General features: G+C 32.0%; 1 protein-coding gene across 1 annotated transcript; it reads right to left on the bottom strand.

Annotated features, from left to right (window-relative positions):
- Positions 1-46943: 46943 nt before the first annotated feature.
- LOC145324774 (uncharacterized) lies at positions 46944-58617 on the bottom strand. The gene is made up of 15 exons (XM_080167409.1): positions 58425-58617; positions 57337-57478; positions 55053-55198; positions 54344-54439; positions 53166-53338; positions 52556-52662; positions 52125-52189; positions 51639-51743; positions 51213-51301; positions 50314-50388; positions 49071-49134; positions 48689-48742; positions 48185-48256; positions 47758-47834; positions 46944-47463 (listed from the first exon to the last, which is right to left on the bottom strand). The coding sequence occupies exons 1-15, from the start codon at positions 58488-58490 to the stop codon at positions 47313-47315; spliced, it is 1482 nt and encodes a 493-aa protein (XP_080023535.1). The 5' UTR covers positions 58491-58617; the 3' UTR covers positions 46944-47312.
- Positions 58618-72089: the final 13472 nt, after the last annotated feature.

Below are 72089 nucleotides of genomic sequence, written 5' to 3'. Positions count from 1 at the left end.
TTACAGAGTTTCTATGCTTCCTAAATCTTATCTAATCTTTATATGAATTATAATCCAAAGTTTGAAATCAAAGGACAATTCTAAAATGTCTTGATGAACAAAAAGAGCTATATATTTTACGGACAGACGGACTTATAGAAAAGATTATAGAACTTAAGTCCCTGTCCTATCTAATGTTTGTAATTTAAACATAATATACAATTAAGTTATATTGTACTTTTAATTTTATTAGGACGACACTAGCATATAAGACAAGGATGACAACATCCATAAAAGTTCTAAAATGGTAGGACAAACGAACATAAACACTTGTAGAATGTCCGAACTGAATTAGCATAATACAAATGTATTAGTCTAAATAAAATTTAAGTAAATTTGTTGCAAAAAATCAGAAAATAAACAAAAAGATATATAGTAAATTTTTCCAATGTTATTTTAGGGAAGGATGAACGTCCATGTCCCAGATACAAAGTAGCAACGCTACTATAAAAGGGTTGGTTAGGGGTAAGGGTTAAATTAAAGGGGGAGGGTAGTTAAATACCAAATAGACCTTGTATATATGTGTATACTCTGGCTTAGGTTATATAAACAAGTTGTTCTTTTAGATCCATACCTTATCAGACAATTTATCCTTATATAAAAGTAATAGGATGTCAGTTTGTGTACCTGTCTGTTTGCCCGTACAAACTTCGCTAACCACTAAACCAATATGGTTCTCCTTTACAGTCTGGACCTCTAAGGGGTAGGGGAAAGTTAATCCCTCTTTAAATTTTTGTTTTAAAAAGAAAAAATGCTTTTTTTCTAGGATCAATTAATCTTGGATTGGGGGCTAAACCTCCCCAACAATAGTATTAAACCTTCCATATGAGAAGCTACATTGAAAAGGAGAACTATATCGGTTCAGCAGTTAGCAAGATTCTTTTGTACAGATATCCTCTTACTTATAAAGAAGGATAATTGACATAAACTATTTGAATTCTATGCCAATGTTTATTATTGTACGCTATTTTATTGATCAACCTTCACTTATAACCTTGATTGAGACAATCAAAATATTTGCACCTACTAGATATATGTTTAACACTTAAAAGGAAACTCATTGAGTTTCCTTTATTTTTAAAAGCGAAACTTTGCTATAATTATTAAAAGCTTTTCTATAAAAAGGGTAGGTCCGTCCATCCTTAACGGTTAGCCTTTTTAGTTAATTAGAATTGTCTAATCGATTTCAAACTCTGCCTCATTCTTATAACAGTTAGGTACGATTAAGGAAGTGTAGCAACTCTATAATAGTTACCAGTAAGTTCATACGTCCATTTAAAACATAAGCATGTGAATTTAGAAAGCCTAGATGACCAATTCCATAATTGTTTCAATAGAAACATAGTGTAGGAAAAATACAACCACATTATTGGTTGGAAAGTGTACGTATTTTGGTACAAAAGGCTAGCTATTTTTTCATCTATTTAATTTAATAGGTCATCTATAAATGGTTGATTTTCTCAGCATTGAGAAAGTAAATTATCCAAAAATCATCGAAAAATTTGAATAGTTAAGGTGCCTTTTAATTGAACATACATACTTAGTTCATGTTACAGATGACACTTTAGTTTTACTTGTTGTGGATATTAGGATAGGTAGAGTAGGGACAGTGTGAATTTGTCTTTCAGCCTGTAAAGACATGATAATATATTTGTGACACCACTCACCTCCCAGAGCCCATTTTAGGCCTATACTGCACTTGAAATTCCAAGAGATGACCATATGTGAAAATCAAGTTACAAAAACTAACTAGTTAACAATAATGTTTTAAAAACATAAGTAAAAAAGTGTTATTTTTAGGACAAAAAACTCAAATTCATTTATAAGTTAACAGTTAAAAACTTAGCTTGAAATATCATATTGTGTGACCTTTCCGTGTGGGTCATCTTCATATTCCCCCACACACCCCCACCCCCTCCTACGTCTTACGCGTCACCGCCGCCTTCCCCCTCACATTTACCGTTATACAAGCAGGGAGGGATCCCTAACAAATCAACACAAAACATGTCGAATAATTTGTCTGAAGAGCTTGAAGACTTAAAGCTTGAAAATACACAACTCAGAAATATCATTATAGAGCAAGAAACCGAGTTTAATTTGACAGCCAAATTATTTAATATAATATTTGATCTTCCCTCAGAACCTGTAACACTTGATAGTGACACTCTAACTCCATTCTTATATGATGTAGCCAGCTCAGCACACATACCTAGCCTAAAATCTTTTAAAAACACTAGCATCACCTCTATTGGCTACGCCTTTGGTGGACCTAGATTAGTGAAATCAGTGATAAAAACTAAATCTAATGCTGCTAACATCTATTTTTACAACCCTGAATGCCGAAAAGCTGGAGTTGCTATAGCAAAGCACAATTTAGGCAGTAATGCACCTCCTATACTATACTGCTTAAACAGTTACCCAATTTTAAGACACCAAGTGAAATGTCTTTCAGTCATTTTGAGTAGGCTCAAACAGGAAGGGCAAATCTCGTCATATAGTCTAAATAATTTTGTTTGTACAAAATTTGACGAAAAGTTAGGGCCCCTTTACTCGGTTAAACTTGCCTCAAACAGCAAATATACTAGTTTTTCTGACGCAAAATGCGTAGAACTATATATGAGTGGGTTTGTAATTCCTCTATACGACACAGAATTCAAATCTGAATATTTTTTCCAGCTGGAAAATATTGTCAGAAATCATGTGTTGGAACTATCACAGTCAACATCGATTGAGAGTACAGAATATATATTAAGTACTCCTATCCAATCAAAGAGGCGTAGAAGGAGGCATAAAAAAAAGCAAAATCTGCCATACAACAAGGATGATATAATGCCACCTCCGCCCTATGTTGGAGATAAGAACGAGAATGAACAGCCCGACGCAGACAGACAACCCTCACCACCAACACACAAACCTCATGATTCTAGGCCTACTACACCCTTTTCTAAGGGCATTAGGCCTTCCTTTTCAGGTTCCTGCACACCAGAACAGAGTTACAGGTCGGAGGGTACAGATATGCATGATTATTCAACCTCAATACCACAAAATCATGCGTCAGACAACCTCCCTGTAACACCAACCACAAATCTGACCTCAATTATACACAACCAAATAACCCTCATTGTGCCACCTATGCTATGTCCTGTCATACCCTTTGCAGTCTCTCCATCCCAGATCGGCACACCCCCTGCTCCAGCCCAGCTTACAGAATTATTGCCTCCAACAAGAATATACTCCTAAAAAGTAAAGCTACTCTAAAATTCACTTAATTCGTTCAATTAAAATAATATTAAAAAATACAACTAATGGAAATTGATCTGTCCTTATTTTTCTTCTCATGATTCACAACAAAATCTTTATTTTCTGTTTAAAATAAGTTAAATTGATAAAAATGTTAGATAAATCTATTTAACGTTTTTCTTGATAAAGCTTTGCTATACAACAAATTATTATCCTGCTATTAGTTTTTTTAAAAGGTGAAGATTTCTATAATTAGGGTCTGTCCGTCCGTCCGTATGTTCATAAATTCAAACAGATTAGAATTGTCATGTCTATTCGAAACATTGCACGCTGACAACTATAACAGTTAGGTACGACTTAGAAATCGTAGCAACTCTATAATCACTACCAGAAAGTCCGTAGGTCCATTTAAAACACTGATTTTTTTTACTTTTTGACAACAAATTTTGTATGCTAAAATTAACCTATTCATTAATTTTTAATACTGATTCCTATTACAGAAAGGCACAATTTATAAGTAAAGCATCTCAATAATCAAGTCTTAAAAAAAAACGTCAGTATGTCCTTATACAGTATTATGTGTCTGATCAGTTTTGCAACAAATTTACTTACAATTTTGTATAGACTTAATATTTGCAGTTCCGACTTTCCACAAGTGTTAATATTCGTTTGTTCTTTCATTTCTGAGCTTCGCTTCTATGGATGTTGTCATCCTTGTGTTATTTGATTTTTTAATCCTATTGATGTGTCATTAAAGTGTTCATACAAAACACAAAAGGCAAAGAATGTATCATCTACTAAGAAGTAAATATTACTAAAAATCTCAAATTTAATTTTGTAATGTTTATTATCGCACTGTTCCTGTTTTGTATGAACACAATATTGTTTCTTTTATTTACATTATACTAAACTTGTGTATTATAGTCCGATATTCGGGCTTTGGTATTATCATATTCACACTACTTGCCACAGTTCAAGGCTTCTCTATTCTTTATAGTAAATTGAACTAAGGGTCTATATACGATAGATTTTGAGGGCGCCATATCTCTCAATAAGAAATTATGGCAAATTTTAACATTGTTTGTGCTAATGTTATGGGGTTAGGCATTCATTCAAGGAGCAAAAATAAAATGAAAGGCGTTCCTCCCAAAATTAGAGAACTAGTATCTAGTGCTAAATATATTCCATCTTTATACATATGTTTAGAGACTAAATTAGATGCTGATCACAAACAATTGAAACTTCCTCCAAATATGGATTATGTGGGCGAAACATGTTCACCTAAACCAAAGGCAGGGATTTTCATGTTTTGTGACAAAAGTATATCTTTTGATAAAACAAATATTCAAGTCATATCTTCTGCTCATGCTATGTATGCTAAAGTTATTTCTAAAGGATCTGAATTCGAAATTATTACTGTTTATTTGCCTTGTGATACAGAATCTACAATTCAAATCCTAAGAAAAATAGACAATTTTCTTTTAAAAAGAAATATTACCAATTTTACACTTATAGGTGATATGAATATTAGTTTTAGTAGACCAGAGCATAGAACTAAAGCACGTGCCTTACTAAACTTTTTAGATAAATACAATTTATTTGATGTTGCTAAAAAACTGAACATGCAAACTGATTGCACGTGGAGGGGGAGGGGGGAAAGATCTACAAGCATGTCTGTTATTGATTACTGCTTTTCTAACAATACTAACCTCAATCATTTAAGCTTTAAATATAACTCCTTCTCTGATCATAAAACTCTTACTGTTGGTGTACAAAAAAAGTATGTCTATAACCCCCCCAGCTGGCAAAAACATCTTTTTAAAATCCCTGATTTCATAGAGCTTATGAAAAAAGAAACAGCTATTTTTCTATTTGACAATGCAGATGAAAGTACAAGAAAAGAATTCGAATTTTACTCTGAAAATAAAGAAAATGTAGACATAGATTTCTCATTTAACAAACCAGAATATAAAGATTTATCAGTGCTTTTTGCTTTACTTAAACACCTAAAAATACATCATGATAAATTTTTCTCAAAACTGAAGTTTAATTCCTTTAACAAAACACAAGATTTTGACAAAGAAATTTCAAAGCTCTATGCAGATCTAGATAAATATAAAAACCTTAAAAAAATTGATGAAATCAAAATTTTGATTAGCCAACAGCAAGAATTTTTTAGAAACTTATCCTTTATAAGAGCAGAAACTGCTTTCTTAAGAGGTTTGATATTAGATGGCAATAATAACTCTTATACCTTCAGTCATTGTCGTAGAAAAACTAAAAATGAGCATAACTTAATTATTGATAATGTACTAACAAATGATCCATTAACCATTGTAAAACATTTAAGTAAAATGCATGCAGACATAGTTGCACCTTCTAATGTTCCTATCTCTTCTTTAGATACATTATTAACAGAATTTGACATTAGCTTAGATGAAATTTACCCCAAAATAACAAAACTTTCTTCTCCTCTATGTACAACTAAAGAGTATAGAGATGTGATAAAATCAATGTCAAACAATAGCTGTCCAGGAATCTCCACTGAACCAAAAATTCTTTATGAATTTCTTTTTAATTTTGTCCCTAACTTTTCAACTAGAGCCTTTAATCACATTCATTGTATTGACATTGATAAATCACCATTCTCAAGTATAAAAGATCGCAACATAGTTTTTATCAACAAAAAAGGATCTGATCCAAAACTGGCCAAAAATCTGAGAGGTATTTGCATGATGGAAACTATGTATAAGATTTCTTCTAAATCATTAAATTGTAAAGTTAAACCTTATTTAGACCAAATAGTACATCCTGATCAACATGGTTTTATACCAGGAAGACATATGCACACAGCAAGCGTTTCAATGACTGCTACTATGAACTACATCAAAAAACATGAAATAAATGCACAATTAGTTTCATTTGACATTCAACGTGCTTTTGACCGTGTTTTACCAGAAGTGCTTCATAGAATACTTAAGCATATCTTTCCTAGTGGAAACTTTGCTGATTCATGGATTAATTTAATTTCTAAGGGTAGATTTAGAGCAATTGCTAACAAATGTGTGTCTGAGTTTATTGATATCATTTTAGGGACCCCTCAAGGTGGTCCCTCAGCTGCAACTTTGTATGATATTGTTCATCATATTTTTATATCATGCCTTGACAGTAAATTATTTAAAGCCATTTCTTTGCATGTAAATTCAAAAATTATACCTGCAGCAGCTTTTGCAGATGATTCTTGGAAATTTTATTGCTTCAAAAATAACACAGATGTTGAAAAAGTTTTTAACTTGCTTTCAAAATTAGAAGAAACAACTGGATTAAAAGTAAACTTCACCAAAACTAAGATATTAATTAATGGTATTGAACCTGCTAACCTAGATATAATTGGAAAAGTTCAACCTTATTTTAAACACCTTGGTATAATTATTTCTTTTGATATGACACAAGGAGCAAAACTAACTTATGATGAACTTATCCAAAAACTAGATAGGAAGGCAAAACAGTATCCACTATTTAGTAACTATAGTATAATAAAACGTAGAAACCTTTGCATGTCACTTTTAAATTCCATGTGTTTTCATATTTTTCGTGTCTACTCACCTAATAGTACTCAAACTAAAAAACTATGGAAAGTTATGTCTAAATTCTTGTGGTCATCTAAATCGAATGAAGGAATAAGTTACAGATACAAGGTTGCATCTAAACAAATTGAGCTTAATCTTTGGCAGGGTGGTTTAAAGATCTTAAAACCCGAAAGTCAAAGCATCTCAATTTTTATGCCAAGCCTACTACATCTCCTAAACCATGCCCGTCTATATCCCTCTTCTTCCCTGGGTATACTACTCAAATTCTACAAAGTTGACATCAATTTTTTACTAAACAATTTTGGTGTAAAGTCACTACAAAAAAATCGCAAATTTTTAAAACTCCTATACCCAGGATCAACCAAAATATACTTTGACAAAACAGTACAATTTTTTAAAAATCTAGAATTAAACAAAAACACAATGCTTAAAACATTAATTGTTCCTTCTTTTTGGGCAAAGAGGTTTACAAAAAATCAGATACAAATTTTAGCAGATAACTCACTTGTAACTTTGTTAGATTTACTTGAACACAGAATAATAGGAGATAGAATTATGCTTTTACCGACTATTCGTTCTGACATTCATACTTTAATACAAGATAGTAGATTAGTTAAAAAACTTCAATCTTATGTAGAAGTAATAAGTAGTAAACAAAATATATTATGCCTAGATACAATTGACCAAAAGAAATTAAGTAAGATAAGATTACCTCTTATAAATGTTAATGATTTTAAGCCTTCCATTTTATCATTGCATTTTAAATGGTTGCAGAGAGAAAAGTACGATCAACATGCCCCAAGTATTAAAACAAGGAAAAGAGATGGTCTTTATTTTCCAGATATTGAAAGTTTTGAAAACAGTTTTAAAAAAGTAATGTCATTACCTTTAATTTTGCATTATAAATCTTTCTTAGTAGAACAGCTTAATAGAACTCTTGTAAGCAGAAAAAAGTTAATGCATTTTGGCTTACTTGACAATGCAATTTGTCCTAAATGCAATGTAGATTCAACAACCGAACATGGGATTTTTTATTGCTATTTTGCTAAGTACTTTATTCATGCATTGGCACTATTTCTAGACCAAAAATATAATGATGGGAATCCAGAATTCATTTTTTTAAAAGAAAACTTTTTCCTTTTTAACATCATTTATCCTCAATTCAATGATAAAGATTTTCTTCAAATTTCAACAATCATTTTAGTAGCCAAAGACAGAGCATTGAAATCTAGCAAGGACGAAGCTATAAAAAAATGGACTGTTAATAATTGCTACTCTCAAACTCTTTTTGTTGCCCAATTTTCCATAAAAATTTTAGAAAAAACTTCTTCATATAGCAACATTGCATCTGAATTTTTGAATTTTCTTTTACAATATAAAGATAATATTACTTACTTTCAAACCTAAAAATGTTTTTTTTTTCCAATGAAATAAAATTTGAACTATTAATACAAACAAAATATTATACATATTGTTTCATTAATGCGAAATATTTTACTGTATTTTATTATAAAAAAAAAAATCCATAAATATTATAGTTTATTTCATGTTATTTGTAATTATATTGAAATAAATTAATTTATAAATAAAGGTAGAGTAGGGATAGATTATTTAATATACACCTTACTTCCATGCTATTCTTGAATTTTTCTATGATAAAGTATTTTTTATGTTTTAAGCATTTCTCCAAAAGAGTTCAGTGAATCTTTTATCTATCACTATCGCCTACGCCCCCTAGAAGCCTCTTGGGGCACGTAAGGTAGGAGGGGGAAAAGTCGACCACGTCCCTTTTTAAATTTCAGTTTCAAAAGTTTTTTTGGGGGAAGGGGGGGTGAAGAAACCCACCCCAAAAATAGTTTAAAACCTTCCCAGGGCCTATAAGAAGCTTCACTGTAAAGGAGAACAATATCGGTTCAGCGGTTAGCGAGATCCTTCGGGACAGATAAAATATAGATAAAATACTTTATATAGGTTAAAGGCTATTTTTTTAAAACCCCTGTTAGGCTGGGGGTGAGCAACCATTGTTCTTTAAAATCTTACACCAAGAAGCTTTTTAAAGTGCCTCTAAAAATGAATGGTCTACTATTGGTCAAATAAAATGTATACCGGCCTGCTATGGTAATTATTCTGCATATCGGTCTTTCATGGGTCATTTGTAAAAGGTCATTGTTTATAGGCACTATAAACAATACCTCGCATATATTTACTACAAGTCAAACAATTAAAGAGTTGGTTGTCCGTTTTGTGTTTATCCTAAAAACCAGAAAATTGAGTGTTATTCCTTGGTCCTTTGAGAATTTTTTTTTATGTATTTTCTCTTTACCTATCTCTCATTCCCTAATTCAACCCTTTATGAAAAGGGAAACATTTTATTTTACAACAAGGAAATTTAAATGGTTTCAGTAATATGATATGATGATAACACAAATTTTTGACCTACAAATAAACTACTACTTATAAAGGATGGAAGGGACATTTGACTATAAATTATAATGGTACTCAAAGTTCTCTCATTTGTTGGCTTAAACTTTGGGTATTTTCATTGAATCTTGATTTGTTAGTATAATTTAGCAGTGTCGTAGCTTTTTTACCAATGATTTTAATCTACAGAAATGGTAATTTTGTTGATAAGAATAAGAGGAATTAATATCAATATAATGTCCATTGTCTCTGAAAGACAAATAGAAATGCCTTTAAAGAAAGAGCAAAAGAGTAAAAAAAACAAGAGAATAAGAGGAATATAGAAAAAAAGAGAAAGAAAGAGGTAATGAAAGAGAAAATGTTTTACATTAAGACAATTAAATGTGTATATTAACTTAAATTTAGTTTTTTGGGAGGGGTTGTTAAGAAAATTGCTTAAAACCTACCTGCATGTGTATCCTCTGAAAAGTAAAGCCCAACCAGTTCATTAGTTACCGAGATCTTAAGCTACAAACGGACACCGTACCACTTTGTTTAATAGATTTATTATTTCCTAATTATGGCGAGAATTTATTTGTGATTTTGTAGACATACTTTTTCAAGAGGTTGAATTTTATGGTTTGTAGGGTAGGGTGGGGGGGAACCACCCTCCTCCTTGTGTTTATTTAGTGGGGGGAGGAGGGCAAGTCACCCTGCTTGCCATATATAAGTTGAAGAAGTGTAATAATTGTTAGAACAAGGTCAATGAGATATTACATGACTTTACATTAGACTTTATACTTGTAGACTAACCAAAATAAATTTTTATTTGGACAATCTTTTTCTCCACTGTAAAGTTTTATTTAATAGGATAACAATTGACACTCTAGAGACAACCAACCATTGGGATATGACAATAGACGTTAATTTAGGGTAATATATCAGAATTTTCAGAAGTCTCTATCTGTTATTCTAAATCATAAGTCTATTGTAATTATACGTACATATGTGATGAACTGAAAATAGTTGCCAAATGTGTACGCAGTTTCCTGAGTGTTTCCTCATCCTAGCTCAATATTTACTACTAGCTAAAAGAGCTTCAAACTTAAAAAAAAATCAAAATTTAAAAATTCAAATTTATAATGTATAATGTATAAATCGTTTAGACATTCAAATTTTGATTTAAATAAGGGAAGTTTGAAGATTTGTAGCTAGTAGTAAATATTGAGCTAGGATGAGGAAACACCCAGGAAACTGCGTACACATTCGGCAACTATTATCAGTTCATCACATATGTGTTTAATTTCAGGGTGGGAGGGGGTAATCGTCTGTAAATTGTAAAAAAAAATTTTAAATAAATTTTCTCGTATTCATTCAAATCCGGTGGATAGGAACCGGTTCTCATCCATACGAAAAAACTATGTCTAGCATCGTATTATATCCAGCTTTCTACGAATATAGAAATGTACAATCATAAGATTAAAAACAGTTTTTTTAGCCGTTGTCTTCGGCACCTCGGGGCTAAAAAAACTAGTTTTAATCTTATAATTGTACATTCTATATCCGCGGAAAGCCGTTTATAATACGATACGAGAAATAACTATTCTCATTCGTTGGTTTAAAATCTTTGGGTTCTTTTTAAAAAATTTCTTGGCTAGTCAAAAATTTTCAATTATATTAATCTACATTCAGAAAGGACATTTCTTAACATTATTTGGGATGTTCATCAATTTATAGCACATTGCCTTATCCCTTTAGATCCCTGGTTTTATGTGTACTATTGTAAACACTAGAGGGAGAAAGGGTTAATTAACTGTATCTCCCCATCGCAATAGTCTTGTGCAACCTTCCTATTGGATCATTGAAAATCAACCAATGGTATCGCTTATGTTAACACAGCTAAGTAGCAGAAAATCATTTAGAAGCAGACGAAAGAGGTCTTTGAAAAATGAAGGGAGGTAGTTGTCTGTATATACATCTATACTATAGATCTATTGTAGACTTGATATATACTTTTATTAAGGACATCTATACAGATAAGCATTATAATATTTTAGCGTATTTTCATTATAGGCGCAGCCAGAATAATAATATATCCTTCCAGCGATCAATTAAAGTTTGATATTATTTATTTTTGATATTGACTGTTGATAATACGTTAAGTATCAAATTTAAATAAGCTGTGTAATAAAAATATCATATTTAGTAACTTTATTGTTAAAATTTCATATACATTTTTTTATATTGCTTCGCTACTTATAGCCATTCTGTTAATACTTAATTGCTATATTCAAAAATAATCTAGCTTACAAGAACACTATTTCTGATCTTCCTGTGTAAACTGCGAGCATTACAAATCAGCAGCCACGCTGCTGATCAAAAATTTATTTCGAAAAATTTTTTTGGCCACTCTGTTCTAGAAATTAGTTGGCAACCCTGATGGATTGTCAGCTGTCGTACATGAGGTACGGCAAGATGGCGGCTACTTCTAGTAGTGATTAGCATAAATTAATTCTATTCGGCGCAGGCTCTGCCAAATAAAGGACTAAAATTGCCCACCCCCCCACCCGGGAATAAAAATTAGATATTGCAATCACACTAAAAATAGCTTCTATTTCTATACTGCCAGATTTGATAATTAAGAAATATGGGTATCAAGTCCCTTAATACATAGTAAAAATTATGATAATATGAGTATTAAGTCTCATAAAATAGAAAACATAATAAAAAAATGAAATGTAATTTGTTACATATAATTAAAGAAAGGGTATAAAAGTCCCGTAAAGATATTATATAAAAACCATTGAATTGTTAGAGATAAAAATTGAAAGACTTTTCAATTGAGAATAATATGGTTCAATTTTTTAGATACCATAACTGAACGATTTGTAATTGAGAAACTCTCTGAAGAGGCATTCCAGACTAGAAAAGAAAAGGTATGTAAAAAGATAGATTAGACAGAAAAATATATAATGAAATTAGAATAACTGAAAAGTTTAATGCGAATAATAATAGAGATTTGATAGTAAATAGAAAATGAATAAGAATTGACATAAAGACTTATAAACTAAGTTATTTTAGAGATAAATGAATAAAAAGAAAACTGAATATTAATAAGTTTTCTAATTTAGATTGTCAGTGAGGCTACAATATGTAATGCCTATTCGATGATGAGTGACCGTCAAAAATTAGTCGCGTCGGCTAATTTTTTGATACAAGCTGAGATGACGTTGCTGGGACAACCCAAAGAGATAGCAACAGGTATGTTGAACTTTAGAAATAAGATGTTAAAACATGTTATCAAAGTTGGATGATTATACGTGAATGAGTAGATTAAAGGAAACAAAACTAGTAAGTAATAATTATATAGAATTATGATTATCTTTACAAGAAAGATTAATAGACAAAATGAATTAAGATTAATATTAATAATATTAATATTTAGATGATGATGCTACGAAGGCTGCCAAGGAGGCACAACGCCAAGCAGTGAGAGGTCTCGTGTTACAAACACGAGACCAATATCGTCTAGCCTTGGCAGAATTTCAATTTGGTCCACAAGTGCGCCATCTGGTCCAGAATGATCATACTACATTTAGTATGCTTGGGTCCAAATTGACTAGGTAATAATTTGATATAATGGGATGGATAGATATATGATTAATATTTGAAAGAAAAGATAGAACTAAGAATAGAAAATGTCATTGAAATTAGTTAGTCACATAGAAATGAAAGAACCGGAAAGATAAATAGTAATAATGCATGAAATAAAATATTAAATGATATAAACCTAAAATATTTAGGACGTTACAGAACCATAAGATGAAAGCCAGAGGCGGAGCCCTGAGAGGCGGATATATCAATCGGGGCCGATACAACCCTGGTTATTCTGGATATAGAGGTCGTGGATATGGAAGGGTAAACAACCCGCCCCAACAGGATCTGCTGGCAATTCTTGCCTCAGCACTGCAGCAAGTGCAACCGCAGCCGATACCGAGTACGTCGGGAGCCACAACGCTGCAGAGGACTAATATTGCAGCACAAAAGTAAGATGAATAATTATTTTAACTCTTATTCTATCAACTATGAGACGTAGGATTAAGAATATTCTAGATAAATCTTTTTTGAATTATATTATAGCTTAAACATAGGATTAAGATAATAATTTGACTAATGCCAAAACTTTTACTTTCCATTGTATACTAATTAAGATTATATGATATTTTATAGGAAAAGTCTTTTAATTTCTTGATAGCACTATAACTTACAAAGATAAAGGTTAATGTTTTAAATGATTAATATGGGGCTATATATATAGGTTTATGATAACAATTTATGACAGTTTAACTAAGAAATAAATATTTAGGATGACTAGTAAATGTACCAGATGTAATGTCGTCGGACATTGGTATCGTGATAATGTCTGTAAGGATGCGGATATCATGGCGTTTGAGGCCCAGAGAGCCCAGCAAGGGCGGGTAGCAGCACTGACTCTACATCCTGGAAACAATACTAGAAGTAAGTAATATAGATAGATAGAATAAGATGTTTGTTTAGAAATTAAGATCTCAAAACATGGAATAAGGAGAATAAGGTTGCAAATATTTTAAATCTCAATATAAAAACTTCTGAACTTAAGATAAGATAAATTAAAATTTTTTAGATGAGTTCATCGAAATCGTCACGAAGTTAGGATGGGAAAATCCTAAGCTTACAGCAGATGAACTTGAAAAGTTTCTTGATGAGAGGGGTCATTCTTTGCCGGAGGAGCCATTTTCAATACATTCGAAAGCGAGCATTGATTTTATGCATGATATACTGCAACCAGGCCAGGATTTTATGGTTTTATATTAATATTTGGAATAAATAAACTAGCTTAAAACAGATTAATATTAGTAATTAAATTTACAACATAAAAATCATAAAAAATATTCTAAGATCAATGGGTTATGGAGTTACTAAGAGATGGCTTAAAACTAGACTTTGTTAAAAACCCTCCTTCTTCTTATGAAGAAGAAAATAACAAAAGTGCCCGTGAGCACATGACAGATTTGAGGGAAACTGTTAAAAAATGGCAGAATGAAGGGGCAGTCATTGAATTGGAGAACAAACCGTTGTTTGTAAATCCATTATCAGTCTCAGTAGAGAAAGATGATTTCAATAATATTAAGAAAAAACGTCCTTGTATAGACGTCAGCAGGTACAGATCTTTAAAAATTGCAAATATGTATAAAAATAATTTCAATAGAGGGCTTAACTAACAATAATTACTTGGGTAAAAATTAAAAAATTAAGAAATTTTGATAAAGATCTGAAAATTTTAGATGCATCAACTTACATATCAATTCGCCTAAATCAAAACTAGAAACTCTTAGTGAAACAGAACATCAAATATTCAAAGATTGCTTTTTCACTAGTTTTGATTTGGCGAATTGTTATTTTCATGTGAGACTGCACCCTGATTATCGTAAATATTTCTCATTCAAAATTGCTGACGAGAAAGGCATAGAGAAATTTTATGTCTTTCTCGTAATGTGCTATGGCATCAGCATAGCTACTGAAGTGATTAATAAGTTAACAAAGCCAATTAAGTCTCTTATACACATTTTGGGCATCATTTTCAGTATATACATAGGTAGGGAAAAATTTAATATTCCAAAAATTTTTAAGTACTATATCATATCAATATATATTAAATTACATAATTTTGTTATTGGAAAATTAAATTTTGCACATAATTCAGACGATGGCAGAGTAATTGCAAAGTTCAAAGTAGAATGCGAGCAGAAATTAAGGATAGTGATAAGATTGTTCAATCAGGCAGGCTGGAATATTTCCTATAAAAAATCACAATTGATAGCTTCGCAAAGTATAGTTTACCAAGGATTTATATCTGATTCTATCAGAATGCAGTATTTCACATCGAGTGATAAACAAACTAAATATCTAAATTCGTTGAGAAATATGTTGGCTGAACACAACCATGAAGGCTCTATTCCAGCCAAAATGGCTGCTAGTGTGCTAGGTAAAATTCAGAGCCTTAAGAAATCACATGGTGCCATCGTAGCGATAATTCCTCGTAACACCTACAATGAGTTAGGTCGTCAAGTGATTTTGTATGGCTGGAACACTAAAGTGACTTTTGTTAGGGGAATACCTGAAATGGAATTTTTTCTCCATAATTTGGACAGATTCAATGGTAAAGCAATAAGTAATGCCCGTATAGGAGCTATGACAGTGACACAGCAAGAAGTTATAAAAATGGTCAATAACATTAAGGACACAGCTATACCTATCCCTAATCTGTTATTGACAGATGCTTCTGATAAAAGGGCATTTTCTCTTTTTCATGGGGAAATAGTAGAGTTACAGAACTATGAATTTGATAGTAATGAACAACAATTAAGTTCAGGTCATAGAGAGCTTTTAGCTCTAGTGAGTTTTCTGCAATATAATATATCGATAGATAGGAAATTTCAGTTCCCCATTATTTACTGGGAAACGGATTCCCAATTGTGTTACTATTTTCTCCATCATGGCAGTAAAAACTATAATACACAACAGAATTTAATTAAGGTTAAGCAAATGGAGATTCAACTGGGCATAACGGTCATACCGATTTGGACCCGTAGGTCACATTGTCGTATGTTATTGGCAGATGAGGGTTCTAGGTTCTCCTCTGATACCGATTTATGGGGTATACCCCGTTTTATGATTAATTCTATTTTCTTGTATTTCAATTGTGAACCCACTGTGGATGGATTTGCAAATCATTCAAACAAAATTTGTACAAAATATATTTCTAAATTCTTAGATAATGACAATTTAGCCATAGACTTCTTTTCTCATACCCCTAAAGAAAGTGAAATATACTATTTATGCCCTCCAGTAGCAAAAATTGGACGCACTATAAGGAAAATAGAATCCACAGTGGGGCCGTTATTCATTTTGGTATGTCCTATGTGGACATCGGCTTCTTGGTGGCCGTTGTTACACAATGGAAAATCTTACCATGAGCTCATTAGAGCAATATATATTTTTGATTGTAAACCTGTTTTATATCACAATTTGGAAATTGATAATATTTTTAAGAAATCTATGAAATTCATTGCTTGTCTAATGCATCATTAATAACTATGATCAATAATTGTATAAAACTGATAATGACTAGATTTTAGTTGGTAAAATAATAAACTCTCATTATAACATATTTATAAGGATATAAGATATAATATCAACTATTATCAATGATAATAATGATCGTAGTTAATAAAGATGATAAAAATGGTTAAATGTATGAATATGGGCCTAGTCTATACAATATAACCTAGTTATATATATATATGAATATTCAAACAGTTAATGTCATTCACACAGTTATTATATAAATCTTTATTTATTTTCAAAAAGTAAAATGTCAGAGCGACTGATTCTAACGGTGGAAAATGAGGTAGAGATTGAGACCCAGGATGAACTGAGAGAAGGGATGGAGGATCTGCAGCTCCAAGCAGAGGAAAATGGAGTTGGTACTCTAATAGGTAAGGAAAATAATAGATAGAAAATCTTAAATGAATAGATAGGAACTTAAGTAAATATGGATAAATAAGGAGTTACGGAGCACTTTCAGTATATATTAAAACGATACATAATAAATGAGTCTGATACTTAAATATTATAGGAGCTCGTAGATTCCAGCCACACGGGATTGACGTATCACAAATAGAGGGTGTTGGAGAAATAATAGAGGACAGACCACAGTATTATGATGCCTTCCGCACAATCTTCTCAGGACACCTGGCACAATCAACTCACCTGGCCTATGATTGGATTCTTGGACCGTTTAGGATATTTTGCCACGCAAATGGTAAGAATTAAGAATTAATAATAAGTTAGATAAGATAAACAAAGACGAATGCATAAAAATTCAAGCCTAAACGTAAGATTTATTTTGAATAAATAAATAAGTATGATTAATGGGTTTCACGCGGTAAACAATAAAAGCCAATTTAAGGAATCTTAATTAAGTAATATAATATGACATTTAAGAAATTAACTTATATGAATGAATAATAAAATCTATATATTTTAGATTTTGAATACCCACTGTTCTCTAGTCGAGCAGCACTACAATTCCTGGGATGGTCAGTGTTACAGGAGAAGGGATTCTCCTGGTTCAAGAAGATGAAGCCAGCCTTGGCGAGCCTGGAGACGTCACTAGGGAGATCTGAGAGTCAAATACCTCCTACAATTTCGGCTGGGTGTTCCGCCATGATGCGCAAGTTGGCCGCTAAAAAAGTAAGATATTAAAATTAATAACTTAATTTTACGAATATTAAGATAATTGGATCCTAAATCAGGAAAATAATAATAAATGAGGGTAATGAACAATATAGGAAAATACATAAGAGCAAATATAAAATGAATATTATAACTAGGTACTAATATTAATATACCAATAGTGTTTTATTAACAATATTAAATTAATTTAGCCACCACCGAAGAAATGTGTTCCTTTCGGAGAACCTGAATTGAGGACCTTAATCAATGCCATTGTATGGGAACCCAAAGCGAGAGGACAGAATCCTTCCCCGACGGAGTTTCGAGCATTATTGAGGATTGTGACATACTTCTTCACATGGAGCAGGTGAATAAAAACTAGATAGATTAAGATTGATTTATAAAAACGGGAATAAAAAGGATTAACATTATTTTAAGGCATTGGGGAGAAATAATAAAATGTTTTATATTAGATATTCCGATTACAGTCTTCTCACGGAAGCCGATATTGAAGACAGAGGAGATCATATCCGAATTAATTTTGTCCGTACAAAACAGGACCAGTTCTATTCAGGAACAAAGTCCTATTTACCCCTAGTAGGAGGCAAGTTTTGTCCTGTAACCTTATATAGATTGTATGCACAACAATTTCACTTTAATTTTGGCCCTCAAGGCAGTAGAATGAAATATTTGAATTTTATGGTTTATAATTGTAACGGTCTGATAAAACCCAAATATCATAAGTCTTTAAGCTACGGAGCCGCCATGACTGGCATGAAGGAGATTCTAGCAAAGTATGGGATTAGAAAAGCCTATACTGAGAACTCCTTCAAGGCGGGGGGAGTTACCGCTTACATTGAAAGCGGTAACTCCCTGGAGGCCACCATGATCCATGGCAGATGGCGTGGCCTCCAGACACCCCTGTACTACTTGAGGGGGACAGATCAGTATAGGCTTAATCTAGCCCGTAATATTCCTAAGATTTCTGACGCTCAATTTGAAATTTAAAACAATTTTACAAAATCGAACAGATATTTTAAACTATTTTATACATATTTTATAAATGGATTTTATACGAGATTTTATATAATATATATGAATATTAATTGTAAAACTTTATTTGAAATTTCCGGTGTAATTTAATAAACAAAGCATGATAATAAAATATTTTACAAAAGTTAATAAGAATAAAGAATAATTATGCTATGTTTATTAAAACACGAAGAGAAATTTCAAATAAAACGCATTTTATTCTACTTTCAGAATAAAAAATGACTGAAATCGTTAAGATTAAAATGTTATCACCAGCTGCGACGTGTCCAAAGAGGGGATCCTCCATGGCGGCGGGATATGACGTGTTCTCAGCCAGGGATGTAATAATCCAACCTGGATGTAGGGAGATGGTGTGGACTGACTTAATGATGGAGATTCCTCCAGGGATGTATGGGAGAATAGCTCCGAGGTCAGGATTCGCATATCTTAATGCTATAGATGTCTTCCAGGGAATAATTGACCCCGACTTCCGAGGAAATATAGGAATTTTGGTCATAAATAATGGGAATGATCCTTTTATAATAAATAAAAATATGAGGATATACCAAATTGTATTCGAGCGTATAGCAACACCTGATCTGGAAGTCACACAAGAATTGGGGATCACACTAAGAGGAAATTGAGGATTTGGCTCAACTGGAAACTGATTAAAATATTGTGATATTCTTTGAAAATGTAAAATATATGTAAATGTCATAATATCAACATATTAAATGACCTATATCCATTTCAGACTAAAAATGGTTTCGGAACAATGTATTGAAATGTTGCAGAATATATCTTTGGATGAGGAAAACTTAGACGAAAACATAGGTAAGATATAATTATATAAGATATACGGACAAATACAGACTTAATACAGACATAAAATAAAGAGTCTTATAAATAAATAAGTTATTGATAAAACGAGAACATCAATACAAAAATCAAAAATTTATTGTTTGCAATAAAAGTAGTATTAATCTTTTAAGATAATAGACTAACATTTCTAAAAAATTGTGAAATATTAAATTGAAATTATCATTCAATATATTTTAGAGCTGGATGAAGCCAGGTTACCATTATACTTGGAGATATGGAGGGTACAAAGATGCACCATGGCGGCGATGGAGACTAAGTTCTTCAAACATTATGACAATGATGATAACATGGAAGACCTACAATTCCAACAATGGAGGCAAAAGATGGATAATATCACAAAGATAATGTGGGACATACACATTCATGTACCAACGGTGGGAATGAATCGGTCTTACGTTATTGAAACATTAAAACGTAACCATCAGGAGATCTTCAAATTTCGAGAAACCTGTAAAAACGATGGAATTAATTTGTAAATGTAATATACATTATAAATTGTTACATTTAAACTGTTAAAATAATAAACATTCATCTAAAAAATTTGAATATATTTCATTAATGATTTCAGATAAAACAATTTTTTAGAAATGTAAATCTCTACTAAACCTTACTAGCCGACACAGCTACACACGGCTAACACAATCATTAACACGCAGTGCAGCGCTTTGCTATGCTTCAGAATTTTGATCGGTGCTACCTAATAGGCAAATAGTTTATTTATCGACGTAGAATAAGTTAGAAATTAAGTTTTGATTAGCAGTGTCCTGCTCTGAAGGGATGATTGCGTTGAAGCAGGATAATCTGTTCCTGGCGGAGCTGGGTCCCAATCTCAAAGCGAAGCCAGGAACGCGCGCTAACGTAACAACAAACGAACAAGAATAATTATATTCATTAGGAGGGAAGCAATAACAAGCAAATTAAACTTCAAAGAACATTAAACAATGAAGCAGTATTATTATGATTTTTAAGAAGAAACATATTACTTCAGTAGTTAACAAGATTTTAATCTAAAGACAAACACACAGACATCCGGTTACTTTTATATATGGACAACTATAAAAGTATATCACTGTGGGCTAGAATCGAATCAAGACAAAAGTAAGTGCCGAGCCCTGGGACCTATGTATGGTGAAAATAGACATAAAACCATGATGATTCCAGGTAAAACCAAAATATTTCAGCGGGGTCTTTTTGTTTTATTTCAATTTTAAGTTCTGAAAAAAAAATGAAAAAAATATGAAAATCTTTAATAAAAAACAAACAAAAACTGTTTTTCAAAATTTTTTTTTTACTAAAAGATACAAACAACTTATATACATACTATAAGCTTTAAAAAAATCAAAATTTTCAAATTTAGGACTGCCTTTCCAAGGTTAGAAGAAAAATCCTAACAACGAATTCTAACATATTTCTGATCAACATAGCAATAAAACGTCTTTTGCTAAATCTTTAACATCAAAATTAAATAGCACTTACTAAAGACTTTTTTTCATTTAAACTTATACTTTTTACATTATTTAACTTTTAAGATTGTGTTTTTTTTAAAGAAAGGTTGCGTGATTTTTTTTCTCATAATTAATTTATCTTAATATGCTGCATTATAAGTGACTGACATTGTAGGCTGTGATGGCTTAGAAAACTCAATACCAGTTTTGTTAGCCCAGGCCATCGGCCCCTCGGGGCCTACAAAACTAGTTTTAATCTTTTTATTTTTATTTTACTATCTGCTAAAAGCTGTCTATAATCCCATACAATAAATAACTATTAAACATACCAATTAAAGTGAAACAGGGATCTTAAGGGATAAGACAAAGGATGATAAATTGATTACTCCTTCTGTAGATTAATGTTATTGGTTAAAAAGTTTGGACTTTGCATGTTTGAACCATCAAATCATTAATCAATTCATAAATTATCAAAAGAATGAGAAAATGTGTTTATAAAACTTTGGATATGATTTACAATTCTATGTCCAGTTCACTCCCTCCCTCCTTCGTTAAACATACACTTATATATAGACAGAAAGACATCCTGTTACTTTTTTTCTAGAGTTTTAGGATCTTTTGTTCTATCATACAAATTATTTAAATATCCTGTTTTGAAAAGCAGAATGCCGTTTTAAAATTTATTTTGCTAATTATAAGAGGGAGGGGACATTGGGATGTAAATCACACCAGTACCCACGTTAGCTCAAAAAAATTGTGTACTTTTACTAAAATTAATGGAATGGTTTCAAACTAATATTTTACAAACATATAATCAAACAATAATTTTACATAAGAAATGGTTAGTTTCCTTGTCATAATTTGTGGAAATCTACATGTATCACTTTATTGTCCTTTGTCTTATCCCTTAAGATCCCTGAAAGAAAGAAACAAGGATGACAACATCAATAACATGGATGAGATGGGAATATGGACAAGAAAGAATTTCTTTAAATCCTGAAACCTTTCTTGCGTATTTTATAATTTTAATATTTATAGACCTTGCCTGATATACAAAGTAAATTGTTTAGGGAATCTTCACAAAAAATGCAGCCGTCTGTCTTGAATAGCTGCTATACAAATTAAATTTCCCCTGAAAACAGACAAAAACAAAACTATTCAAAAGTACCCATAGTTGTTAAGTCAAAGAATAAGAAATGTCTTTATAAAGTTTAGAGACTAGTTTATTAAACAGTCAATTGTCCTCTCTATTTCTGGGACACATTCCATATAAGTTTCATTTTAAAAAAACCTAGAATAAACAAAACAAAATATTTTTACTAAAATATAAGCCAACGAATAATAAATTATTATTATAGAACTTTTTAGACTAGTGTTATAAACAGTCCAAAGCCCCCTACCTCCAATGTATGATAAATAATTGATTTTATACATGATAAATACATGCAAATCGGCAAGAAAGGAGGAAAAATGTGACTGTTTATTTGTTTGTGTAGCCATTGTTTCTTAGTGTTTGGACCTAAGTAGTAATGAAGAAGGATGAAACACTTTTGTTTAGCCACTAGGGCTATTAAGCTCCACGCTCAAGTATATTATACCTTGACCCGCTGTCACAAGTGAGCTACTCTTTATTACCTCACCCTCGCCGAGTATGGCATGTGACTATAAATTATACTGGTACCAAAAGTTTTTATAGACATGTTATCTAATTAGTTAACTGGTCTTTTATTAAATCTTAATTGGATGGTTCAAACTAGCAGTGTCCACACAAAAGAAAACTTTTCCTATTTCTAAGAATCTTTACAGTTCTTATGTCCCCTTCTTCCCTGTTGTTTTGTTGTTTACAATTAAATTATACTGATAAATAAATTCTTCAATTTATGAAATGGTAGATTTAATATGGATCAAGGGGACATTGGAATGTAAAATTTGCCGGTACCCAAAGTTCTTTATAAATATTTTCTCATTCATTGGTTCAAAAACTTTGGGAACTTTATTTTTCATCTTGATTGTTTGGTTTATACTATTAGTCTTGGTATGTTTTATTGATAATTTATGAATTGATTAATGATTTGATGGTTCAAACATGCAAAGTCCAAACTTTTTAACCAATAATATTAATCTACAGAAGGAGTAATCAATTTATCATCCTTTGTCTTATCCCTTAAGATCCCTGTTTCACTTTAATTGGTATGTTTAATAGTTATTTATTGTATGGGATTATAGACAGCTTTTAGCAGATAGTAAAATAAAAATAAAAAGATTAAAACTAGTTTTGTAGGCCCCGAGGGGCCGATGGCCTGGGCTAACAAAACTGGTATTGAGTTTTCTAAGCCATCACAGCCTACAATGTCAGTCACTTATAATGCAGCATATTAAGATAAATTAATTATGAGAAAAAAAATCACGCAACCTTTCTTTAAAAAAAACACAATCTTAAAAGTTAAATAATGTAAAAAGTATAAGTTTAAATGAAAAAAAGTCTTTAGTAAGTGCTATTTAATTTTGATGTTAAAGATTTAGCAAAAGACGTTTTATTGCTATGTTGATCAGAAATATGTTAGAATTCGTTGTTAGGATTTTTCTTCTAACCTTGGAAAGGCAGTCCTAAATTTGAAAATTTTGATTTTTTTAAAGCTTATAGTATGTATATAAGTTGTTTGTATCTTTTAGTGAAAAAAAATTTTGAAAAACAGTTTTTGTTTGTTTTTTATTAAAGATTTTCATATTTTTTTCATTTTTTTTTCAGAACTTAAAATTGAAATAAAACAAAAAGACCCCGCTGAAATATTTTGGTTTTACCTGGAATCATCATGGTTTTATGTCTATTTTCACCATACATAGGTCCCAGGGCTCGGCACTTACTTTTGTCTTGATTCAATTCTAGCCCACAGTGATATATGTATATGTACGAAGAAACAATTAAGTTCCTATGAATCTATAAACATTTTTTTCACAATTTTCTTAATTGAGACAGTGTAAAGTGGCACCAAAAAAATGACGGCATACAATAACGTTGACCAATGAGAGGCCAGTATACAATGTAATTGACCCAAGGTAAAATTTATACTGGCCTCTCATTGGTTATTTTATCGTATGACGTCATTTTTTAAAATTCTTCTTAATTTACAAGGTTGGACAAACGAACATATAGGACACAGAGTAGCTTTGCTTGAAACATATCAAACATGTATATAAACAATTTTGAAACAGTTAACGGAAGTTCTTATTAACTTTGATAAAGTGTTTGGAAACAATGACAAGTATTTTGAAAAATAAATAGTTGCCAAGGATTAAAGTTACACTTAAAGCAAATTGATATATGGACATTGAAGTAGAAGTATAGAGGGGGCATGAGCATGTGCACAGGGCGGGACCATCTCCAAATCATTTACTGGAAAAATTAACAACAGTCTTACAAAAGAATAGAAAGCAATTTGCTAGCAGACGAAAAGGGTCTCCACCACTCGGAGCAGGTAATTGTCTGAATTATACATCTATACTTTGATCTCTAAAAATACTAGGCAAAATTAATTGTAGTTTTCAGGGTAGCTTTATTAATGTATTTGTATGGTTTTGGTCTATTTTCAGATCTTCCTCGTCCTCCCACTAAAGAAACTCATTTTTAAGAATAGGATGCACAAAATAAAAAAAGTATTTATGAAATGCAATGGTCAATAAAAAGGCTTAAGGGGGGGGGGAGTAATCATTCGTTTACCCCCCTTGTTCATCCTTGGTATTGATGTTTTAATTTCTATGTTTATCAGAATAGTTGTCCTTATTTTATTTACAGGGCTTGAAGCTAAGTACAAATGTCTGTTTTTAAAGCTATAAAATATCATGGTATCACAGTATTATCAAACAAAGGGCTAGCAGTCTACTCCTCTATTCTATAATTTTAAAATCTTTAGGAATCACTTTAAGACAGATAGGGTTAGAAACAAAAGTACAATAAAACTTAATTACTTTTATGAAAGTTTGACAGGAGTCATTTCAGAAGAAAATGTTTTTAGTAAGATTTTTGGGAAGGTAAACTAAGTTTTAAGAGAGTAGAAATAAATCTTTTTAGGTAAATTATTCAAAGAAACGCTTTTCTAAACTTATGTAAGTTACGTTCTACACTATGTCATGACGTCCAAACGTCAGTATAGTCACATAATCATTAGTTTAAGTAAGAGATAAAGTAGTAAAGATTTTGATTTGTTTGTCCTTTAAGATCTCGCTAACAACGTTGAACCGAATTCTTCATTTTAGGGAAGTTTCATGTAGGTCCCCGGATGGCTTTAAGGCTACTATATATTTTTTTAATTTAAGTCCTTGGGTGGTTTTAGGCTATTTTTCTGTCCCCTGTCTCAACTTAAAATCAAAGCACATACACGTTAGGGGCGCAGCCTCAAGTATTTATATTTATAATATAAAACTTATGTGCGAAGAATGGATTTATTATTACTTGGGTCTTACACCAGATTATCATGTACTTCTAATTAAGTTCTCCATTTCGGGGAATCTTCATATAGAGGATAATTTAAAGGCTATTTTTTATTTCAAGTACTGGGATGGTTTCAGGCTATTTTTCAGTCCCCCTTTCCCTCTTAGAAAACAAAGCAACTAAATTTTAGGGGTGCAATCGCAAGTATTTTTGATATAATAAATACGAAGAATGGATTTATTAATACTTGGGTCTTACGCAAGATTATCATGTACTTCTAATTAAGTGAAACCTTTAGCTGGCTAAGATAAGGACCCCTTCCCGTTCACCCCATCCAACCCTTTTACCTCATAACCTTCCCTCTAACTAGATGAACGAACTGACGAAGTGATGTCCATGTTATACACCTAAATTGGCGACAATTTTTCACCAGTCAATGTATATTCTATATATATGTACATTGTACAAGTAGAAATTTTACCAAAATGCTCTTTTATTATAAAACCTATTGTGTAAATAATTCATTTATTATCCACGTATGAAACAAGGACAAATAACTTCCAGAAGTAATTAGTATTTATTATTATTATTTCAAGAAATTAAACTTACAATTAATGATTTTAACAAGATTTAAGGATAAGTAATCAAAAAATAGAAATAACTTAGTTGAATTTATAAAATACTTCATGTTTCTTTATGTTAGAAGATTAGCAGAAGTTTTGTAATTGAAAATTTTAATCTAAAAAGCTAATTTATATTAAATTTCTATACAAAAAAAAACTGACCTTCTTTTCAGTGGCGTGCAGAGGGTTTTGACACAGCGGATACAGCGGTTAGCGAGATCCTTTGGTACAGACAAGTATTTTGTTACTTTATGTAGAAAAAAAATATTTAAAAATTACAAATTTTATCCATTACTTACGTATCTGTAAGCCCTATTGGTATCATTAGTCTTATATTACTTAACTCTGACACATATTATTGTAAGTATGGATAGGGAACAATATTCTTCAAAATAATTAGTACACGCAACCAGAGAGAGGGGCTGTTTATTGCACTAGTCCCCAAAGATTTATATAACGTTTTCTTTTTCGTAGGATTAACTACTTTGGGGACTTTAGTGAATTTTGATTGGATGTTTCATTAAGTTGAGTATTTAAAAGTTTTAACCACTAATTGTAATCTAAAGAAGGGGGTAATTTTGCGTATCATCATCGGGTATGCAATTGCATATTAATTTATCGGTCATTGTCTTATCCCTACATACAATAGGAGACACACAGAATTTCCTATTGCTTTTTAAAAGCGAAGCTTTTCTATAATTAGGGTCGGTCCGTCCGTACGTCCGTCCGTCCGAGATAGATAGCTTTTATTCGTTAATTTAGGCATGTTAGAATTGTCCTACCGATTTCAAACTTTGCATGATGATTCCTGTAGTAGTTGGGTACGATTTAGAAAGCGTAGCAACTCTATAATCATTACCAGAATGTCCGTACGTCCATTTTAAACATGTTGATTTTTCTACTTTTTTAACAACAAATTTTCAAGTGTTCTTATAATCCGTTTGATCTGATTTTTGGTATATTGATTACTAGGACAACAAAGAACAATATTATAAGCGAAGCAGCTCTATAATCAAGTCCAAAAATGTAAGTATGTCCATAAACATTATCCTGCTTTAAGCAGTTTTTCAACAAATTCATTTACAATTTTGCTTCGACTCTTATACTTTTAAATTCTGATTATTCAGTTCAGATACTATACAAGTGTTAATGTCCGTTTGTCCTACCGTTTCAGTGCCTCGCTTTTATGGATGTTGTCATCCTTGTTAGGGAAAGGATAATAGATGATAAGTTGATGTACAACTCAATTATAATAAAAAAAATTGTCTCCATTTAAAATCCATTGTCTTCCCCCCCCCCCAAAAAAAATCGTTTGTCTTGGATTGAAGAAATCAATATCGAGTTTGCAATAGTGTTTCGAAGCTAAGGCATTCTCTTTTCTATGACTATTAACATAATATTTTCGACGTCTTTGCCTTAATTACAGGGTTCGAACTAATTACCTTCAAGACAACAAACATAGTTTAATTTTGAGAATGTATATCACTTTTCGTGCTCAATTATGATTATATCCTATTTGATATCAAGGTCTTATTATTGGTGTCCCACCCTTTAATAGATTGGGTACTTTCCCAGCTAACTATTGGCGCTCCTATTATATCAACATTCAACATATTTGATAACAAGGACTTATAATAGATTTGGTACCTATATTATCTACAATGATGTCCAAGCTTTTTTGACGAGGGTAGGGAATAAAAATATCGAAAAAAGAAAGGGAGGGGAGGTAATTCAATACGTAAAAAAAGAATTTGGAAAGTCTTTCATTTTTAGAATTTAAAAAAAACGGATGGGGGTTAAATAACCAATAATACCCCTCCTTATCGATCCCCTTTCCACCACCAGTGGACAATGGGCTGTTTATTACACTAGTCCCCAAAGTTATAAATATTGTTTTCTTTATCGTTAACTTAACAATTTTGGAGACTTTTACAGAATTTTTATTGGTTGGTTTATTAAGTTGAGTGTTAAAATGTTTCACCACTAATTTTAATTTGCAGAAGGGGTAACTTTTTGTGTCATTGTTGGGGATGTACATCAATCTATAGGCTATTGTCTTATCCCTCTACCACCACCCCTAAATATGTCTACATTTATATCCTGCAATTACATGTTATTAGAAGAAATATAAATTCCTATAAAATATTTGGGCACCTTCTGAATTTAAACTTTCTATACAATATGATATACATTATGTTATAAGACAAATTATAAATAATAAATGTAAATTTATATTGATATTTGTTAAAAAATAAAGCTTTTTTTTACAATTAAATGTATGTTCGTCGTACTATCGTTGCTATGAACACTGGATAAAGATTTCCTTGTATTTATACAGAATGTTGAAATCTTAATTTGATATCTTTATTGGCTAAATTTTTTTATTTAATTTCTTAGATTGTTTGGGCTTTGCTTTATGAATATTTTTGCTTACTTGTAATTCAAATAACATTTTAAATTAATTTGACAGTAATTAGGTTTAAATTGTCATAAAACACTTGTTAAATATTTGTTTTATATTTTATTATTTGACTAAAAATATATTATAGTGAATAATCTAGAACTGCTTTAGTTCACGAAATACCTTCAAACCAAAGACTTGGAAAAAAATACCAAAAAGTACAAAAGAAAATAAACTACTTTTATATTATAGAATTTTTCTTTTTTTTATTTAGTAAACTGTTGATGGGTGGGGGGGGGGGGGGCTTTTTGTCTCTCTCTGTTTAGGTAAGACTTTTAAATTTTCCACCAATGGTTAAGATTGAAAAAGTTTTATCCGTTGGATTAGAAATTTTCCACGAACATTAAAATAAGAATCATAAAGTAATACCAGTTTTGTTAGTTCGGGCCTTTGGCTAACAAAACTGTTTGAAACCGCGAAAAAACTGTATAGAATACGATGCGATAAAAAAAACTATTATATCCTTATACCTCGCCTTGGAAGGCAATTACATTTAAGTTTAAGTTGTGTCTATCCATATTTGTCAATACATGAATAAACACCAGGGAGGGGGAGGAGACATTGGACTGTAAATTACAGTGGTACCCAAAGTTTTATAAGTTTAAGTTGTGTCTGTCCTTATTTGTCAATACATGGATAAACACCAGAGGAGGAGGGGACATTGGACTGTAAATTACATTGGTAACCAAAGTTTTATACCAGCATTATCTCATCACAAAACCATTGGATTTATTGAATTTTGATTGGTTCGGTTTGGATGTTTATCAATTTACCAACCATTGTCTTATCCCTTAAGATCCCTGATAAACGCTCATGGATGATTTGTCCTAAAGTTGGGTCAAAATTATGAAATAAATTCAAATATCTTTTCTGTAGATTAAGATTATTGGTGGTAAAGTTTTGACACGTCGTTGGTTTGTACAACCCAATCAAGATTTAATCAGACAATAAGAGAATCCTTATACTAGAGTAACAGGATGTTTGTGTTTATGTCTGTGTGTTTGTTTGTACCGAAGGATCTCGCTAACCGCTGAACCGATCTGGTTCTCCTTAACAGGGTAGATTCTCATAAGTCCCGGGAAGGTATATAACTATTTTCTTGGGGGAGTGGGACAACCCCAACCCCCCAAAAAATGAAAAATATCCCCCCCCAAAAAAAAATATTTTTTTTTTACATTTTTTAACTAAAATTAAAAATGCTAGGGGGGGGGGGAGGCGGCACCCCCCCAAAAAAAAATTTTCACCTCCCAAAATATTTTTTTTTTACTTTTTCTTTTAAAATCTAAAATAAGAAATTGGGTTATCAAATTCGACTCCCCCCTCCTCAAGTGCCCCTAGAGGCCTCTAGGGGCGTAGCCGCTAGTAAATACATATAGCATTTAAAAACTATATGTATCAGTATATTTAAAAGCGAAGCTTTTCTATAATTAGGGTTGGTCCGTCCATACGTCCGTACGTAACGGATAACTTTTTTCGTTAATTTAGGCATGTTAAAATTGTCCTATCGATTTCAAACTTTGCATGATGATTCCCATCGGAGTTAGGTACGAGTTAGAAAGCGAAAAAACTCTATAATCGTTACCAGAAAGTCCGTACGTCCATTTTAAACATGTTGCTTTTTAACTTCTTAACAACATATTATTATGTGATAAAGTTATCCTATTGTTTTGACTTTTGGAATACTGATTCCTAGGACAACAAAGTACAATTTTTTCAGCGAAACATCTTTATAATCAAGTCCTAAAAATGTAAGAATGTCCATAAAAATTATCCAGTATTTCAGTAGTTTTTCAACAAATTTACATAAAAATTTAAATTTAAAAACCTTTGAAAACGTCATACAATACAAATGACCAATGATAGGCCAGTGTACAATTTACCATTTATATATCTTTAATCTTTATATCTAATTTCTTACTTTAAAATAGACTCCTTGTATATGAATAGGGCACAGTTTATTCAGTTAAAGTCCAAACAATGCTCAAAGTAAACTTTTCAAATATGTACATACAAACAATTTTCCGTATTGCACTATGAGCCAGTTTTTATTATTTTTAGTAGCGCAGCTACCATAGACGTCCAAGGGGGGGGGGGGTAAAGGGGTGATTAAATAAATTTTGGATTTTAAATTTTTACCCCCCCCCCCAAACTTTTTTTTTCAAAATTTTACCCCCCCCCCCCAATAAAAAAGCTTGGACGCCCCTGGCAGCTACTCTATAACTTTGACCGACAAAAACTGGTTTTAATCTTATAATTGTACATTCAATATCCGCGGAAAGCTGTTTATAATACGATGCGAGAAATAACTAATAATGGATTCAAACAATGAGTACCCTAATCAAATTTTGATTGGTTGGAACTTAGTCCATCCAAACTTTTCAAGCAATAATTTTAATCTACAGAAGAGGTAATTTTGTTGATTATTATTGAGGATGTACATTTATCCTTTATTTGTCAACTATTTCCACGTTTGTTTATGTTATATATTCAGTCGATAAAATGGTAAATTTATTAGTATGATAACAGTTTTGATAGTGGGTCCTTTTTTCATACATTTACTAAATATAAAAAAAGCTGTTTAAACTATTACTGTTTAGGGGGGCTGATAAACAGCATAAAAAACATTCTAGATCCTTTGTGAAGCTTCTCTAAAATGGAGAACTCAATCGGTTCTGTAGTAATTTTTTTTGTCCAAAAAGAGAGGGGACAATGGAATGTTTACTATAACGTTTTCTTATTCGTTGGCTTTACAACTTTGGGGACTTTTGATTGGTTGATTCTTTAAGTTAAGTGTTCATACGTTTTAACCCCTTAATTTTAATCTATAGAAGGTGTATTTTTGTGTTTCAACATTTGGGATGTACATCAATTTATCGGCCATTGTCTTATCCCTGTTTTGTCCCTTTTTAGATCACTGTGTGGACACATTGCAAATTATTTACAGTAATGAGGAAGTTACGAGTACATACATACACATTCATAGAGATATAATAGTGAGGGAGAGAGAGAGGGGGGGGGGGAGACATAGAGATAGAGCTAGAGAACATAGAGAGAGTGAAAAAAGGGAGAAATATAGAGTTACAGTAAGGGAACAGAAAGAGAGAGACAGACAAAGAGAGAGAAAGAGAGAGAGAAGGAGTGCGATACTTAGAGATAAAGTGAGAATAGATAGATAGACCCTCGATGTAGAAAAGCTTTGCTTTTTAAACATTGATCAGAATTATCCCAATGGATATATTGTTACTTGGATGTTACACCAGACAGATTAGTTATTTGTCCATTATTATCCCTCCAGTTACTCTATAATAATTTATTGGTGACGATGCACCTTCACAAATACGAATTCAGCATTTTTCGATATGGCAACTACATACATCACAATGTTTACAGACTAATTATTTTATATTTAGTTTGATAATTTTTAAAATTTTACTCAGTTATTATTTTATTTCATTTAATATTTAACATCATTCCTTTATCAAATTAATAGATTTCTTAAAGAATATCAAAAATTTTATAACAAAAATTTTTTGTTTTATTGAATTTTAGAAGTTATTTTTGAAAAGAAAGCAAGCTCTAGCGGATAAAAATGTAATTTAAATATATACAAATATCGATACAATAGTAATGTGAAATTTTGTAGGTATTTAAAAAATCAAACATCTTAAATTTTTAAATACTGAGCTTTTTTATAATTAGGGACAGTTCGTCTGTCCGTAATTGTTAGCTTTTTGTTAATTTAGACATGTTAGAATTGTCCTATCGATTTCAAGCTTGCTTAATGGTTTCTAAAACAATTAGGTACAATATAATCAAGTTCTATAAATGTAAGTATGTCATATAAACTAAATATATTCTATTTATACGTAAAGTTATATGTTGATAATATTTCAGCTCAGCTTTTACCCCTTTAATTAAATGCTATATTGTCAATGTAATCAAATATTTTCAGTGTTTTATGTTCATATAACTTTGTATTCAATCGTCATAGTAATAACCAATAATTGTTTTATTTTGTGTTATAATATATGTACTTGTTACAAGCGCTGTTTTTCACATATTAAAGTTTTCAGTAGAATTTCGTTTGTAATAGTTAAATAAGGCATCCTCTATTTTAAACTTTGTCTGATTATTCAGTTGGGTACTATTAAGATATTATGGCAAAATTGTTATATCTACAAAAAGTCTGTATGTCATTTCTAAACATGTTGTTTATGTTTCTTAATTATCCATAGACGAGCAGTAACACTATGTATGTCAATGTGCATTTGTCCACCAATTAAATGTTAGTCAACCTTATGCATTTTCATTACAGAAATCTTAAAACAAACATAAAATAAACAATACATCAATTACCACCAGAGCTAACCGTTAAGCCGTAAGTACCGACATAAGGAAACATTACGACTATAGAAAAGCTTCGCTTTTAACAAATAACACTATTTAACATACACAAAGAATATATTTCTGTGTTTCTGTCTGTCTGTCTGTCCGTCCGTGTGTGTGTCCGTGATGCACGCAATAACGCGCTCTCATGCACGCATATGTGCAATGGAAGGCTCACACACAAACACAAACACATACACACATACACACACACATACACACACACACACACATACAGTTAGGGAGTTTATAACGGTCTATAACCTTCTAACTAAAACTGTTTGGATGAGAGAGAGAGAGAGAGAGAGAGAGAGAGAGAGAGAGAGAGAGAGATAGAGAGAGATCTAGTGAGTGAGTGGGAAAGAACTAAAGTACGTACGCATATTAGAATGTATCGATTTTATATTTTTGTGTGTTAAAAATAGACTTCAACGACATATAAAACGGTATTGTTTTCTCTAAAGACTAGTAAGTCTACTTTAAATTATAGGATTTTAAAATGAGAATAGTTATTTCTCGCATCGTATTATAAACAGCTTTCCGCGGATATAGAATGTAAAATTATAAGATTAAAACCAGGACCTTTAAGAAGCTTCCCTAAATATTCTGTACTGTGTAAATAATCTCCCAATTTAAAAAATCGCGTCAGCCTACTAACGCACACGTTCACATATTAAGCATTCACAAAAATGAGTTTAATTTGATAGGACGATTATACCACAATATAAATGTTTGTAAAGTACAGAATAGATTGGGTAAAAAAGATAATGTAATCTTTGCCAGTCGTGTTTTGCTATCAATTTAAAAGAATACTAAATCATATCCTTAGCCTATGGCAATTTAGTCCAAGATACGCCCCCCCTGCCCCTCTCCACTTCAAAATGCGTATATATATGCGTACATTCACCCTTCTCCTGGCATAAATGCGTACATATATGCGTAGCAGGGTCAATGTTCGTCAAATTTTAAGTTTAAGATAAGGTTGCCATTTCTGTAAAATGATGTAAATTATTTAAAAGCAAAACTTTTCTAGGAAGTTCCTGTAACAGGTCCTGTATGTATGTTCTTTAGTTTTTTCTTTATATATTACGATTAGCTTTGACTATTTTGTAGATTAAATTACTAGCACGATAAGGATAGATAAATATAACTCTATAATAGATATTTAAGGGGTAAGTACATATATCTTTAATTTAATGCATTTAAAAAAACTACCAACTAAAAAAGGTGGGGGGTTTGAACAGTTATAGGGCATTTTGAGGAAAATGATTAAAGAATTTCTGTTACAATATTGTGTTGAGCATTGCTTTCATGGATGTTGTCATCCTTGTTATTAATAATAAATTGTAGAATAATTAGAACATTGCATTGGTAGTACGACATTGCTAGGTCATTGCTACTAATGTATCAATGTCAGACTGACAGGGATGGAGAGGACATTGAGACAAAAAAACATAATAGAATAGAACTAGTGACCAAGCCCCTTATAATTTTTCCCGAATGAATTTCGTTGTTAGTATACGCTGAGCCCAACCTAATCATTTCATTGGTTAGCGCGATTTTAAGTTTCATACAGACTCATTCTTATTTACTAAGTAAATTTGCGATAACTTTTATTTAATGAAATCTTCCAATTTTTAACATGTACAAAACGGCCTGCTTAATTGCTTCAAGATCCATGTCAGATCTATATAGGAAATAAATGTCTATAAACGAGCTCAAGTTTTCCAAAGAATATATGATTAAAACTCATAGTGCTCCAATAATCCATAATAAACTCTCATTGCCCAGAACGATAAGACCCATTATTTTACTTTATTAAAAATAAATTCAGTTTTTTAATTTCATGTTGCTATTTACCTTATATTGATGTACTTAATTTCTAATCATAAAAAAGAAAATTTAAATTTATAATATAATAAATTTAAGAAAACTCTGTTTTAAAAGAATTCGATTGTGGCGACATTTTGTGTGGTCAAATATTAAACTAAAATTGTAATCATCATCATTAACCCTTTGGTGATGGTAATGTAAAGGAAAAAATGTAATTTAAAAAATCTTTTTAAAATCATTTAAATTATTAAATATTTACTTTCTTTTAGATAGTAATGCCGGGTGAGGAAAATAGATTTATTGAGAAATAGATATGCATATAGAAAACTAGCCAATAGGGAGATAATTATATCGAGCCAACTCTAGTTAAAGATATTACAGGATATTTTTTTTCTCAGAAAACAGCTTCCTATCCATGCATTGAACAGATTTGAGTTTACATGGTTTTAAATTTTAGACTGATCTTTTGGTCATGAGATCTCATACCAACTTTAAAAGGAGTATCATATTTTTAATTTTATTTTATTATAAAAATCTTAGTAGCGCAGCTATTTTGGGACTATAGTTTTGTCTTTTAGTTGATCTTAAACTGAAAGTTTATCAGTTACTAAGGGTGTCTGAGTTATTTTGTGAAGATTTGTTGGACAAATAATTATAAGGGTGTTGCCTTATTTCGAATGTTTTGCTGCTTATTAAGATCTCGCAAAAAACTAAGAAATTTTCAGGGATTTTGTAGCATTGATTCAGGGCAGGTATAAGGCCATTTTGGTTCTTTGGTCTAATTTTAAAAAGTAGGGTATCTCAATTCCCCTTTTTGGGACAAAGCCCCTAGAGGCAAGGGGCAAAGGCACTTCAGTCACCGTCAAATTCTCTAGTTCTGTAAAAAGAAACATAATTGAACTTAAGAGTATCTCTTTAAACCAAAAAGCATGCAGCCTTGATCATATGATCCCGTAAACTGATTCTATACCATGCGCTCAATATGAGGAAATAGACACATATTTATAAATATTTCACTGCATTGTTTACATGCTACCATAGGAATAATTTAACAAGTAATGTTTTTTATTTTAGTAAGATGTGTTTTTCTCCCCTCTCTATCTATCAATTTCTTTAGAATATTTAAACCAATATGATGCTTGCATTACTAATTTACAGTACAAAGATAATATACTTATTTATGCTTATTGATGGTTAAATAAAAGTAATTAAATTAAGATTTACGGACAAGGATCGTGTAATCAAACAGTTTTTAGAGAATAAGATACAAATATTTATTAATTTTTCTCTTTATTCTCTAATCCCAATCTCTAAGCATGCAAGATGCTACAACCATGTGCTTGAGAATATACAGTTAATCTAAAAAATACTAAACCAGCTTCGCTGATCCCCTTGGCAAAATCCTGTACACGCCCCAGTGAGTATAATAAAAGTACTTGTTATTGTTTTTAAAAGCGAAGCTTAACTAAAATTAGGGCCTGTCCGAAAGTCCGTCCATGACGGATGGCATAAATCGTTACTCTAGAATATTTGAATTGTCCTATGAATTTCAAACTTTGCATAATTTTTTAATTTTCATTTTAATATTCATGAAAAGATGTCTATAATACGATGCGATAATTAACTATCATAAGCACAGATACTATGCATTTTTCGATGACGATTTGTGCGTCTGATTAGCTGAGCTTCGTAATTATGGATGTTGTCATCCTTGTTTATCCAAAGGAACTTAATACTTCCTTCCCACTTCATAAGAATTAGCAGATTTGTTTAATCTTGCTTATATCCTTCCTTATCAAAATTTTTCATTGATATCTAAGCTAATTAGTCCTTTGAGATCTTGTACACGGCTGAATTATAAATGAATTGCTGGGAAGCTTAGTTTTGGTCCAAGAAAAGTTTTCAGATTTTTTTGAGTAGTTTGCATTTGTCTTCGATATGGTTTCAGGAATTAAATATTGTATGTTTAAAAAGAAGTTTCGTGATTTTAAAATTGTATTCATTTGTAAAATTAATCCTAAATGTTTATTTAAGCGAAGCTTTCTATAATTTACTTAAAACATTCACTGATGTTTCACATAACAATTTTTGTTACAATTATTCCTAGGACAACAAGGCACAATATTTTTAGCGAACCATCTCTATAATTAAGTATTTAAAAGATAAGTATGTCCGTAAAAAAATCTTGTATTTTACCAATTTTGCAACAAGCTTATAAACAATTTTGTTTATACCTTTAAATTTGACACCCTACAAGTGTTCATGTTCGTTTGTTCTACCGTTTGATTTTAGAGCTTCGCTTTAATAAATGTTTTTATCCTTGTTTTTCATAAAAATGCTATTGTTCTTTATCAAATAGATAAATGTTTATTCATATGAAAATAGTTGCCAAAAATCTATTCATAACATAATTCATGGTAATTTTTCATATTTATAAGCAAGCCGCTGCTTTTTGTACATTTTAATATATCTATAATACAAAGTAGAACGATGTCTGTCTGTCTGTTTGTTTGTTTATTTTTTTGTAGCGAAGGATTTAAAAACTTAGAAAAAAATGGGGTTTGGGGGGGGGGGGCAACCCTTCCATGCCTCCCCCCTTTAATTTTTAAAAATCTTAATTCTAAAAATGGGTTTTGGGATTCCACTCATTCTCCTCGAGTGCCCCTAGAGGCCTCTAGGGGACGAAGCCGCTAGTTGATAAATACTACTACTACCACTTTTACTTTTAAACCTTAGATTTTTGGGTTGTTTGCAGCATAAGCTTTATTAACGACGGTTAACCAACTGCTCGAAAAATCCTAAACTTGTAGAGTTGATTTGCTACTTGAAAAATAGGCCTAAAGCGAAAATTTAATACTTGTAAGTTAACATAATAAATATAGAGACTCTAGATGATTAATTTAGGGACAATCCGGTTAAATTAATGGTTAGAATTCGATACGCAAGGCAGAGGACAATATCATATTTTGCGATACGATTATTTGGGTACAGTCCCTTTCGTGGCAACGCCTCTTGAGGGGCGATTCATCGTATTTTTAAAATAGCTTTTGATTGGTTATTTTAGGTTAGGTTAGGTTATACTGGGTTAGGTGATTGCCCCACAGGGTTAGAGCCCCCCGCAGGGGCTAGAAATAGGAGAAAAGCAACTGTGAAAAAAACAAAAAATCGCCCCTTAAGGAGCGTTGCCACGAAAGGGACTATACCCGATTATTTTAACTATCATTGCCACGTCCCTGTATCCCAAATTCTAAAACTGTTTAATGATGAATAGATTCATTGTTTATTATTCAACTATATCTTTTTTAATCAGATCCTTTTGCAAATTCTACTTATAACTAAGAGTAGGCAAAAATTCAATTCAAATGGATAAGAACATGGACAATAAACTAATATATCTCCAGTGTTAATGAACAAAATTACACCTTTTAATCATTTGTTGATACGTTTGGACACTAATAATTTGGAACCAACCATTTAAAAGCAGAAATTTTTTGAACCAATAGCGTTAGCATAAAACTTTATTTTAGTGTAATTTACAGTCCAATGTCCCCTCCCTTCCTTCACAAACTAGAAAAATGAATAATTTAACAAATCTTTGCTATTCTGTGGTTTATTCACAAAATATAATTTGTTTATAATTTTAGTGCAGTTCACGGTAAAATGTTCCTGTTAACGATTATCTACAAAAATCTGTGAACTTTAACGGCTGATAGCGGCTAAACGGTTGAACGAACATGTTATACCCGTATAAGCTGCATAAGAAGGTTACCTTTCTTTACACATAATCAAATTTCTTTGATTAATTAACAAAATATATTTACTATTATTCATAAAATATGTATATTTTTTATACTTTATTCTTATGAAAAGAACACTTTTTAACCTACTGACATTTAATGCTAAACAACCATTAATTTTAGCTGCACTAAATTTGAACATTAATTAACAATATTTCATCAACATGGACTTATCTTTTTAATAGAATTTTCGTTATTTGTTAAGATATATGGACGATAAATTGATATACACACCCAATTATGACAAACAATATTACTCCTCTGTCGATGAAGTTTTTTGGTAAAAAAGTTTGAATATAAAATTTCAAATCCAACGAATGGATGAACGTGTTTCTAAACCTTTGCATGGTGACCAGTATAATTTACAGTCAAATGTCCCCTCCCTCCATGAATTAAGTTGAAAGGTATCAAATATGTGAGTTTAATTATTTTCAATATTTTTATCATTATCCTAGTGTATGTAAAGTGTGTTACTTTTTTATATGTTTCATCATTATTTGGCCACAACTCAGTCAAAAATGCTTACAAAATAGACCTTTTTCGACCTAAGATGCTCAAATACTTCCTTTACAAGCCCCATCAATCAGTTTTGAGATATCTCAATATTTCAAGGAAAATTGACAAAAAAGGCAAATTTCGGTGTTACCTTTTTATATGCTCAGATACCATAAAATCAATAAAAAAATACTTATTTTTACTTTTCTCTCATTTTTAAAGTTTGATTCTGTTAAAGTAAATATTCTTGAAGGGATTTATGCATTGATTTTACAGAAACATAATATTTGGTGGAAATAAATGATCTGCAAAAGAATTTTTTTTGGAAAATAAGAAATTCAACCCCCATTGCCCTAGAGGACAGCTGTTGACCTCTAGTGCTCATGGTTTTGTCAAGTACATGTAAAAGAAAAAAAATAGCCAAAAAAGTACATAAAAAAGTATCTTAATGTGTTAGAAAATTAAATTGTTTAACTTCAAATTTGGGGATGCTGACCTTAAAGATGCTCTTACTGGTGGTGATGGTGACCCGGAAGGCATTTGAGTACATGAGCATTATGGCAACACAACTATTAATCTATGTTCTGATTTTTAAATTCCTAGCAGCCTCCAATGAAAAAATATAACAAGAACTTTTAAAAATCACAGTATTTACCTTATGAATTTGAGAATAAAAAAATCATTTAGGGATTTCTCTTGATTGGAGGCTGCTAGGAATATAAAAATCAAAACATAGATCAATAGTTGTGTTGCCATAATGCTCATGTACTTCAATGCCTTCCGGGTCACCATCACAACTAGTAAGAGCATCTTTAAGGTCAGCATCCCCAAATTTGAAGTTAAACATTTTAATTTTCTAACACATTAAAATACTTTTTTATGTACTTTTTTGGCTAAATTTTTTCTTTAACATGTATTTGACAAAACCATGAACACTAGAGGTCAGCAGCTGTCCTCTAGGGCGATAGAGGATAAATTTCTTATTTTCCAAAAAGAATACTTTTGGATACAATTTTTTTCCACCCAATATTATGTTTCTGTATAAATCAATGCATAAATCCCTTCAAGAATATTTACTTTAACAGAAGCAAACTTTAAAAACGAGAGAAAAGTATAAATAAGTATTTTTTTATTGATTTTATGGTATCTGAGCATATAAAAAGGTAACACCCAAATTTGCCTTTTTTGTCAATTTTCCTTGAAATATGGAGATATCTCAAAACTGATTGATGGGGCTTGTAAAGGAACTATTTGAGTACTTTAGGTCGAAAAGGGTATGTTTTGTAAGCATTTTTGACTGAGTTGTGGCAAAATAATGATGAAACATATAAAAAAGTAACACACTTTATATGAGGAAAACATTTAGTAACTAAGCACCATTTTCCAGGGCCCGGCAGCCGCGAATAAGCCTTCAATTTTATCCTGTCTGGTGGCTTAGCAATTTTAAAAATGGACTGTCGTTTATGGTTCAGGTTCAGACTTCCAGCTGATCTTTAAAATCGTATAAGTATGATTTCCCTGAGGCTTACAGGCGGCTGACGCGCGGCTGCCGAGCTCTGCTATTTTCAAATTCAGAGATAAGTCAATTAAAGATTATTTCCACTATTAATTCATATGCGATGACACTCCATATTTTTAAAGACATGGTTTTTTTTAATGCAATAAATCTTGATAACATATTTATAAAAACTTTGGGGATCATCATAATTCATACTCCAATTTTCTCTCCCTCACTGATGAATTAGAGTGGTAAATAGTGGATGCTGTATTATCCAGCTTCCGTATATGTATAACACGCTTAGTTACTCAGATAAGTGAGGAGACATTGGATTATAGATTACAATGGAACCCAAAATTTTATAACTACGTAATTTTATTCATTGGCTCAAAAACTTTAAGTACTTTTATTGCATTTTTATTGGTTGGTTCCATACAAGTTGAGTCCAATTTTTTTTAACCAATAATTTTAATCTACAGTTAGACTATTTTGTTTATCATCACCTAGGATAAATATTGAATTATCGTCTATTGTCTTATCCCTTAGTTACTGGGCAGTACTTGAAAAACTTAAAATTAAAAAATCTCTAATACATACATAAAAACTAACTAATCATACTTCCCCATTTGGTACAAACCGACACAGTAAGTTAATGAGTAGCTTTCCTACTAATAATTGTTAAGGTAAGATGTCTGTTTTTATTAACATAATTAATTAGTATTTGGTCTGATGATTTATATGTTTAAGTTGCATTTTGTTTTTTTTTATTATACGTGTTAAAAAGCCAAATTTATCTTATCCCTTTATGAAAGTACCAGGTTGTTTGTTTGTGTGTGTTTGTAGCTTACCGCTGAACCGATATAATTCTCCTTTACATTGAAGGTCCAAGGAGGTTTTTAAAATTTATTTTGATGGAAAGTATCTCTTCCCTCATAGAGAAATGGACACTGGAAAGAATTACAAAACTAAAATTAAAGTGAAGGGTCGACTTCTGGAACTCCCCCCCCCCCCCTTCCATCAAGTTCCCCTAGACGTAGAGGCCTTTAGGGGTGTAGCCCCAAAAAGTCCATGTCTAATCTTGAATTTCCTCATGCCAAAAGTTTACGAACTTGATAGTAGATAGGATTTATGATTGTCGAATAATATAAGTATTTATGCTTGTGTAATCAAAAATATTTATTATAACGTAATTGAAGTGAGGGGAGAAGTTCGCTCAAAAAATTAGCATGTGACGTCATAAAAATGAAGGATTATCCATATCTTTCCCCACTTATTTTTTATCAATTTTATAAAAGAAGAAGGTTTTTCTTAATTTATGCCTAATCCTTACGTATGAACCACTTGAAAATGCCAGTCTTTGGACAGGACGTTCTAACATTGTTATCATAATTTTAAGGTTGCTGAGCATAATGTATTTAATAAATAAGCAGGAAATGCGTATTTATATGTTATATGATAACAGATTTTTATCATCACAGGTCATTAACATAAGCATAATACAGGAATTTGGAACATCTATTATGAAAAACATTTATTCTACATACATCCATTTCTTCAAAAAAACAAACAAAACAAAGATAGAATTTTATTTTAACATTATCCTGTATTCAAGCAGTTTTTCGAAAAAACTTACAATTTTTTAACAACTTTTATACATTTATATTCTGATTATTTAGTTCTGACACTCTACATTTTTCTTACCGTTTTAGAACTTTGCTCTATGGATGTTGTCATCCTTGTTTATCACGAATTAAATGAAGGAAATACTTAATAACCATTACAAATTTATTAATTAATATGATGAATCTTTATCATTATCCTTGATGGTATAACGTTATGCCACCCTAAAACCCCCCTCCCTCCCACGTTAATAACCTGTTAAACGTTACATTCACCTATCCCTCCCTTTATATCAAGAGATACTCTTCAAGTTTCATTTGTCAGTTTCAAAATTAAGCTCTTATTTTAGGTTTGGTTAGATTAGGTAGGAGTAAGAAGCCACCTGCAGGGCTAGACTGTGGAGGCAAAGATCCCCAGCTCCACGCAAGAACTGCCATAACGGTTTTTAAGTGAATGGGGGGGGGGAGGGTGAGGGGTGGGGGGGGGGGGGGAAGTCGACCTTCCACTTTCATTTTTAGTTTTAAGAAGAAAACAATAAAAATTTTGGGGGGGTATTTGTCTTAGGGGGATTTTCTCCTAGAAGGGTTAGGGTACCCTTCCCCAAAACCTTCTCTGGACCTATAAGAAGCTTCAGTGTATAGGAGGACCATCCGTTCAGCTACACACACACACACACACACATCCTGATACTTTTACATAAAGATATTTAAGATTTGTAGTTTCCTCTTAAAATTTAAATGATGACAAATCTAGTATTCCATAAACATAATACTTCATACATATTAAATTCATTAAGGTTTCGGAAACAGCAGGGATTTAAAGGGACAAGTCAATGGTCCATACATATAATACTTCATACATATTAAATTCATTAAGGTTTCGGAAACAGCAGAGATCTTAAGGGATAAGTCAATGGTCGATAAATATAATACTTCATACATATTAAAATCATTAAGGTTTTGGAAACAGAAGGGATTTAAAGGGATAAGACAATGGTCCATAAATATAATACTTCATACATATTAAAATCATTAAGGTTTTGGAAACAAGCATAATTACATTTGCTTAGAAAAAGATAGTTAAACAATTATACAGAGACAAGAAAAAGATTTCATAAAAATGTATCAAAAAGTATATCTAAAGGGATAAGACACAGGCCTATATTAAATTGATGTTCATCCTCAATGATGACACACAAAATTACTTCTTCTGTAGCGTGATATTAGTGGTTGAAACGTTTGAACACTCAATTTGATAAAAATTACAGGAGTTAATAATGTTTATTGCAAAGGTTGCGTGATTTTAAAAAATCTAACCATGTATATAATAACCATTGAAATTAAATTTTAATCCAAATTTCAGTGACCGTAGCTTTGTACCCTCGTGATCTAAATAAATAAATTTTCATTTCTGTAACCGCAGACAATTGAACATAAAACTCAAACCTTGCAATAAGTATCTATTTAAATAACATATTATTTATATATGAGGTTTTGTGATTTTTTTTGAAAATATTCTAAATATATTTATCCTTATTCTATTTGCTCTAAAAAGTCTAAAAAAATGGATCTATTATTACTTGTATCTTACACCAGATTATCATGTACTAATAAAGTAAAACTTAAAGCCTGCTAAAATAGCAATCCAACCAATCCCCTCCCTCTAGGGTTAAACAAACTGACCAATAAATAGTAGGGGAAATAGCAACCTAAATTGACGACAATTTTTCCCCTGTCATAATATCCACATATATTCTACATCCATTTCTACAAATTTTAGAATGTCGTATGACCTGTCAATGTTATTGTTTTTGAAAACTTAGCTGTCACAGTAAAATTTAAGCATATTCAAGCAAGCTAATGTACTGTTACACTCTGTGACAGAGTGACTTTGAAAACAGCAATTAATATTCCATTTCTATTGTTATTAAATACACTAGTATCACTGTAAAATTACTGCATTAATTCAGAGAGAGACAATGCACTGTTTATTACACTAGTCCCCAAAGTAGTATAATGACGTTTTCTTATTCGTTGGTTTAAAAACTTTGGGTCCTTAAGTAAATCAATTTTGATTGTTTAATAGTTAAGTTGAGTGTTCAAACGTTGCAACCTCTAATTTTAATTTACAGAACTGGTAATTTTGTGCATCATCATTAGACCCTTGTCTTTTCCATCTAGGTTCGTGGCATGAATTAGTCTTTAAATATGATGTAAAAAGTGACTTTAGGCCTGGTAGTTAACTAATAATATTATATGTATGGTTTTATTTGGCATTGAATTAAGAATGAAGGCTGTACAGTTTTTGAGCCAGATATGTTAATGATAAAGGTTTCAGTAATATGGCTAAAAATTGGTTTCAGTCATTTTTATTATATCTCTTTGAGTCGACTCAAACAAAATTATAGGCAATACGCACCATGGTTCAAAGCCTTTACTATTTAAAAATCAGTTAAATTTTGTCATTTAATATCCAAAACTTGTTTTTTTTTACATACCCCCCCTCCTTCCAAATATGAGGGGGTTAGGGCGTCAACATACCTACGTTGATGAGTAAATTCCAGAATAATGTAAGAAAATAACTAAAACATTACAAATAAACACGGGTTACTGGTAGAGCTACTTTGCTTATAAAAATAGCATAATCTTTTATTCCATTTAAATATCGTTTAATCCAAATAAAATTGGCACCTTTTAAAGACACATTCTTCAAGTTAATATAGCTTGGAGCATAAAACTATTTTGTAAAATATAATCATTTTATTTAATTAGAACATACATACAATATATACCAATATTGATAAAATAACTTTTTTTCTTTCAGAATTTAAAGGAAGCTTACAAGAAAAAGACCGCTCTAACTGCCGAAAGACTGCCACCTGTGACGTCATAAAAATGAGGGAGATGAGAGGAGAAAGAAAACCTCTAAAAAAGAGATGGATAATCCCTCCTTTTTATGACGTCACAGGATTTAAAAGCTGGACAGATTTGGCTTCGTCAGCATTGATGGACAGTACGAGAAGACATTCTTAGCAGCAGCTTATTTGACTGCCATTGGCTGATGTTGGATACAGCGTATAGTGTCCAATAAAAATGACGACATACAATACAAATGATCATTGATCATGATCATGGTCATTGGTCATCATTTTCTTATGATGATTTGGATTCTTAATAAGATCTTGCAGTTTTATGTTCCTGACGAGAAATATCAACTACCAGATCGAAAACAGTAAAAGTGTCGAACTATGACGTCAGAAAAAATTAACAATTAACCAATGAAAGGCCGCTATATATTTTACCATTGCAAATACTGGCTTCTCATTGGTTAATTGTTAATTTTTTCTGACGTCATAGTTCGACACTTTTACTGTTTTCTACCAGATCTCAACACAAAGCTCAAAACTTTCATGTACCTAAAATGACATTTTAAAATGCCTAGAACTTTTTTGTTATTGAAGCTGAAGGCCTTAAATTTGAGGTATTGCATGGGGTAAAGAAGGGGGATGGGGTAGATTTTAGATAGCTACTACTTCTTAAATTTCTTTAAAATGTCGGCAAAAAATCCCTTAATCTCTTGAAATCTTCTGAAATGGATGTAGAATAAACGTGGACATTATGAGAGCAGAAAATCTGGATCTACTGCAGTTCACGGTAAAATATTGCTGGTAACGAATATTGCTAAAAATTTATGAATTTTAAAGGCTGCTAGCTGCCAAACGGCTGAACGTACAGATCAATCTTGCACACTGTTTTAAGCGGTATAAGAAGGACTACAAATAATTTGGAATAGCAATAAATCAATAATGCCTAATTATCTCGCGGTTTTTCTTCAGTGAAGCTTTCCCTGTGCATCATTGGATCTTGGCTATTCCAGATTATTTGTAGGCCTTCTTATGCCGCTTAAAATGGTGTGCAGGTATTATCTGTACGTTTAGCCGTTTGGCAGCTAGCAGCCTTTAAAATTCATAAATTTTTAGCAATATTCGTTACCAGCAATATTTTACCGTGAACTGCAGTAGATCCGAAAATCTTTCGTCAATTTAGGTTGCAATATTATTAATTATCTCATTTATTGGTCCAGCCGTTTCTCCAGTAGGAGGAAAGATGATGGGGTAAAGGAGGGGGATGGGGTAGATCGTTATTTTAGCCCGCTACATAGTTCACTTTATTTACCATGTACTTTCCTAATTGATTGATAAAATATGAAATTATGTACTGGCCACCAAAGTCACCTGACCTGAACCCAATATAAAACCTCTGGAATCTCATTAAGTATGAGATTTACAGGAATTGCCGGCATTTTTTTTAGCAAAGAAGACCTCTGGGAGGCCATTAATATTACTGCAGTCACTACTTCAGCCTTGAGTATATGAAAGCTTACCTCTTGCATGGATTCCAGCATTAATAAGTTTTAAACGACCAAAGGCTATAAATTTAAATGAATTTACTATTTTTGTAAATTGTTTTTTTTTAATAAATGATCTTTTGTTCCCAAATGTATATTTTCTATATATTTTTTTAGTTGTATCTCATTAATTTATCGGTTTTTAGAAAAAATTTTATTTTAATGATAAATGCAAAGGAATTCTGAAATCTGCATACTGTTATGGTTCAGTAAATTTCATGAATTATATTTTTTTGGCTATATAATATATATAAACCCAAATTTTTAGTTTAAACTGTGGAAAAGTGTGTATTAATGGATCAAGAATATAATTTCTCCAAAAAAAACTTCTTAAATTGATTTTTCTTTAAATGCTTATACTAAAGTCATCCAGGGTTTAATTACTTTTAAGCAATATGGGTTTGTCTTTTATTTTTATAATCTAATGTATTTTTGCACGTTATGACCGTTTTTGAATCTTGTAAAGTTGAGATGAAAAAAAAAATATAATCAAGACATATAATTTTTATTAAATCATACAAACATTCAATAAATAAATAAATATCAATAAATAAAATAAATATATATATGGATAGTCTTTTGGGAGTTATTAAATGATTAAAAATTGTAGGGTAACATTTGCTTAAATATTTTTCAAAAATATTACAAATCTTTAATAAAAAAATCTACAAATCTTAATCAAAAGGATATTTTTAGAAGGAGAGAAAATTTTAATAATCTCATTGGTAAGATTTTGGATTATTCCAATTTCAACTTTGGAACATTCCATCAAGGGTTTGATTATATACAGGAAGGTGATATTTAGATAATTCTATTTAAATCTAAAGGAGGGTGATTTTTGGGTTATTCCATTGTAGTTTACAGGAAGGTAGACTTCTGGTTCCTGGAGTATGTTTGTGGTAGAGGTAGGGGAGCAACACTTGCAGGTTGGGCCTGGCTGCTGCCAACACCCGCATTCTCGTCAAGGCACCACTCGGTTCTCAGGGGCTTTCTCTCGCGCTTGGGTTGACTATAATAAAATGAAAACTAAGCAAAATTAACATGACCTTTCAGCCATTTTTATAACTTAGGCCTTTTTATAATGCAAGTTTTATTATTCACCTAAAATCTATTGAATAAATAGGCATGAGAATCTTTATAACAATTATGGATCTAGACATCTAGATATCTTTTTAATTTCAATGGAAAATTACTATTATTTGAGAGGATGTGTGATTTTAACTTAAAATAAATTTAAAATGAGAGGTTGCGTGATTTTAACTTCATATATTATAATAATAAAGTGTAATTTAGATATTTTAACCTGAAATTAAGAGTACAGGTTTCCTGTGGAACAACTGTACATTCTTGCTTAGGCTTCAGACTAGGCACCAGTTTGGTCTAAATAGAGAGATAGATTGTAAATTAAGCAGTTAAATATCAGATAAAGAGAGTGAGAGAGAGAGGGGACAATAGACTGTCTATTACCCTAGTCCCCAAAGTTTTATAATAACGTTTTCTTATTCGTTGGCTAATCAACTTTGGGAACTTCTACTAAATTTTGATTGGTTAGTTCATTAATTTGAGTGTCCAAACGTTTCAGCCACTAATTGTAATCTACAGAAGGGGTAATTTTGTGTAACATCTATAGGGATGTAGATCAATTTATTGAACATTGTCTTGCTTCTTTAGATCACTGTATTAAAGCCTGAGAATATTAGGTAGCTACGCTACCAAAATAACCTACATACCTGGAGTCTGCAAGTTTTCTGTGGGTTCAAATCACAAACCTCTTCGGGGATGTCAATCAAAGAATCAATTTGCTAAAATTAGATTGAAAGTTTAAAAAAAATCTTTTAAAATATACAAAAAAATCTTTTAAAATATATAAAAAAAATCTTCTAATTTTTAAACACAAATCTTGTTCTGTAAATAATAAGTTCCCTCACTCTATTTAATATGCACTGGGTTTATATATTAAAAGTGAAGGGGTTAAGTAATTGAATCTCCCCATCACAATGACCTTGTGCCGACTCTTAATTGGGTCATTGAAAATCAACCAATGGTGTCGGTAATATTAACACAGCCATGTAGCAGAAAATAATCTGCTAGCAGACGAAAAAGGTCATTGGAAAAAGGAGGGAGCTAGTTATCTATATATGCATTTACACCATAGAGCTGTTGTTTATATAACTAGAACGACTAATGCATGAAAATACCATATATGACTGTGTACAGTGTACACTGCCATTTACCTTTTCATGGCATTCCTCTGGACCCTCTTCTACGACACATCCTCTGCCGCAAATCTAAATAGATAGATAGTTAGTTACAAAGCCATTGAATAAATTAGAAAAGTTCCAATTTTGGATGCTTTCAATCGAAGGCACATTGAGTCACTAATGTGGGGCAATAATCCTGAGGGGCCTATTCCTGCCATACTCTAACCCTGCGGGACAATATAACCTAACATAATCTCAAAGTATAAACAAACAAACCAAAAACTAACCCCCCACCCCCATCTTATTTCCGATTATTTCAAAATAGGGGAGGAGAATTTCTCTGTTTGACTGGGCACTATGATGGTAATGTATATTAGAGGATCGAACTGCACAAAATATGAAATATAATTTTTACCTTTACGGGAAGCTTTTCACAAGAAGTATCTCCAACAAATTTACCAGGGGTCTTCTCAATATATCTACAAACATGTACAAAGTTAGTTATAGAAGATCTTGACAGATTCATTTGAAGGTAGAGGGGAAAATGGGTGGTTTATTACACTAGTCCCCAAAGTTTTATAAGTTTTTTATTATTTGGCTTGACAACTTTAGGTTCTTTTGATGAATTTTGATTGGTTGGTTTATTAAATTGAGTGTCCAAACGTTTCAACAACAAATTTTAATCTATTTAAGGGGTAATTTTGTGTATTGGTGATGTCATTAATTTATCAAGCCATTGTCTTATCCTTTCAGATCTCTGATTCATTTGAGGAATCTTTTGATTAGTTGAGATAAAGATTTTAAAAATATTCTTAAAATGATGACAAAAAGTTAAAAAAGTTTTTAAAAGTTGAACTAGAATAAAATTGTTAACATAAAATTTCCATAATTTATGTCGATTATCCTTATAAAAATGAACAAGATATTTGTCTGTAAATTTTTCAAGGTCTCCTTTACCGCTGAATCGATCTAGTTCTCTTTTAAATTGGAGCTTCATATAGGTCCAGGGGAGGTTTAAACCTTCTTTGTGGGAAGGTACATCCACTCTCCCAAAAGAAAATACCCCAAGAAACCACCCCCCCACATTTTTTTACTTTTCTGTTTAAAAACTTAATTGAAAGTGGTGAGGTCGACATCTACCACTCTCCTTCCCTTAATTGTATCCAGAGGTTTCTAATCTATAATACAAAGTAGAACGATGTCTGTCCGTCTGTCCGTCTGTCCGTCTGACCGTCTGTCCGTCTGTCTGTCCGTCCGTCCCTTAAGATCTCGGTAACCACTGAACCGATCGGATTCTACTCTTCAGGGTATATACCTAATGGTCCTGTGGTGGTTTTAAGCTATTTTCTTGGGGGGTGGGACACCCCCAACCCCCCCAAAAACAAAAAAAATCCCCCCCCATTTTTTTTTTTTTTTTTTTTTTTTTCTTTTTTGTAGAATTCTTTTGAAGAAATATTCTTTTGTAGAAGAATTCTTTTGTAGAAGATTTCTTTTGTAGAAAATTTCTTTTGTAGAAGATTTCTTTAGTTCTTCTTATTTTTTTTTAAAATTTTTTTTGTTGTCATCTCTTGGGGCAAAGCCCCTAGAGGCTAGGGGCGAAGCCGCTAGTATAGCATAAAGTACAAGTGTCCATAGCTGACAAAATATCGAAATAATACTTAGTGGTGCAGGAAGATTCATAAACAGTTCTGCACTCCTCAGCTCCTTGACCATTGCACACCTTCTCTTGAGGTCTAAAGAATACAATAAAATTCAAATAATTAACACCCATACATTTTTACCAAGTGTAGGATAGGTAATTGCAGCCTTTTGATTCATAGGACAACAAAGTACAAAGTTCAAAGCGAAGCATCTCTATAATCAAGTCCTAAAAATGTAAGTATGTTCTTAAACATTATCCTGTATTTAAGCAGTTTAAAAAAAATTTATTTACAATTTTGTTTTTACTTTTATACATAAATATTCTAATTATTCAGTTCCTACACTCTACAAGAGTTAATGTTTGTTTGTTCTTTCATTTCAGAGCTTCGCTTTTATGGATGTTGTCATCCTTATTTATGATGCATATGTCACATAATGAATTGTTTGATAGGAACCTGTAGCATTTTCTGACAGTTTCTGTGGTGGCCTCCTACCTGTATCATTTTCTCACAGTTTCTGTGGTGGCCTCCTGCTTACCTGTAGCATCTTCTGACAGTTTCTGTGGTGGCCTCCTGCTTACCTGTAGCATTTTCTGACAGTTTCTGTGGTGGCCTCCTACCTGTAGCATTTTCTGACAGTTTCTGCGGTGGCCTCCTGCTTACCTGTAGCATTTTCTGACAGTTTCTGTGGTGGCCTCCTGCTTACCTGTAGCATTTTCTGACAGTTTATGTGGTGGTCTCCTACCTGTAGCATTTTCTGACAGTTTATGTGGTGGCCTCCTGCTTACCTGTAGCATTTTCTCACAGTTTCTGTGTTGGCCTCCTGCTTACCTGTAGCATTTTCTGACAGTTTCTGTGGTGGCCTCCTGCTTACCTGTAGCATTTTCTCACAGTTTCTGTGGTGGCCTCCTGCTTACCTGTAGCATTTTCTCACAGTTTCTGTGGTGGCCTCCTGCTTGAAGGTAATCTGACATTTCTTCTCAAAGTTCTCTTCACAAACCTCTTCCTGTAATTTGATTATTTCATTAACTTAAAACATTTATGATTCTGACCAATGATAACACTAAAATCAAATAATAACCAATAGTGTATTTCTTTTGAGTGTAGATAGTCAGAGAGAGACGGGACATTGGGCTGTTTATTACACTAGTCCCAAAAGTTTTACAATAACGATTTCCTTTTAGTTGGCTTAACAACTTTGGGGACTTTTGATTAGTTGATTCATTAGATTGAGTGTTCAAACGTATCAACCACTAATTTTAATCTACAGAATTTTGTCCTTCATCATTAGGGATAGAAATATTAATTAGGGAAAATTAAAATGAACCCTAGGTTATTATTACCTGGGCAGCTTTAAAGTATGTAACATAGGTGTAGTGACACTTCTCTTGTTGTTTGTGTGTACACTGAAGTATGGGGTCCTTAGACAGCGTCTCTACACTTTCCTCCTGTAAAAGATAGATTGATTGATGGATAGATTAATAGATTGATGGATTGATTGATGGATTGATTGATGGATTGATTGAGAGATTGACTGACATATTGATTGTCAGATAGATAGATTGATAAATAGATAGAAAATAAGATTTATTGGTAGATAAATTATTAAAAGGGGGATTGGTTAAAAGACAGATAGATTGATAATTAGATAGGTAGATTGATTGATAGATTAACCTATAGATCAATAGATTGATCAATTGATGATTCAAAAATAAAGTAATAATTTCATGATACATATTTAGCTAGATTGATAAATCACAAAATAAATTCTTTTATTTTCTCTGAAATTCTTTCATAAGTTTGAAGGATATAATAGAAATTTATAATACCTTGATAACACAAAGTCTGCCATCCTCAGTTCTTGTGGCTTGACTGAAATCAACTCCTCCTTGAACTAACAACAAAATTATATAAATATTATTTTACTATAAGCCTAGTATTGTGGTAGCTTTCTCATTTTATTTCATTAGGCCTTCTCATTACTCAATTATATTGAAATAAAAAACATTCTGTCTCATTTACTCACAAAAAAGGATTACTTGGCAATATCCTTTACTGTTTAAGTCTGTAGCTTAAGTTTTCATAAAACAACTAAACTGATTGAGTTCTCCATTTTAAGGAACCTTAACATATGTCCTAGTATGGTTTACCTACTCTAAATTCTTGGGATGTATTAGGCTATTTATCAGCTCTTATCACAACTCCTTCAAATACAAAGCACCTAGATGCTAGGGGTGCAACCTCTAGATTATATCTTTACCTTGATCATTATTTCTAGCAGCAGTCTGTCTACCAAATGATTGTTGGTTATTGTTTCTGGAGGATGTCTGACGGTTGAAGGACTGGCCCAAAGAATTGGATGAAAATCTAAAAAACAAATTTGTTATTAAATTCTAGGGCAGCTTATAAAAGCATTTAAATTGGGTTTTAAAAATATATTTAGTTGCTTATTAAATTATAGTCCCTTTCTTAACATCGCACCTTATGGGGCGATTCTTCGTATTTTTCACAGTAGCTTTTCTCCTATTTCTAGCCTCTGCGGGGCCAATTACCTAACCCTGTGGGGCAATCACCTAACCCAATATAACCTAACCTAAAATAACCTATAAAAAGCCATTTTTGTATTCAATTGCATGGACAAAACCATTACAGTAAAAAACTAGAGGGGGAAGGGGTTAAATAACTAATGTACCAATCACAAGGACCTTGTTCCGACTCTCAATTTGATCTTTGAAAATCAACCAATAGTATCAGAAATATAAACACAGCCAAGTAGCAGAAAACAATTTGCTTGGTCCTTGGAATAGGGGGGAGGGGCAGGTAGTTATCTGTATATTTATCTAAACTATAGATCTGTTGATAAAATCTACCTATTGTTTGAAAACTGTTGATTGTTACTGGAGAACTGGTTGCTACTAGGAACTGGAGAGAACTGATTGCTACTAGGAACTGGAGAGAACTGATTGCTTGAGAATTGGTTGCTGTTGGAGAATTGATTGTTGGTCCTGGGGATAATTGTTGGGGTGGCTGGTGTTCCCTGAGTCTACAAGTTAAATTATAAATTAATATTATTCTATTATATACAGTAGTAAGCTTTTTTGGACTGTTACGAAAGAACTCGCTAACCGCTGATCAATATGGTTCTTCTTTCCAGTAAAGCTTAATTCTTATAAGATCAGGGAAGGTTTTTAAGTATTTTTGTGGGGCGTATCTCAACCCTCCTAATAAAAAATTACCAGTCCTTCCCCCAAAAAAGTATTTTTAAATTTTTTAAAACTCAAATTGAAAATGATAGAGGGGTCGATTTTCCTCACCTAAGTGCCCCTAGATGCTTCTAGGGGCGTAGCCGCTGGTATCTAATTAATTATTTATTAAAAACAGTTCAAAAAGATAATCAAACAAGGATAAAAAGATTAAAATATGTGCAGATGTCTGGTGTTGAGGGGTGTATAAACCCCCTTACACACCTACTACAACCCACTGATACACCCCCATAAAACTTTCAAGTGGGGTGTCATGGTTAAAAAGTCACACAGGCTGTGTTCGTCAATTTTCCAGTTAAAGGACCCTTTTTTTACATTAAAGTTTATTGATAATGTGGGCTGCGGTCACCTAGTTGGTGTATCCACCCCCCCCCCCCATCCCCGCCCCTGACAATAAAATAACACCCCACTTGTCTGTATTACACCCCTCTACCTCGATTTTTTTTTATATCTTATCTTAAAGTTTATGACAGATATACTAACAGACAACCATAAGAAAGTATGGAAATCATTGCTTCATTAAGGTATCCTGTACTAGCGGCTACGACCCTAGAGGCCTCAAGGGGGGGAGAATTAGATTTTATTTTAGATTTATAAAGAAAAAGTAAAACAAAATTTGGGAGGGGGAGGGATTTTTTTGTGGCGAATTCTCTTGGAAGTTGTGGATGTACCCAAAATAGTTATAAACTTATGAGAAGCTACCCTGTAAAGGAGAACCATAACGATTCAGCGAGATCCTTCGGCACAGACAAACAAACACCCTCTTACTTTATTATAATGATTACCTGAGCTAAAGTAAAAGTAGATGCAGTAACAAAATTGTCATTACTGAACTGATTATTACTTGGTCTGAAGGTGGTAGGACTGGGAAGGGCTGAGAACTAAAAAGCAGTAAAGTTTATTTGACTGAAGCTTAATATTTCAATAAATACTTAACCAATTGAGTACTCTATTTTAGGGAAGATTGAAAATGGTCTTGATGGTTTTAGGCTATAACAATAATACCCCAACCATAATCCTGCAACTACTGAGTATCTAGATGCTGGAGGCGCAGTAAATCATGTCTATACTGCTACCTTGTCATTTTTAAAACAGTAAGAAATGAGAATTTTCATATGTTAATAAACATTTATTCGTTAAGGACTTTCTGATTAAGATTGTAAAGAAAACTGGTTGCTTGTCTGAGCATGTTGACATTTGAGACATTATCATAAAACTATATAATTTCGTAGCTGTCTATAGTACCCTAGCAAAATGGGGATAGATGTTACCAAGTTTGGCTATCGTGTTCTATTGATGTTATAGTAGAGGGAAAGAGAAAAGGAAGGGGGAAATAAACTCACTAGAAAAGAGATTGGGTATGGGGTATTTTATGATGTCAATAGAATAGGTACGTCAAAAGTGGTAACATCTATCCCTATTTTACTAGGGCACTAAAGACAGCTACCAAAAAAAATTATATCAAAAGTTAGATAAAGATAGAATTTCACTTACATCTTCAATGAAAATATCCTGACGGCCACCATTAGCCTGTGGGAGTTGTTCATCAAATTCAATGGCAAGATTTCCAGTATCTTGGCGGGCAGTTACGTCCTCGGTATCAACAAACTGGACTCTTGCTGGGCTTGATACAACTGAACCTAAATATTATAAGGATGAAAATATCCATAAAAGCGAAGGTCTAAAACGGTGAGTCAAACCAACACTTCTAGACTGTCAGAACTGAAGTTAAGACAAAATGGTAAGTAAATTTGTTGCAAAACTGAATAACAACAGGATACTGTTTAAGGAATTGCTTACATTTTAGTACTTGATTAAAGAGATGCTTCGCTTATATGATTGTACCTTGTTGTAATGGGAATCAGTATTAAAAAAAAATCAGATGAATAGGATAATTATATGACATTAAAATATTGTTGTCAAAAAGGTTGCAATTAGTGAGTAAGGATCAAACTATAAATAGTTCTTCTATCAAACATCTATCTATAATTTATTTCTATATCCGTTTAAATCTAGTGGTCAATCTTACACTAGTCCCAAAAGTTTTATAATAACGTTTTCTTATTAACTGGCTTAACAACTTAGGGGACTTTAGTGAATTTTGATTGGTTGAATCAATAAGTTAAGTGTTCAAACATTTCAACCACTAATGTTAGTCTACTATAGGGGTAATTTTGTTTATTATTATTGTTGATATACATCAATTTATTGGTCATTGTCTTATCCCTTTAGATCCCTGGGTTATTAAACATTACAACTTTTACTATAAAAGTTCAATTATGAAAAATAAAATGTCGTCGTTTGTGTTGAAATAATATTAACAATCAATAATTCAAATAAATATAAACAAGGATGACAACATCCATAAGTAGCGAAGCTCAAAATTTATTGATAGACATCAGGAAAAAATAATCTTTTGAGTATGTTAAAAAGACACAAATGAAATAAATCACGAAACCTTTTAAAAATGTATAATATCTTTTCTCGTATTCATTCGAATCCGGTGGATAGGAACCGGTTCTCATCCATACGAAAAAACTATGTCTAGCATCGTATTATATCCAGTTTTCTACGAATATAGAAATGTACAATCATAAGATTAAAACCAGTTTATTTATTTTCATTTTTCATAATTGTACTTTCTATATCCGCGGAAAGCCGTTTATAATACGATGCGAGAAATAACTATTAAAGCATTAAGCTAATAATAAAAACGTAAAATCTAGGAATCGATCTAGCACCCCAACCAAAAGCAAGTTCTTAATAAACTTGGTGAAAATATGTATAATGTTGAATTAATTAATCCCTATAAATTACAGCTGTTTATCTTGAACAGGAGTCGAAAAAATCATGAAAACTTGAAAAACTAGGAATCAATCTAGCACCCCATCCAATTATCATATCTTAAAAAAACTTTATAGAAATGTGTAGAATGTTGACTTAATTAATCCCTAAAAATTCCAGCCGTTTATCTTAAACAGTAGTTGAGATAATCATGAGAACCTGAAAAATTAGGAATCGATCTAGCACCCCAATTAATATACAAATTTTAAATGAAACTTAGTAAAAATATGCAGGATGCAAATTTACGTAATCCCTGAAAATTTCAGTCGTCTGTCTTGAAAATAAGTCGAGAAAATCTAGGAATCGATCTAGCACCCCAATTAACAAACAGATGGACAAAACAATGAATAGATTAGATGCGCATATGTCATGGGAATCTTCACTAAAGATTTCAGCTGTCTATCTTTAATAGGAGCCGAGAAAATCACGTTTCCCCCACTTTGTCTCAGACGGACGGACGGACATTTCGAATTATAGAGTAGCTTCGCTACTAATAACGGGAACTCTGTAGCAGGCTAAAATAACGATCTACCCCATTTACCTCCCTAGGAAAAATCAATTTTATAACCAATTAATTGTGCATAATCTATCTACTATCTGTCATAATCAATCTATTTTTTAAGTCATTCATCTATCTCTTTATTAAGTAATCTATCTAATAAGTAAATTTTGTTGTTGTTATTTTGCCCTAGGAAAATGGGGATAGATGCCGCAGCTTTTGGCCTACCTATTCTATTGACGTTAAAGTAGAGGGAAAAAGAAAGGGAATGGGGAAATAAACCATCTAGAAAAGAGATGGGGTATAGGGTATTTCCTGACGTCAATAGAATAGGTAGGCTAAACGTAGTTATATTCATTGCTAGGGCACTATAGACAGCTATGTAAATCTTCTATCAAATAACCAATGAAACTACCAATACAACCAATGATATACCTGAAGAAGTACTAACAGAGGAGAAGTCCGAACTTCCCAGATTTCCCAGCAGTGATTGAAAGTTTGCAGGTGTAAGTGTGAGTCTACCAAAGGTGGCTGTAGGATCTAGGAGGGCACTCTCGGGAAACCCATAGGACTCATCCTATAATAATATATAATCACTTGATCATTAGTAATTGACATAAAAACTAGATAGTTCACAATTATAATACAAGAGGAAGATAAAGGTTGGCTTTTACATCAGCAACTAAAATGTAGGTACTTTTCCCCAAAGTGCTTAGCGAGCATGAAACTCCCTCCTACTGTTTTCAAAATAAGGAAAGAAAAGACCCAGAAACAAATATAGCCTTACGTAACTAAAGGTAAGCCAGAAATACACTAAATTCATTCCTTAACCGTTAAAAAAAATATGTTTTAAAAATTGACATTCCCTTTTAATAAATTTATATCTGATACTATAGAGTTTAAGTCGAGTTTTAAGATTTAAGGTAGCTATTTCTAGTAGCGCAGCTACTGTATTGTTAGGGAACAACCGTCGGTACGTTATTTACCACTAGCGGCTACGCCCCTAGAGGCCTCTAGTGGCACTTTGAATGTTTTTTTTTATTTAAAATATCTAATTACAGAAATAATTGGTTTATGTTTCGTTGGAGTCTCTTTTTCGAGAGGGGTAATTTTTTTCTAGGGGCGATTTCTCCTGATAGGGTGGTGGTACCCTCCCCCAAAATAGTTATAAACCATCCCGGGACTTATGAGAAGATACCCTGTTAAGGAGAACCCGATCGGTTCAGCGGTTAGCGAGATCCTTCGGTACAGACAGACACACAGACAGACACACAGACAGACAAACATCCTGTTACTTTAGTATAAGGATTAAAGTATAACACTAGAGGAGGGAGAGGTTAAATAACTGTATGTCCCATCCCAAGGACCTTGTGCCGACTCTCAATTGGGTCTCTGAAAATCAACCAATAGTGTCGGGAATATTAACACAGCCAAGTAGCAGAAATCAATTTGCTAGCAGACGAAAAAGGTCCTTGGAAAGGCAGGTAGTTATCTGTATCTATACTATAGAGCTGTTATTTTACCTGTTGTGCAAGTACAACTGTTGGCAGGAGTACAGCAACAGCTAAACTCCACAATAGCGAGGTCATTTTTAGGGTTTACTGTTTTTTGGGGGGGTGAGTTTGGGGTTAGCTGGGCTTCTTGGGGGTTAGGGTTAGGTGTGATGGGAGGGTGACAGGGGTGGGAGGGAGAGGGGAGGGGAAAGCTTAATATTCTGAAAAAGAAACAATACATTTATTTAGAGAGAAAAACAAAGTATTGTCTTAAAAATTAATTTATAGCATATATGTATAACCAGAGAACTACCTGCCCCATTTTCTAAGGAACTTTTTCGTCTGCTAGCAAATTGCTTTCTGCTCCTTTGTTCATATTACCGACTCTATTGGTTCATTTTCAACGACCCAATTAAAAGTCAGCATAGAGTCTAGGGAAGGGGATGTACATTAAATTGTATTACAAAAAATGTCGTCCAGAAGGTGCGCAGTAATTTTAGATTTATGGATATAAAACTTGTACATTGATCTAAATTGCTTAAGCTTTATTCATAAAAAGTAATCCAATTTTATTATAGGAAGCTCTGCTTTTGCACTTTGTACACTTATCATCCTTGTTATTAACAATTAATACATCTTGACACAAAAGTTTACTATGTCCATCTGTCATTTTAATTTGAGTAAAGTATAAAGAACTTGAAAACCACTTATCATTGACAAATCTTCACCTGACAATAAAAAGAAACAAGAATGATTTTGTATATGAGCTGCACAACCCCAAAATAATAATCTTTTATTAGTCTTTATTTTTATCAATCATTGTCCATTAATTAACCACTAATATAGATATAAATTACTCATTTAATCTACTATATCAATATTTACCAAGGATTTTAATTTATCTTTTATCAATAAGATTACTTAACCAATCCATATATATTTGTCTATTCATTAGTCTAATTAATATTTCATCTTACACTTGGGCCGATTTCTCTTGTAAGTGTGGTGGTGTCCTCTCCCAAAATACCTTCCCAGAAACTAATAGAAACTACATTGGAAAGGAAAACCATATCGGTTCCGCGAGATCCTTCGGTATAGACATCCTGGCACTTTTATATTTATGTTATTTTATATTTAGGGATCTACTGCAGTTCACGGTAAAATATTGCTGGTAAGGAATATTTCCGAAAATCTATTGAATTTTAAAGGCTGCTAGCTGCCAAACGGCTAAACGTACAGATCATACCCACACACCATTTTAAGCGGCATAAAAAGGCCTACAAATAATCAGGAATAACCAAGATCCAATGATGCACAGAGAAAGCTTCACTGAAGAAAGAACGCATAAAATAAGTCTTTTTCGCGCATTTCTCTGCACTGCGAGATAATTATGCATTATTGATTTATGACTATTCCAAATTATTTGTAGGCCTTCTTATGCCGCTTAAAACAGTGTGCGGGCATCATTTGTACGTCCAGCCATTAGGCAGCTAGCAGCCTTTAAGATTGATAGATTTTTGGAAATATTCCTTACAAGCAATATTTTACCGTGAACTGCAGTAGATCCATATTTAGAACTATAAATTCACCCAAATTTCTATGCATTTAGATGCAAAAATAGATAACCAAATGAATAATAAAATGTATTGTAAACCAGCATTTTCTTTCAGGCCAATTGACATTTAATACATACAAAGTAAACTATAGAGCAGTTAAGCTGCTGTCAAGTTTTAAATACAATCTTCAAGTCATACTTTATTCTTTACATTTTATCTGTAAATTGTCAAACATTTCAATTTCATTTTATATAGACATCAAATTATCTATCTTTCTATGGAATGATAAATGCTTGTCTATTCATACACTAGCGGATACGCCCTTATAGGCCTCTAGGGGCACTTGAGGGCAGTCGTCCCCACCCCTAATTTAGATTGAGTTCAGGATGGGGGGGGGGGGGGTGGGCATTTTTTCCAAGATGATTTCTCTTCAAGAGGGTTGTGCTACCTTCCCCCAAAATAGTTATAAACCTTTCCAGGACCTATAAATGGAAAACCATATTGGTTGAGCAGTTAGCTAGATCCTTTTGTACACATAGATAGTTAGACACAGATCCCCTTACTTTGATTATAGATATCGAAATATTATATTATTTTTGTGGATATCTATAATGTAATGCTGAAATTATGCTTTGATATCTGTTATATACCTTTATAATCTTCTATCTATCAACCAATCTATCAATCTTTCGATCAATCTATCTTATACCATTTGTTTAATTTCAATACAAAATAAATTTGTCAAATTCTAATGACATCTGCGATAAAATGACATTTCAAATGACAGCTTTAGGTAGCAAAGATACTCTTTAACTAGAGAATGTTTGTCTGTACAACAGAGAAACAGGTGGAAGATAAATGAAATTTTTTGAAAATAAATCATTAAATAAATTGTTAAATAGGACAAATTTATTATATTTGGATTATGATTCTAATATTATCTACTAGTGGCTGCGCCCCTTGCATTTATATTCGAAGGGATATGAAAGTGCAGAAAAATAACCTAAAACCATACCCAGACTTATTCATAAGAAAATAAAGTGGCCTAAAACCATCTTAGGATCTATAAGAAGCCCCACTGTAAGGGAGAACTATATCGGTTGAGTGGTTAGCGAGATTCTTCACTACAGACAAAAAACTGCTATATATAATAGGATTCTTTCGAATTTCTTTTGTCTTAATAAACCTATTTTCTATCAGAATTGCTGTTATTTTGTCATTGTTGCGCTACTAATGAATATGCTATATAGACGGTTAAATGGACAGACAGAAATCTAGGGAGTAAGGGAGGGGACAATGGATCGAATATTCAATTTTTAGGAGTCTCAGACTTTGGGGACTGGCTTAAAGGGAACATGCAAGAATTTAGCAGTTTCTAACCAATCTTGGGGACCAATTATGAATGATGTCACGCAAAATCATGCATAATCTCGCGGCAAACTAGCGCGTCAACAAAAAGATAAACAATAACAAGCAGACAGAATATTTTGATTTTGAAAATTATTTTGTAAATTGAATCATTACATTTTTTATATCTAATTCTTGTTTAATGTAAATTCATTCCGATTAGTGCGTTGTAGAAAGAAATTATATTAAGATTATTAGTTATTATGAGCAAAACCTTCCTATTATTAGGTCCCGCACATTTGTACGTCCGTAACGGTTAGCTCTTTTCGTTACTTTAGACATGTTAGATGTTTCTTATTAATTTAATGTAAAGGCAAAAGTTTTTTGTCTTTAGCTTAATATTTCTGTAATTAATGATCCGATTAATTTCAAAATTTTAAGGAAAATTCACGAAGTCCTGAGTTGTTCAAGGTTTGTTTATCATTAAAATCTCAAGATGGTGTTATTTTATTTTTCTGTCCTGGATGCTAGGAGCGCAGCTACCAGTTATCCTAAGATATGTTACGGAATCCTTAAGATCTTTAAAATTAAGATGTACTTATGTTCTCAACTATTTTATTTATGTAGTATCAAATTTTGACGCAAGGTATCTCATTTTTATTTCGTTAAATGAAATAACTTGAGTTAAAAGTTCTGTAGGAAGGTAATTGTTTTAGTAAGTTTTGTAATATAATTATTTAAAGGCTTTTTCATGTCTAAGCTTTTTAATAAATACAATAAAAAAATTTGGGTAAAAGATGTTGTAAAAGTAAAATGGTATGTTCCCTTAATTTTCCGAAGTTTAGATAATAACAATTATGGAAATGAACTGTAAACAAGGGTTTTGATCTCTAGAATTAAAGGCTTGTAGTTTAGCATCAGTTTAAGGATGGTGCATTTCGAATTAAAATCAATTCAAAAAGTCAAAAATTTCCACTAAAGGTTGCTATATTGCAAATACTTGTTTTATCTGGAAATATCTGGGTTTTCAACCTTAAAGGGTCACAACTATAAAATTGAATTAACTGCCCATTGTCCCCTCCCTTACTCCCTGCAGAAATCCAAGATTATAGAGTGGCTGCACTAAAAATATGGAAGCTATGAATTGAGGAAAATGATTTTTAAAAAAACCTTGTCCTTTCTTAATCTATTGGTCATTTTTTTTATTAAGACGGAAATAATGTAATTTTAAAATCATGATTTTCAGATTAGGGAAATACTTAAAAATTGACACAATCGAATTCGTGGGACGGTAGATTAATGAGAGATAAATTAACCACCCTAATACCAAATATAAAAATATTTTAATTTGAAGGAGAATAATTCATCTTACATAAATCTAACTCTGTATCTATGTATGAATAAAAAATATAATAGAAGGCAGGCATTGGTCATCCATACAAAATAGAACAACGTTCGTCTGTCCTTCTGCCTGTCACTCTGAAGCTTAATATTTATACACTATGCTTTTCAGAGATCAAACCCACCATTCTTTTGGTGGTTTTCTTTTTGGGGGGATAGGGCACCCTTGCTTATAAAAATACTCTATATAAATACTCAAAGTAGAACGATGTCTGTCTGTCTGTTCGTCTGTCTGTCTGAAGCTTAAGATCTCAGTAACCACTGAACCGATTGGGCTCTACTCTTCAGGGAATACACCTACTGGTCATGTGATGGATTTAAGCTAGTTTTTTTTGGTGGATTGGACTCCCCCAACCCCCCCTAACGAATTAAAAAAAAAATATAAAAAGGGGGGAAGTCGACTACCCCCACACCCTTAAAAAAATCCTCCCCACAAATTTTTTACTTTTTCTTTTAAAATCTAAAATACATAGAATTAGGTTGATCAAACCCAGTTCATTACCTCTTGGGGCAAATACCCTAGAGGCTAGGGGCGAAGAAGAGAAATAAAAAAGTTAAAAGTTCTTAAAGATCTCGCTAACCCTTTGACCTTTTAATTCTCCATTTCAGGAAAACTTCACATATAATACAGATCCTGGGCAGAAATAAAACGATAAATTAAATGCATTAATTTTATGACTTATTTTAATAACAATAAATTCTAATAGCTTGCTAAAAGCATTTTGCAATTTTTAAACTTGATGCAAAAATAGCAATGAAATTATTTTACTTTAAAATCAGAAAAATACAAGTTTTCAAATTATATACCTATTATACAACTATATTATGTAAATCTTGGCATTTTTACCAAAAGAAGAAATAACCTTAACAAAAAAATCTGAAGATGATATTAAATTTTTTCCTTTCTTTCTATCACAATTTTGCAATATACTTTATAATTTGCAGCTTAATTTTGTCTCAAAAGCTAACTGCATTTGTTATAATTTATTTATTATTAAACGTTACTTGGTAAAAATTAATCTCTTACACTCCCTTTCACAAGCGACAAGCGTAGCAACTATATAAGCTTTTAGATATCTTAATATCTATCTTTTGATTTTATTACATAATTCTCAATATTTAATAATATCTAACAATCAATATAATTATCATAAAATATTTTTTTTCTAATCTATATTATGACATATGGCACATAATGTCATAAATTTATTAACAGATTCATCATAAGATAAAGTTTTAGAAACAAGGACAACCTTGTCCATAATATAATACAGTAAATATTAACTAGAAGCTACGCCCCTAGAGGCCTCTAGTGACCAATTATATTTTTTGTTGGCATTTTTTTTCTAGGGCGATTTTGGAAAATTATTATGAACTTTCCCCCGACTAAGAAGCTTCAGTACTAGGCAGAAATAAAGTACATTTTCAGGGACGTTAAAGGGGATGGTGGGTAAAGGGGCGATAACCTCCCAATTTTTTTTGATTTGCAATCCCCCCCTCACCAAAAAAAAGCTTGGACGTCCTTGGGCTCTAAAGTAAACAAACAACCAATCATTGAGAAATGGTTCTAACTGTGCATGATTGTGAGTTACAACTTTTCATTGCTCATTGCATTTTCTCAATAGTCAATATTTGCTTTTCGTATCACGAGCCTGACATAGCAGCAATGGATATGTGATTTTTATGTTCTGTTTAACGGTATCCTGATATTAAGTTACAGGACGTATATATGTGTGTCTATATGTGTGTCTATAGCTTAAGAATTCGTCAACTACTGGACTTTTATTGTTCTCCTTTACAGTTAAGCTTCTTATAGGTAAAAAAGGGTTTCTAACTATTTTAGAGGAAGGTATCTCAATGATTCCCCACTAAAATAAAATAAAAACTAAATACATACTGCTAGCTGACAGAAATACAAGTTATAAAGTAAAAAAATCTAAGAAATACCAAAAAATTTAAGTTGCCATTAGACATTGCAAGGAAAGCTAAGTTTAATATAACATGCGCTACGAGTTAAAAATAATAAAGCTGAAATTGCCCGTAACAAAAAATCGTCACAATACGTGCAATCAATGATCTTTATATTTAAAGCTACAATTACTGAATATAGACTTTTATTCAGCGAATTGTTTCAGCCAAAGTAATCCTTATACTAAAGTAACAGGATGTCTGTGTGTTTGTATGTTTGTACCGAAGGATCTCGCTAACCGCTGAACCGATCGGGTTCTCCTTAACAGGGTAGCTTCTCATAGGTCCCGGGAAGGTTTATAACTATTTTCTTGGGGGGTGGGACACCCCCCCCCCAAAATGAAAAATACCCCCCCCCCAAAAAAAAAAAAATTTTACTTTTTAAATCTAAAATCAAAATAGTGGGGTCGACTACCCCCCCCCCCCAAAAAAAAAATTCCCCCCCCAAATTTTTTTTCTTTTTTATTTTAAATCTAAAATACGAAAAATTGGTTTGATCAAACCTCTTGGGGCAAAGCCCCTAGAGGCTAGGGGCGAAGCCGCTAGTGAATATATAAACCGAAACAAGGACAAAGACAATTTTGCACATAAGTAGCGTATCAAAAGCAATATTAATGGGAAATGAGTAAACTGTAATTCTTATAATAAAGTAAAAGGATGTTTGTTTGTTTTTTGTCTGTCTGTTTGTCATGTCTGTACCGAATGATCTCGCTACACGCTCAACCAATCGGGTTCTCCTTAATAGGGTAGCTACGCATAGGTACCGGGAAGGTTTATAACTATTTTCGGGGAGGGTACCACAACCCTCCGTAGAGAAATCGCCCCTAGATAAAAAATTACCCTCCCGAAAAAAAGTAAAAAGTTCTAAATTTCAAAAAATGGGTTTTGGGCTTCAACTCCCCCTTTCCCATGTGCCCCTATAGGCCTCTAGGAGTGTAGCCGCTGTTATTTTAAAAAGTATATGTAAACAGCAATTAGATAACTAATACCAACGCATTTTCTATAATTTATTAGCAGATGGTTAGATTAACTTTAGACAAACTTAATCATAGAATAGCTTTGCTGCTACGCTGCTTACGAACACAAAGACCAAGGTCTATAATCAAATAAGAGACACATTAATGTATTAAATAGTGGCGTGCACTGAGTTTTGCCAGGGGGGTGGGCTGAATTTTTAACACTCCCCTTAAAACTAAATCAAGGGGGGTGCAATACAGACAACAAGGTGGGTGTTATTTCGTTGTAAGGGCGCAAAATTTTTTCACTTTCCTTCTCCTTAAATTTAAGGGTGTTGTGCCTTATTTAGTTTAATATCCCTCTTGGCTGTTTTAATGGGGTCTATCAGGGTGGCGTTGATCCTTGTCAAAGGGTGTGTAGATTGAAGGACATATAGGGTGGTGTATATACTTCCATTAATTTTGTAAATTTTGTAGGGGGTGGATAAACCCCCCTTATGCACTCCTCTGGTACTATAAAACAATCATCATTGAATAAAAATCAAGTATGTGACTAACATCATTAAAAAGATTAATGGAGATATTAACGACGAATAAGACAACATAGTTATTACATATAAAAGTATATATATGGGTTAGTGCAATTGACGATAATCTAACTTTAATCTTTTTAAATAATTACCATAGCAAAAAAACATAACAAATTTAGAATTAACGGAGCAATAAGCTACAAAAAAACACAAAATAGGTAAGTATTTACAAAAGGTACAGAAAAATGGATGAATAATAGTAAAGATAAAAGTCAGCACGGGTGAATTGTAAGGTAGCTTTGCTAATAAAGAAAGACAGTTATTTAAAAAGTAAACTAAGTTTAAAGTGCCTAAAACTCCTTTGACAGTTCTTTTAAATGCAATAATGTTCACATTCATACAAAACAGAAAATGTTAAATTTTAGCAAATTTTACAACTTAAATCTATGCAACTAAAGGCGTACCCAAGAGTGTTGTATCGTACCCCTTAGAAAAATTAAGTGGGGTGGATTCAACCCTTCCCAACTCCATCTTTTACACCCCTAAACAGCCATCATGATGGGGGGTCTGCTCCCTCCTTAAATATCCAAGGGGACTGCAAAGTTAAAATAAAAGACACCCTCCTAAAAATTTAGGAGGATTCGAAAAAAAAATTTGCTCGTTTTTCGCACAAATTTAGCCACAAACTTTTTGATTGCACGAGCTTTCCTAGACTTGTCTTCTTAATTTCCTTATGTGATATAGCAACAGTAGGCTACATTATATACTTATTATCTGTATTGTATAAACATTTATTTCTATTGACTAACAACATAACATATGGTCAAAATTGTTTCAAAGTTTGATACGATAGATTCAGAGCCAAAAAAAGAACCAAATACAATTATATCCATAATTAGCGCAGCTATAACTATTGTAATATTTTATTCAATGTTTTTTATTTTGTTATTACGTCAACATGTAAGTTTAGTAGAATAGTGTATTTATAAGAATATCATTATCGTTTTTCTGTGCAGACTACGTTAATTTAATTCATATATTTAAAAAAAACCTGAAAAAAATGCTGCCAATTCTGACAGGAGAGTTAAATTTATATGACATACTTTTTATTTTTTTTTGCAGCTTAAGATTTCGATAGAATTTTTCATTTTAGGGAAACTTTACAAATAGCAAAAGATGGTTATTTAATTTTTTGATTTTAGTCTTTGCCTGTGTGTCCTTTCCTTTCCCCTTTAAATACAGATCCCCTTGATTCTAAGGGCACAGTCAATGGTTTTTAAAAACATACCAACAAGAAAGACGTTAGACTGTCAGATGAACCCCAGTTTTACAGAAGCTAAATTAATACTATTTAACTAAAACAAAAGATTTTTGATTTAGCATTGTCTTTTTCTTTTATTAATTTTGGCTTCAACTAAAAATTAATTGTGCCTTAATAATGTCTGTAAGTTGCAAATTTTAATAGTTAAATATATTTTTTTTTATAATTCTAAGACAAGTCTTTTAAAACTGAAATATTAAAAAGAAATCAAAGCTGTACCGAAGCCTTTTCATTTTTGATGACCAAGCTTGGTCATTTTTTGTTTGTATAGATTGTGTCGCGAGTACAATCGGATGGGCATAAAGAACGGACGAACGTAATAACTGAGAATGATATCATTATCAAATCCGTGTAAAATTGTGTATTTTGTGTACGAAACAACAGCACTTAATCTTGATCATCTTGGTTTTCAATATAAATGTTTGTGGTTAAAAATTCTCTGTTCAAATTATAAAGGTTTATAAAGGTCATATAAATTGTTAGGAATCGGCAGCTGTATTTGTTTTAGCAATTTACAGCTGCGAACCCCTAACAAGCAGTTTTTCTGCCATGTTGTTGCAACTGTCGTAAAATCAAATAAAATCCCTAAAAAGTTTTATTTTTAAATAAATTTTAGCAAAATCTATCATGTAGATTTATTTGACGGCTGCCGAGCCCTGGAAATTATATTCTTTAATAAAAATATTTTAACATTGCAGTTTAATATTTTATTAGAAATTATTTTGGTTTAGATTTTTTTTGTAATTTCAAAACGAAAGAGAGATGTTCCACCGATAGAAAAACTATTTGCTTAACTTTTAACTTTAACTATTAACTTTTCCATATGTAAATTTTTATTTTATTTTTTGTCAAATAGACATCAAATAATACTAATGTACATCATTGTACATTGGTATTCGTTTTGTAACAACTCTGCCCTATAAAAACCAACTTTTAATTTCAGGATAGTTATTCACATCAGGTTTACTTTTCTCACTTAAACTGCGTTATAACCAAAGGCGTTAAAGATTGTAATTAATTTTCATATTAATGATGGCATGAATATGGAAAATGTCTTGGCTTCAAAACAGGAACACATTAATTGCATACATATCAATGTCGTCATAAAATACAAATGACCATTGATAGGCAAGTGTACATTTTACCATTAGTCAACTACAATGTACACTTTGTAATTTGTATTGTATGACGTCATTTTTTATTAGGCACTAATAGCTGCTTCACGCACAATCAAATGGTTGGTTGTCTGTAACACCGAGGTTATCAAAGAGATTTACTACGAATATCTGTTCTTAAGTTTGATGTTATAGACAAAAGCTAATTAAAGAATAGCTTTAAAAATAAAAAAGAACAATTAATAATTATCTAAAATAGCAATGGCTGTTACCTTTGTTAAATTTAATTAAAATCAATGTCTTTTGCAATAATTATATCAAAACAAGGATGACAATATCCATAAAAAGCAAATCAATTCTTTAGAATTCTGTACCAAAATTCTGTATTTAATCAATAGGGACTTATTTCAATTAAGGACTTATTTGAGAGATGCTTCGCTTATCATATTGCAAAATAAAAAAAATATTAAAAATAACTAATTGCTCGTAAGCTTTATAGAATAGATTAATTACTAGATAAAATAATGTGCGTTTGTCTGTCTCTCTTGCCAATTATCAAGAAAAAAATAATAATCTGTTCCATCTGTACCATATTTGTTAAAACAAAGCCTTTATATAATTAGTATATTTGTTAGTACATCAGCAGAATGGAGGCGTATCTTTCAGGCAAAATCAAGGGTGGTGGATACACTCCCCTAAGAGTTTACCCCTTTATAACCCCTTGACAATAATAATACCCCCTGATACATCCTCCTATAAGAACCAAATGTTAAAAAATTACATCACCTCCCTAGAATTTTAGAGGGTGAGTGAAAAGCAATGCATTCAAAGTTGACTTTTGAGTATGTTGATTATATAAGGGTGTATACACCTAGAGGGGTGATTAATGCCCCTGACATTAAAATTAACCCTGTGCACGTCACTGCAGTATCTAATTACAGAGTAACTGCACTTCGCTTAACAAATAACAAATATGCCTTCAGCATTTAATAACACTTTGAGACTCAAAACGTTAGGTAAGAAGTGTTATTATTGGAGATTAAAATCAAGACAAATTAATATTAGATATTTGATAAGGATGACAACATCCATAAGTTGCGAAAAAAATATGGATTGACAAACATCCAAAGTGAATTATCATGCAAATGTTTAGTGGTATTAAATAGCATCACAGAAAATCAAATATTAATGAAAAATCTAAATAAAGCCTTAGATAAGTCCTTTCATCTAGCAACATAAAATCTAATTTTGTAATACTACTATCTTATCTAAACAAATTTCATTTAAAAATAAGATCAACCTCATAGAAATACACCCATTTTGGTTGGCCCTAGCTTTTAGGTCCTCAAAGCCAACCAAAGGAAATATTCCTCCTATAATTATTCATTTTATTTAGGCTTTAGCATTGAACACTATCCCTGATATATTTTTACTGCTTCGCTGCTTATGAACATGATTAACCTTGTTAAACATAAAGTTCCAGAATGATTTAGTCGCAGTTAATTTTATAACAGATGGTCCTTGGATGTTGAATGTCTTATTATAATGGATAAAATAAAACTGAATAAGATTTTTAGAAAAAGAAAAAAAAATAATTTCAAAATTGAGATATATTGAATTGATCTAAAGATCTTGAAAACAGCTAAATCGATTGTATTTTTTTCTCGAAAAGATTTACATTAATTTTATTTCCTCCCCTGGCTTAAGGGGATAATATATATGCTAATTTTAGTTAAAGTTAAAGGAATCAAATTATAAAAATGCTTCATCCATTGATAATTCATATCCAAATGTTTAAATTTAATTTTTAAGTGCAGTAAGATTTATTAATAAGATCAATGATTTTAAAAACAAGTACAATAATATCCATAATTAATGCTGTAAGAAATAATTAACTCTTCGATTAGGTAATTAAACTTATTGGTGAAAAAGTTTGTACACTGCTATTTTGAAACAACCAATCAAGCACCCAAAGTTTAAAATATAACGAATGAGAGAACATTTGAAAAAAAATTATATATTATTTACAGTCCAATGTCCCCTCCCTCTTTAAACTGTAAGCAATTCAGATTTTACAAGTACCCAACTGGCATAGTGACACACTGAGATAAATGCTAGCTATAGAGTAGCTGCGCTAGTAAAGATATTTCATTTTCTGTACACTTGATAACACCTAGCAGGGATAAGTTAATGGCAGATAAATTGGTGTATATCCCCAATGATGATACACTAAATTACCCCTACTGTAGATTATGACTAGGGGTTAAAACGTTTGGACACTCAACTTAATGACCAGCTTGTAAAAAGTTTATATAAAAAAACCAAAATTGTTAAGCCAACGAATATAAAAGTGTTATTATAAAACTTTAGGGACTTGTCCATTGGTCCAATGTCCCCTCCCTCCCTGACTAACAGTACAGTTTTTCTACATTTTCTGGGATTTTGGTAATTTAAAAAAATGATGACAATGAATTATTAAATTAACTTGAAAGGGTCGCACTTTTTTCTCTCAGTCTGACTTTGCCTTACTTTGAAAAATCTTGTTGTCTCTAAAAATAAGAAAAAAGTATTTAGTTAGGTAAATTAAGGAGGGAGGGGACATGGACTGTAAATTATACATTACTAGCGGATTCGCCCCTAGCCTCTAGTGACTTTGCCCCAAGAGGTAAGAGGTTCTGCAACCACTACTTTTAAATTAACTGCCTAAAAAAAATGGGGGATATTTTCTTGTTTTTTTCGTGGGTTTGAAGTGTCCTACCCCCCCCCCCCCCCCAAGAAAATGGCCTAAAACCACCTCATGACCAGTAGGTATATTCCCTGAAGAGTAGAATCAAACCGGTTAAGTAGTTACCGAGATCTTATGGGACAGACAGACAGACAGACATTAAGCTACTTTGTATTATAGATAAAAACGTTCTAGCATTCGTTGAATCATTAACTTTGGTGAGCTTTATTCAATAATAATTAAGTTGTACAAACTATTACTGTTTAAACATTTCCATTAATAATCTCAATCTCCAGAAAGGGTAATTTTGTTTATCATGATTTATCTTCCATTGTCTTATCCCTTGACCTCCCTGTTTTGATTACACTAACATTGCATGATTACATACTTAGTCGTACTATGTAGGTTTTCATAAGTGTTAACACAAATCTTTTGTTTATGTCGTTTTTAAAAGCGAAGCTTTTCTATAATTAGGGTCGGTTCGTCCGTACGTCCGTCCGTCCATCCGAGATAGATAGCTTTTATTCGTTAATTTAGGCATGTTAGAATTGTCCTATCGATTGCAAACTTTGTATGGTGATTCCTTTAGTAGTAGGTACAATTTAGAAAGCGTAGCAACTCTATAATCATTACCAGAATGTCCGTACGTCCAATTTAAACATGTCGATTTTTTTACTTTTTTAACAACAAATTTTCATGTGATTTAATCATCCCATTGATCTGATTTTTGGTATATTAATTCCTGGTACAACAAAGTATAATGTTATAAGCGAAGC

The sequence above is a fragment of the Acartia tonsa genome, chromosome 7, assembly GCF_053477335.1.
Source record: "Acartia tonsa isolate MP-2025a chromosome 7, ASM5347733v1, whole genome shotgun sequence".
Taxonomy (NCBI): domain Eukaryota; kingdom Metazoa; phylum Arthropoda; class Copepoda; order Calanoida; family Acartiidae; genus Acartia; species Acartia tonsa.
The sequence above is the reverse complement of the archived record's forward strand: the minus strand, read 5'-3'. Positions and strand labels throughout refer to the sequence as shown.

Excerpts from the sequence above, each read along its gene's own strand:
- LOC145324774 (XM_080167409.1), bottom strand. The coding sequence starts at position 58,490 with ATGACCTCGCTATTGTGGAGTTTAGCTGTTGCTGTACTCCTGCCAACA. Across the intron at positions 51,744-52,124 it reads GCAGACTTTGTGTTATCAAG|GAGGAAAGTGTAGAGACGCT; the intron begins GTATTATAAATT and ends TATCTTTTACAG. Across the intron at positions 48,743-49,070 it reads GTGAAAAGCTTCCCGTAAAG|ATTTGCGGCAGAGGATGTGT; the intron begins GTAAAAATTATA and ends CTATCTATTTAG.